The sequence below is a fragment of the Physcomitrium patens genome, chromosome 8 (genome assembly GCF_059467195.1).
Source record: "Physcomitrium patens ecotype Gransden chromosome 8, ASM5946719v1, whole genome shotgun sequence".
Taxonomy (NCBI): domain Eukaryota; kingdom Viridiplantae; phylum Streptophyta; class Bryopsida; order Funariales; family Funariaceae; genus Physcomitrium; species Physcomitrium patens.
In genome coordinates, this window is record NC_143417.1 from 15,882,260 (window position 1) to 15,953,144 (window position 70,885).

At 35.4% G+C, this 70,885-nt stretch overlaps 6 protein-coding genes and 2 long non-coding RNA genes across 20 annotated transcripts; 3 read left to right on the plus strand and 5 right to left on the minus strand.

Annotated features, from left to right (window-relative positions):
• Nucleotides 1–3,254: 3,254 nt before the first annotated feature.
• On the minus strand, nt 3,255–12,631 carry LOC112285694 (uncharacterized). Of its 9 annotated transcripts, none has more exons than XM_090252724.1 (20): nt 12,501–12,631; nt 11,374–11,600; nt 10,857–10,988; nt 10,443–10,559; nt 9,759–9,809; nt 9,501–9,590; nt 9,179–9,325; nt 8,661–8,786; nt 8,421–8,507; nt 7,961–8,240; nt 7,455–7,766; nt 7,165–7,257; nt 6,965–7,023; nt 6,509–6,673; nt 6,092–6,338; nt 5,658–5,824; nt 4,505–4,771; nt 3,994–4,113; nt 3,560–3,741; nt 3,255–3,418 (listed from the first exon to the last, which is right to left on the minus strand). In XM_090252724.1, exons 2-20 carry the CDS (start codon nt 11,464–11,466, stop codon nt 3,352–3,354), a joined length of 2,802 nt encoding a protein of 933 aa, XP_090108850.1. In that variant the 5' UTR covers nt 11,467–11,600; nt 12,501–12,631; the 3' UTR covers nt 3,255–3,351. The 9 variants fall into 9 exon arrangements, with proteins under 9 accessions (XP_090108850.1, XP_024382470.1, XP_024382467.1 ...); XM_024526702.3 differs by having other exon boundaries at nt 4,505–4,816; XM_024526699.3 differs by having other exon boundaries at nt 3,255–3,430; nt 4,505–4,816.
• A 1,308-nt stretch (nt 12,632–13,939) lies between these two features.
• LOC112285696 (mitochondrial carrier protein MTM1) lies at nt 13,940–18,914 on the minus strand. 3 transcript variants are annotated; one of them, XR_016504598.1, is made up of 12 exons: nt 18,746–18,893; nt 17,761–18,201; nt 17,406–17,483; nt 17,014–17,142; nt 16,728–16,787; nt 16,425–16,595; nt 15,908–15,998; nt 15,661–15,752; nt 15,106–15,255; nt 14,853–14,911; nt 14,414–14,627; nt 13,940–14,262 (listed from the first exon to the last, which is right to left on the minus strand). XR_016504598.1 is itself a non-coding variant. In XM_090252727.1 (11 exons), the coding sequence occupies exons 2-11, from the start codon at nt 18,028–18,030 to the stop codon at nt 14,507–14,509; spliced, it is 1,221 nt and encodes a 406-aa protein (XP_090108853.1). In that variant the 5' UTR covers nt 18,031–18,201; nt 18,773–18,914; the 3' UTR covers nt 13,940–14,506. The 3 variants fall into 3 exon arrangements, 2 of the variants coding, with proteins under 2 accessions (XP_090108853.1, XP_024382471.1); XM_090252727.1 differs by having other exon boundaries at nt 13,940–14,627; nt 18,773–18,914; XM_024526703.2 differs by having other exon boundaries at nt 13,940–14,627.
• Nucleotides 18,915–30,127: 11,213 nt separating this feature from the next.
• Nucleotides 30,128–31,240, minus strand: LOC112286089 (small ribosomal subunit protein eS7). The gene is made up of 2 exons (XM_024527655.3): nt 30,887–31,240; nt 30,128–30,686 (listed from the first exon to the last, which is right to left on the minus strand). Exons 1-2 carry the CDS (start codon nt 31,160–31,162, stop codon nt 30,375–30,377), a joined length of 588 nt encoding a protein of 195 aa, XP_024383423.1. The 5' UTR covers nt 31,163–31,240; the 3' UTR covers nt 30,128–30,374.
• A 4,343-nt stretch (nt 31,241–35,583) lies between these two features.
• Nucleotides 35,584–37,931, plus strand: LOC112285542 (uncharacterized). The gene is made up of 4 exons (XM_024526447.3): nt 35,584–35,948; nt 36,734–36,919; nt 37,050–37,220; nt 37,526–37,931. The coding sequence occupies exons 1-4, from the start codon at nt 35,709–35,711 to the stop codon at nt 37,640–37,642; spliced, it is 714 nt and encodes a 237-aa protein (XP_024382215.2). The 5' UTR covers nt 35,584–35,708; the 3' UTR covers nt 37,643–37,931.
• Nucleotides 37,932–38,486: 555 nt separating this feature from the next.
• Nucleotides 38,487–40,519, minus strand: LOC112285842 (UDP-glucose 6-dehydrogenase 4). The gene has a single exon (XM_024527104.3). It carries the CDS (start codon nt 40,316–40,318, stop codon nt 38,876–38,878), a length of 1,443 nt encoding a protein of 480 aa, XP_024382872.1. The 5' UTR covers nt 40,319–40,519; the 3' UTR covers nt 38,487–38,875.
• A 3,877-nt stretch (nt 40,520–44,396) lies between these two features.
• Nucleotides 44,397–45,667, minus strand: LOC149988493 (uncharacterized). Its single transcript, XR_016504599.1, has 2 exons — nt 44,889–45,667; nt 44,397–44,791 (listed from the first exon to the last, which is right to left on the minus strand). It is a non-coding gene; the product is annotated as an uncharacterized LOC149988493 (long non-coding RNA).
• Nucleotides 45,668–45,899: 232 nt separating this feature from the next.
• LOC149988494 (uncharacterized) lies at nt 45,900–49,144 on the plus strand. 3 transcript variants are annotated; one of them, XR_016504601.1, is made up of 3 exons: nt 45,923–47,160; nt 47,684–47,847; nt 48,614–49,144. It is a non-coding gene; the product is annotated as an uncharacterized LOC149988494 (long non-coding RNA). The 3 variants fall into 3 exon arrangements; XR_016504602.1 differs by having other exon boundaries at nt 45,928–46,823; XR_016504600.1 differs by having other exon boundaries at nt 45,900–47,847.
• Nucleotides 49,145–57,617: 8,473 nt separating this feature from the next.
• Nucleotides 57,618–60,284, plus strand: LOC112285454 (endochitinase). Its single transcript, XM_024526304.3, has 3 exons — nt 57,618–59,344; nt 59,533–59,650; nt 59,774–60,284. Exons 1-3 carry the CDS (start codon nt 58,798–58,800, stop codon nt 60,147–60,149), a joined length of 1,041 nt encoding a protein of 346 aa, XP_024382072.1. The 5' UTR covers nt 57,618–58,797; the 3' UTR covers nt 60,150–60,284.
• The last annotated feature ends 10,601 nt before the right edge of the window (nt 60,285–70,885 follow it).

Consider the following 70,885-nt stretch of genomic DNA (forward strand, 5'->3'; position numbering starts at 1 on the left):
CAAGGAACAATTATATATTTTGTAAGCCAAAGAGTGATTATATGTTCTTCAAGCTTGTCTTAATTTTTCAACAATTAGATATTTTGGATACAACAAGACTTTGGAGCTAATATCTAAAGATTTTTTATTCCTTCAAATGTGGAAGACAGTAAAAGATTTTATATGATCATGTAATATTTTTTCAAAATCAAAAACATCTTGTTATCAATTTTATGGACTTCTTCAATCATTATATATTTTGGAATTACTCTGGTCTTTTATTTTTATGGATTTTATTACAAATATTTTAATCTCAAGTTCATATGATTCTATATTCATACTAGTAGATAATTTTATTATGATAATATATTTTTTTTATCATATATAAAATCTATCATTGGTGAAAAAATAATTAAAATTTTTCTTAATAATATTTATTACTATTATAGATTATCCAAAGATACTATATTGGATAAGAAGACTTAATTTATATTAAAATTTTAAAAAATCTTTTTTAAGATTCTAAAAATAGATATAAAGCTATCTTTGGCTATTTATTTCTAAATTAATGGATAAAAAAAGCATATATATTAAGTTTTAGAGTAATATTTAAGATGTACCATCAACTGCCAATAAGATGATTAGATAAATTTTTTTTATTGATAAAATTTGCTAATAATAATATAATATATTCTTCTATGCAATAAATAACTTCTTTTATTATATATGATTATCATCCATGACTTGATGCTTTTGACTTCTCAAAAATTTATTATACTCTAGCAAAAGATTTGATAAATTATTTATTTGAGCTACATACAATAATAAAGGAATTACTAAAAAAAAGCTCAAAAATAACAAAAGACCAATGCGGATGCCTATTGCAAAGAGCAACCTTAATTCTATGTTGGTGACAAGATATAATTACTTCATTATAATATCAAGACTAGTGATTCTTGTCATAAGTTGGATTATCATAAGTTTAGATCATTTCTTATTTGTAAATAAATCAATTTAGTTGCTTATTAGTTACATCTATTAAAATCTATGAAGCTCCATTTTATATTCCACATGTCTCATTTTAAGCCATATAAGACAATGAGTATTTTGGAAAGAAGATAAATGCCACTTCTTTTTATAGGAGTAAATAATAATCAAGAATTCAAGATGGAAAAAGTCTTAAATTCAAGATGGAGCCGAAATAGGTTGAAATAACTTATTCATTGGCATGTATATGATGTTAGTAAATGCATATGGAAGCCAAATAAGAAACTTAAAAATGTAGCAAAGAAGGTTGATACTTTTCATCAATGGTATCAATCAAAACCAAAATAAAGAATAATAAATCTTAGCTTTAAAAAAATATAGTTCAAAAAAAATTATATTTTATCTTTTATTTATATTTATAGCTTATATGTATTTATAGTACTAAGAAGATAGAGAACCAACAATGAATAGATTCAATTCAAGAGCTATCATTTGTTGACTTATCAAACAAGACATAACAATTGTTACAACCTTCAAGACAATGTAATCAAGATAAAGACCGTCAAGAATAACAAGTTGTTTTTTGAATAGATGACAAGATACAAGTCATTTGGTATCATGACCTTGAAAGAGATTCTCAATGTTTGGTAATTTTATTAGAGGTAAAAATAAATTCTAATGGACTTATAAATATTTTGTTTAAAAATTTTTATAAAGGCCTTAACAACAATCAAATAATAAGGTAGTCTTTTCACCTTAGAATGGGATATTATTGATAGCAAAGAGGACCTATCAACCACCTTTGAAGAGAACAAAGATCAAACTATATAGCAAATACAATTTGTAGCATCCTAAACTTCTTCAACATTTGATGATCCCTCCTCATAGAACTTGTCTCTAGAAGGAGAGGTAATATTACTGACATACATATTTATCTAGATAAAAAATATTGGATAGAAGATAAATGCAAATAGATTTAATATTATATTATGGCAAAGCTTCTTAGAATTTTTATAAATATGTACTTGAATCCATACATTTGTATAATTGATTTGTGTGTAAGAAACTTAGTTAAGAAGTTAGCCATGTATCACATATAGATAGCTTATAATACAAGCTAATAGTGTCGTAAGCATATAGGAAACTTGCCTTGAAAGTTAAAACACATGCCTTGCAAATTGAAAACATGTTGGAGGTCCTATAGGATGTTGCCACATAGCTCTTAATAGGTAGTATATATGAAAGCAAGATTGAAGCCTTCTTTACTCTTATCAATGTTTTTTTAATCCTTAGTCTTGCTTCAAGACTTTCTAGTCTTCTTGTCTTTGATAATAGCCATTTCAATTTCAATTCTATATTAGTTTTTAGTGAATATCTATTTTTTTTGAATTTTTGATTCAAGATTCATGTCTTTAACAAACAAAGGCTTAAGATGTGTGTTTTGATATATAGGTGAGCATATAGCAATTTGAGATGTATTTGTTGCCTAAGTCTTAATTTTTTATCTATATAAGAAAATAAATAATTTAACTAAAACAATTGTTGAGGTGATTTTTGATACATTAACATCAAATTAGGTATAATTCACAACTTTATTATGTATAGTTAAATTAATTTATATTAAAACAATTCAAAGTATTTATTGACTTAATAGTTTTTATTTTTTATTTTAATTAATACGTTTTTTTATACCTATAATTAAACAATCTAGTTTCTTTATAAAATATATATATATATATATATATATATATATATTTATTTATTTATTTATTTATTTTCTTTTTTCTTTTAGATCTTTGTAATATACATATATAATACAATATATAATGCAATAACTTGCATAATTTTATCTATTATATTCTTTTTATTTAACACATCTTCCATGTATATTGTGTATGAATTTGGATTTATCTAACAACATTTTCTAAAAAATAAATTCATGTAAAAATGATAGTAAATTAAATCAATAAACTTGATTTATTTGTATTCATTCATTAATTTAAATTGTTGAGAAGATTTAAATTATTGTTAACACTTCATTCACAACCAAAAAAATATTTTACAACTTTTAAAGATTGCACTACTTTTTGGTTACTTTTTTATAATACATTTTCATCACAAAAACATCTTATCATGTACAATTATCAATGATTTAAGGTTATTGCAATGGTTACACAATCATTTATACATTCCTCCCTTAAAATCTTTGTTACGACACTAACATACAGGTTATACTAGTGATTCATTTTAATGTAAAGTCCTCAACATTTATTTTAGAGACTACACACTGCCTCTGGAATGATCAGTCTTTATTCAAAAAACATATGTAGCTATTTACAAAACTATTTGTTGATGATTATAAAGGGACACCAACAAATGAAAGCCTCAGACAATAAGCTCATCCTCAAGATAACAATACTCAAACGTAAACTCCGTCTTGATTCGTTGACACCTGCACAGCAGACTGGATCATCACGACATCCTTAAGGAGTAATGCCTGACATATACGGATTCTCTACCAGACTGACATCGTATCACTAAAACTGAACAAAATTTACTGAAGAAAGCGAAGTCCGAGGAAAAACAACCATACCAGCCTTGTTGGTAATCATTGTGGACGACGTGAAAGTCGAAATACACGTAGGTACCAGTTTCATATTCATCCGTAGTGATCTTGGGCTCTTCATGACGTTGAAACCATGTGTTGTATTTTTTGTGATACCGCCATGATTGCTTTTTCAACTCCCGAGCTGCTAAGTACTGCTGATATGTTCCCTGTAGTCAAACCCCAGAGAATCAATGCGAACAGCAAGTTTGAGTAGTATATTAGCAGTAGGATTGCCACTAATAGTGTATGTACTCATGCATCCTCAAAAAGAGAGATTCTCAGCACATACAATGGTTTTCTCAACTTCTGCATCATTCGAGTATGTTACATTCAATTTAAGGTGAACAAAAATACTGGCCAAGTAACTTGGCAAAATGATGCCCAAATGTGCCTGCAAAGAAACATGATATGCAACATACCTGCTGATAATAAAAGGCATAGAAGAGCACATCCTTGTCTAAACGTTCCCAAAGGGCTGGATTATCGATAACTGGGGCTTGCATTTGCGGATAGGAAGCAGGAGTGATAGTTGGATACCTCTGCAAAAATGACATCAGATTAACATTCGGAATCCCCAAATTATGGAGGCACAAGGATTGTGGGTTTATGGGCTTTGCCACATTTCTGAGACAACCAACCATGAACATATACAAATGAACCAAAAAAATTAAAATTAAATGATAATAAATATGGACTCGCATCCACTTGACCCTACAGTCATCCTCCCAGAAACTTAAAAACCTTCCAGGAAGGGACCGGGAATTTGGAATGGGCCCAGCAATAGTGACCCAGGGAAGAAGCAGATGCCTCTATAATGCCATAGAAAGGACTGCATAACTACAAAAGCACATGAGACTGAATTAAAAACTCATCCATTGGGTAGAAAATCTAAGTCATAACAAGCCTTATCCAGTTGAAAGTTATGATTACAGGAGTATAGCTCTTGGGCCTTTCTGAATCCTTTGGCAAAGGTAGGTTCCTGTATGCATGTTCCAAAGCCTCGTGTTGTGCTACAAAATGTTCGCGGCCCAAAGCTGGTGTTAAATTGTCACCGATGGCGCCAAGGTCGGTCACATTCCGCCGTCCAATGACACCTGGATTCATAGAGGATTGTGGATGGTGGCTCTGCTGCCCTGATGCAAGATCAGCATCTCGAGATTGCTGACTGTAGTCCGCAAGTGTGCCCGGTGTCCCGACCTGCAGGGTAGATTTGTCATACCAACTGTCACCTTCTTTGGGTCCCTGCAACACACAACAGAGGTTTTTCGTTTCTTTGTAGACTCAAATTAATTTTTATCTTCTTGGAAGTCTCTTCCCTTATCACCATATAAAAACTAACTTCCATTCATGATATATCTCATCAAGATACTTTATTCCGAATACCCTAAAAGTTCGAATCTTCAAAATTGTGCTTACTGGCATAGGAACATCAGGAAATTCATTATTTGCTTAAAGTAAGACCCACATCACAAGTTCATTTTTATTACATTTTGGTTTTTCACTTCAGCTTGATCATGTGAGGTTCTTCGTTGACAGTTCAAGACTCAATTATTTCGTCAAAGGAGAATACTAACTGATCCCTAAGGCTTGATTTGAGTTCATTGAGGCTTCTCTATCATAAAACTCCTTCATCTAGTCCAATTTCATCTGCAAAATCAACGAGGACACCACTAGCATTCGCACCAGTAGGAACCCAAGCGGTAGATGGAAGAAACTGTAGGTAGCAGAAGCCACCTTCTTTGTTAAGAGCTATTAATACAGAATTATTCCCAGATGAAGGCCACCAAACTGAAATTCCTAGAACACTTTTTTGTTTCTTAGTAGTGCCACATTGTTCCTCACTGACCATAGTTATTCTTCAGTGCCTCATATTGTAATCAGCCTTAATGCTTCACATCACTCCTCATTCCATATAGGGTAGTCATTGCTTCGAAAGAATGAGCATCAAATGAGAATCACGCACAATTGGCAAAAAATTGAACATCACTGTTTTGTTTTCGAGGCGCCACGAAAACATTACAACGACTGTACACCTGAAGGACAGACAATCCAGCATGACAACCGAATAGGGAAGGGGCATTACAGAAACATCGAAGGTATCCGAATTTTTCAGGTCATCGTCACTCAATGTCATGCCACTTCTGAAGGCTGATCCCAAAGATGAAACATCAGCAGCAGAATCTTCTGACGATTTAAGCAGCTGCGAGGGCATTTGTTGCTGTGCTGACTCCACTCTTCTACCGCTTGTATCTATTGAACAAAGAAACAACGCTCTTATCATCTCAAGTTCAGGCAGCATTCATATACGAAGTCGCATGCTCGAATTCAAAAGATTTAAATAAACACAAGCCAAGCATTCGGAAAATTCAACTCGGATACATGCACATATCACATCACTAGCAAAACTTGATTAGCAGTAAACATAATAAAGTCTGTTGAGAAACAAAAGCACACATCTCATTCCTGTACTTATGCAAGTAAAAACTTCCAAACTGATAAGAGAGCGATAGTGCAAACCATGTTCAGATGGAGAGGTAGCCGAGGATAAGGACACTTGTGTTAACTGTTGTGGAGAAGATATAGATAACCCCTGCGACAAATGTGTTGGTACGGGTGTGGAAGAAGGAGAAGGTGACTGTGGGCTTGTAACCAAACCAAGAGATGATTGCCTCTGAGTAGTTGCGTTTTGAGATGCTCCCAGCATCGAATTTTGCTGGTACAGAATTATATTCTGCTGTTGCTGCTGCGTTATGTGAAGCTGGGCCTGCAGCAACAATGGAACATAAGAGTAATTCTTCAGAACTTTATTATCTTATCAGATTGTTATCTCATAACAATACCAGAATTCTATAGCGTACAGAGTGAATTCTTGAAAATCAGAAGCACAGAGAAAATATGTCAGAGAAGTTGTAGAACCTGCTGAAGAAGACTCACCTGAGGAGCAGCAAGACCAGGAGGTTGCTTTAGCGAGGAGCTTGAAAGCTGAGGCCCACCTGTAAGCAGAGAAGCAGCAGAGTGGCCTTGCTGTGTCTGCTGGTACCGTTGTAAGAACTTTTGTTTCTGATCCGGCATAATCTCGGATCGCACATGATATGGTCCCTAAAAGGGAGAAAAATAAATAAATAAATAAGATACTTATTTTAGAAGACAAAGGAATAGCACATACAAGTGCAGTTTACTTTACAGTATACCTGCATGAGCAAGACAGGAATGAGCAGTAAAAGTCTAAGCATACTAAAGGCGTGACACTCATTAAACTAGTCCATGTTGGTAACCGTCTGAAGCTAAAGCACGCGGAATTAATATCATACAGGAATGGAAACAGAATTCAATATTTTGACAATGTCTGCATCGAGAAATCATGCACATATTTAACAAAACATATCTTACCGTTTCTTGTGAGTTGGCAGAATGCGGACGCCACTGTCCACCCGCTGGCATATTCCCGGCTGCAATATGTAAACTCACTTCAGCTCGCTAGCAACTTCACGTGTATATTCAACAGAAAAGAGGAATTGGAAGCCTGATAGATGCATACTTAATGATGAAAATATAGTCGAGAATGTTCAAAGTTGACTTTCACAACTAACCTGGAAACAAACGAGTGCCCGGTAGTCCAGTATCTGATGCCCCTATGCCATTGTCACCCAAACCTCCCGGTCCGAACACCCGGTTTCCACTACCTAGAAATATCAATTTTAATTCAGCACAGACACGTTGTGCACTTGCAATTCATACGTGAAAACATGGAGAGTCGAAGACAGCTAGTTGTAATTGGAATCAACAGTTTCCAGAGGTCTCTTGCATAAATAGTTCAATTCAGCTAAAAATTTAGATAAATATCACAAGGGAGTCGTTGACAATGTCGGACATGAGCTACCTAAAGTCCCAGAGAACTGCTGTGACAAACCGCCGCCTGTTGGATGTCGGTCATCACCACCAGTAAGACCAAGTCTCTTGCTTAAATCCATTTGAGACACTAGAGGGCTTGCACTTCCAGATGCTGTGACAGGAGGAGGAGATTGTCCTCTGGTAGAATTTCCACCCAGTCCTGGTCCTACCCGCCGTCCTGATAGCGCACTTGTCTCATCCTCCTTAACTCGACCTTGCAGAACAGCAGGTTGCAGAGCAGGAGTTGTGGATAAAGACTTTACAGGGACAGGCCTTACAGGTGAGATGCCAGTCGGAGTACCTGAAGCATGCACAAACAAACGCGTTCAGAAAGGAAAGAATAAAAAAATCATCCACAGAACAAATATTTGGCGAACTAATCAGCGCACTGACGAAGAAAAATGTCGATTGATTCCAGAGGATCTAATCCAAGAGGAAATTTCAGAGCTTCTAGACATAATTCACTTCCTATAAATTATTACTCACAGTGAATACCTGTAATATTCAAATTGCCAAGTTGTCGCGACAGAGATCCAGCTCCAGTAGAAGGGGAAGGAACCCCTGCACTCCCCACTGGGCTAACACTAAGTACAACTGCGGGAGAGCTTGACTTTGGAGTGCTGCTCGTGGGAGACATTGCTAACGTAGGTGTGCCTCGTGTCCGGGTCCCTGGAGACTCAGCGGATGATTCTGAAGAGGTCACAGTATCATCGTTGCCGACCGGTTGTGACGATGGTGAAACCAGCGGGGATATTCCAAGTGATGAAGACATAGCCTGCATGATGTCACATTCATTAATGACTGTTCCTGATATCAATCATAAAGAACAAAGCTCAAAGATGACGGGTCTCTCAGAACTTCCAATTGCTGAAGATGAGCTATGCAGCAATCAGTCGAAGTGACTTGAGAAAACTAAAGATTGCATAGACTTTTAGGATGGAGAGAGCCCACTTACAGATTGGGTAACTGGCAGTATAATGGTTGGTTTCAATACAGAGCCAAGAGGAGGCACACCAACTCCAGAGGCTGCTGCAACTGCCGCCTGAATGTGGCAAAGAGAAAAAATATACACTCCAATGAAACACCATTTCCAGGTATCGAATTTACTCTTAATAAAGATAAGTCGGGAAGTGATGACGGAGTTAATATTCCTTGCTTGGAAATACAATTAAAAACAAGACCCACAACTGCTAACCTTCTCTTTAACGACAATAGAAGGAGCGACATTTGGTATTGCCTCAAGGTTTTCCAGTGCTTCAATTTTATCCAGAGGTAAATACTGGTATATGTCGTCAACATCCTCAAAAGCCTCAAAGTCCTCCTGACATCAAAAAGCACCCATTAGCTTGGTAAGTGATAACCATACAAAGGTCAAGCCATAGAGAACACGCTAAGAAGTACCATTTCAGCTTTTGTGCTCCACTACCCACAAGCTTAAATGAAAAAATCGTAGCGTTCTCTCAAAAGTCCAAAACATGAAGAAAACGTCATCACTGTTTGCTTGATGAGCAGGGAAAAACATCCTTCAGGGTCACTGTCCTACATTGGAAGAAAAAAAAAAAAAAAAAAAAAAAAAAAAAAAAAAAAAAAAAAAAACGGAAACTAGATACATGCAGCCACTAAAAAAAAGTTGGGGCCAATGGTTCACAACGTCATGTACGTTTTGACATCTTATATGGCTCAATCGAGCGTGTAGGGCAAGAGAAAGCCCACCTGATTACGTTCGACATAATCCTCAACTAAATGTCTCACTTCTTGCACCTCGTCGGCGGAAAGTTCGTCGTTGTCCAGCAGACGCAACACTAGCTCCAATTTTATGATGTGCAATTTATGTCGGTTGATTGATTCTTCAAGATGGGTCTGTCCAATCAAATGACAGAAAGAACGTCAAATTTGGCAGAAGCTCAGCGAATTTCGACATTCAAAAACAGATGGAAAGGAAAATTGCAAATTAATACCCACTGTCATAACAAACTACTCTGTGCACCCAAGTATACACATATCAAAGCTGACATATAGGAAACGGATACAATACCAAACGAGGAGGTCGAGCCTTTCCCTTTTTGACTTGAAGACCCTCCATCTCTGCTTCGAAAGAGTCGATTTGTGATTCCAACTCACTAACCTACCAACACAAAAATTCAACTTCACATTATGCGAAGAAGGTAATGGAAAGATAACAAACTGACTTCGACTGGCCCAGGACGAATTAGCCCATTGAACCAGCAAACAAAAAACCCAAAGAAACATCGATGGAAATATTTTGCAAAAAATATCAACAAATAAAGCATACCATATTGTTAAGCCAATCTCGTGACTCCCCTTTTGCTTTATCTCGAGGATCCTGCTAGCAGACAAGCACATTTACCACTAACTAAATTATGAGGGCTGAGTTGATTATAGCAAGTTTTAATAAAAACGTGTCTCAACTATGAAAAACTACGCTACGAAACCAGACCCCAAGCCACACGTACGAGGCGCGAGACAACTCATGACGAAAAAGTATCAAAACCAATGACATTAAACTAAACGGGAATGAAAACAAAAACTCAACCAGACAACACCAAATTGACAACAACTATTGCTTGCAAAGAATTATTTAAAAATCTAACTCAGTAATCTTCACTGTTCACGCTTACACTCCCAAGCGGATGCAAGGTAATTTCAAAGGCAACTCCAGCTGAATAGTTCAGCAAGACGCACATTTGAATTCATGAATAAGCCAAATTATGAATGTGTAGCTCACTGTTATGAAATTCTGACATGGTAGCTCTTTTCGTCCAATTATCCATATGCTGAACTAAGATTATTCATAAGATCGTGCCACACGATATAATTCCACCCTTGAATTCGTATACGCATGTCTCACTGTCGCAGAAAACTGCGAACTAGGTGTTGTAGAAGTAATTCTAGTCGCACATGCACAGCTTCAAGACCCAAAGAGATGATATCAATGTATTGAAGATTAGAGACTAACCGTTTTTGGTTGCTGGCCCAAGCCTTCTTTAGAAAAAGCTTTTGTCTTGGTTTCCTTTTCACACACTTTAAATCGTTCCATTTCTCGCTCTATCTGCTTCCGAGCCTCAACAAGAGCCTGCATCGCACAGAAAGCACAAGGAATATCCAAATCGCACTTGATTAATCCACCAACTGTATATTTGCAAATATTTTCAAATGTTATCATCAATAAATTTCAATAGTCCACACACACAAACAAAAAGAAAGAAAGGAAAGAAGGAAGGACTGAGATGTGGAGTTGTAAAAAACGTTGATTCTTTCATTCTTTTCACACACATGCTTTACAAAATGATTTACAGTTTTCTTTTACTAAATTATTAAATAAATTGTTCTAAGTGTAGCAAGTAGCGTTGTCCAGAAGACACTGCGTTACCTTTTTGTCTTTGATCTCATTAGATTGAATCCACATCTTAATTTGATCACGATAACGCTGTAGCTTCTTAATTTCCTTCTTTAAATCTGCCTCGAACTTCTCCTTCTGATTAACATTTTCAGTGTCGTAAACCTGCGATACCTCGACATGTTACGTCATTGTTGAGAACCGTGGAGAGATGTGTCAGCAAAATCAACCAACCACATTACCTGCCCATGACGTGAGTAAGGAAATTCCCAGTACTTCACCATTGAGCAGCTTGTGAAAATCAGTTTCACAAGACTTACTAGGTCGCTAATTAATTTCCTCCACGCACTTGCCCTCAAGCCTCGTTCACGTAAGCAGACTTAAACAGATAAATTCAGCCCAAACCAGGACATTATGGAACCCAGTAGGACCCACGTCCAACCACATTCATGCAGAACCAGCACCAAAAGGAATTAAAATAATCATGTTGAAGCTCCCATAAAAATATACAAAATTCAGCTTCATAAGTAGGAATACCGAGCTCATTCACCTTGTTCCAGATACTGTCAAAAACATCAACACCTTCTTGCACTTTCTTGAGCACTTTGTCGATTTCTCCTTGTAATTTCCGTGTCGCCCCCATGATGAATACCGCGCGTTTGTCACCAAGTGACCGAACTTATCATGCAATGATTGTGACTTCTGATAATTAACTACAGCTGCAAAAGGTTGCCAGCAGGTCAAGTATCGCGTTCATCGAATGAATTTATGTTGATCCTGTGAAACAAATTACAAAGAATCCGTAACGGTCATTGAAACTACTTCGGAAGAATGGCAATGAAATGGACATGTCCAAACAGAACGCTGAGCTAACCACTGAATAACTCTCTTAATTTTCACTCAAAACAACATAATATATATATATATATATATATATATATATATATACAAGTTGATCGGGCAGTAGAATGCAAGTCTCTGAGATAACCCCAATCCTCCCGCCCAGAATTGTCCACTGTGATATTTCCAACCATTGTATCATCACCAAACTTGGAAAAATTAAGTACAACAATAAATAAAAACCGAAATTAAGCACAAACGCAACAAACCTTCGTCGACCCCCGCAACTGTCAAGAACTAACATAACAAAAAATTGAAGATAATGTAGCTCAGAAAAGAGCTTCAAAACATCATCACACAATGAAATGCTTTCGAAATCTCTCAACCATGTTGTAAAACCAGAGCAACTATCTGAAATTCAACTGAACAGCTCTCTTCAACACCTACAGCCATCAAAATCCTCCCAATTCGACAGAATTCACCTAAACGCCCCGATCATATTACCAAACACCCTCCCAATTCGACAAAAAAAAAAAGCCTTAGTTCTATCCTATTCTACCAAATCTATGCAATGAGACCGGAGTCGATCCAGAATAGCGATTGCATCTATTCAAACAAACAAACAAACAAAAAAAAAAAAAAAAAAAAAAAAAAAGCGGCAAGCATCCGAGAGAACCAAACTGCAGCGCGTGATGCATCACCTTCACGAGGAAATTAGGGCTTGGCTAAAAACAACTCACAGAATACGCAAAACAGAGCCTCCTCGGGCCAGTAAGATATCAACGGAAAGCTCACGATACGAGGAATGCATATTTGTAGGCACGCGGGGGCGATTACCGAAGCTGCATGCGCAATCGGGTCGAGAGGAAGCGTCAATGCTCTCGGCGATGCTCGGCAGTTTTTTTCAAACTTCGTGCGGTTTCGCTTCGTCGAGTCGTCGCCTTCGCAACAAACAAACTCGTTCCCTCTGCTGTTTTTGAACTTCTCGTTCCCCTCACGTTTCCTGTGGACATCATCCATGGGAACGTGGGACCACTATCGCCTGTGGGGCCTACTTGAGGAGACGATGAATAACATGATTTTTTTTTGCATTGCATTGGGTTGGGTTTATAATTTGGGTTACAAAATGGTAGAACTCAAGAAAGTTCTTACTTCCTTTCATTACTTATTATTGTAAAAATTTCATATGTTTATTTACTTTCATATATTGGGGATTTAATCTTATGTATCTTTTAACTCTAACACCAAACCTTTTTATTTAGATTGAATTATTTCTTAAAAGAGTAAATGATTCAAATATATATATATATTTAAAAATAATTAAATATTAAATTTTGACTTGTTATAAAATTTTCATTATTTAATCTAATAATAAACAAAACATATAATTATACAATTTTGTTTACAATTTTTTTGAAATAAATTATAAAAAAAGAAAAATGTTTTATATTTTTTTATATTTAAGTGTTTCCGAGTGATAATTTAAGAGGATATATTAGAAGCACACTCCAAGTTGCCATATGCACACCTAAGAAAATAAAGGCCTTTAATTGGTTGGTTTGCTAAATGAACTAGCAAGTGTAAGGGATCAAGGAATTCAGGGGTAAGACTAGGACTTACATTAGAACTAGAGACATGAATTGAGAATGAGGGAGAGTGCACTAAGACTCACACCAAGATGAGTGGTATTGAGATTGAGACTTGCACCAAAACTAAGGATAGGAAATAAAAACAATATTGAGATTGGAGAAAGAAAGGGGGTTGGAAATGGCAACAAGACTAGGACTTGTGCAAAGGCGAAAAAAAGGGAAAAGAAGCACAAGACTTACATCGAAATTGGGAAATGTGGGAGGAGGTCTAGGACTTCTGCCATGATTAGAAAGAAGTCACGAAGCAACCAATTAGAGATCTTGGGTGTACATATAGCAAATTGGGGCGTGCTTGTAACATGAACAGTACAAACACAAGGCATACACAATAATGTACATCAATTACATGAAAGAATCGAAAGAATTGAAATGCAATTGATATTTTGTGTGTGCACATTTAATTTGGAATTTTCATATGAAAGCAAAGAAGAGTCTCCAAATATGGATTTGATAACAATGCAATAGTATCATGATAATAGAGCAGTTCTTCTCAGTGCTTTCATATCTTGATGTGGACACATATGAATCAATTATCTCGGCTGTAATACAAAAGGTGCAATCCAAGAGATTGTGAGACAACCAACCAGCAGAGAGTGCGTGACAACATTCTGTCATTTGTATCATCTCAACCTTGAAGTGTGGAGCTTTTCAATGGCGAAGGGTAGCAAAAGGATTACATGATCGCATTGCAACACCCGAACCTTTCTGAATGCAAAATCTGTAGAGGTGGTTAGTCTATCCTAGAACTAAAAAGAGGCATGATACCAATGGTTGACCTAGATTGGCCAGAGCTTGTTTGAGGTCCATGTGCTCACCCAGGGGAAGTGTTGATAGTACATCTAGAAATGTCTCAGCTGACAACATTTTTTCAGTGTTGAATCGAAGGTGCTCAAGGTCTCTCTATTTACTGGGTGCTGACAGCCAGAACCTTGAAACTAATCTCTCTCTTCCTACAAGCAACTAGAAGAGTGATTACGTGGCTCATTTCCATGCTGCGATTAGAGCATCAATGATTAAAAGTAATAAATATTTTAAAAAATCCAGAATTCCAGAATTCCAAACCCGTTGTGGATATCTTGAATTGAATAAAAGTGACCAAACCTTGAACTTCGACGCTGGCCAGGTGAATTTTCAGAAACCCTTGCATAGAGAACGAAGGGTCTTGTGCAGGAAGAGTATGTTTAGATTCCGCTTTCATGTTCTGTGAAGAACATACTTGACAACCTCATAAAATGAGACTACTATTCCTGTTGATGGTGCAGCGCGGCCAATGCGGGGCCCAACTCCTGCGAATAAGCCACGCATTCCTCCTTTACTGCATCAACATAAGTATACACAAAAATAGCGTTAGAAACCCCATTGCGTCATTGACCTAATTTTTTACGATATAGGGAGGAAGACGAGCACCACGTTTGATAATCCCAAAGCAGGAGTATACACAACACAGCCAAGAACATGTCTGTCTACGAAAAAAAGGATTGATGTAATGTCCGTTCTTTTAAAATACAAAAACCTATGATATTTATGAAAAGCAACATACTGCCAGACTTCAGAAAGGGTTTGCCGAAGAGTCGATGACATAGCTTTAGCAGGATCTTTCTGTGTAACACAACCACAAAATGAGCATTAAAATACACACAGAAATACGTATACACACACACACACACAACAATATGTATCACATATTCGCAACAAGTGAACGAACTATGGCCCCCCCGTGCCTTAAATTTCACAAAGTTGAAATTTCTCAAATGTAACAATTATGGTAGATAGATAAATACCCACTAACGTACCTCAATTTGACGCCAGGTTTTCACTACATCAAGAGGGCAAGTGGCAGCTGCTGCGATTCCACCTGCAAGCATGCCTGCAGCAAAATTGGCTCCCAATACCCTTCCTATGTGTGGGTCAGGGCCTGCAGTTTCAAGGGCAAAGCCTCGTACCTGCACATAAGTAAGAGTTGTGTTAAGGAACTGAAAGAGCCTAGAACTTGGCAATAGAAGCCGGTGGAAAAAGTCCGTGCTTAGACGAATCATGTTTAGACTACTCAATCGTAGTTCAATTATTGATTTCTGTACTAAAGATACTCTCAAGATATTCACCCCAGGCTCATCACTGATGCGTCATGTAACTAAAAAAAAAAAAAAGTGGAATTCGCAATTCGGATTGTACATGATTGGAATAAATACAGCCAAACCAAAAGTCTAAGATTCATCTGAACATTCTCGACAAACCTAGTGAACAAGCACAATACAAAAATAATAAACCTAACAACAGACCAACTGCTCTTCCTGTTTTGTGTATACAAAACAAGAATTGGAGACAAGTTACAAGAGTTGTAAGCTTACAGGCTCCAGAACACTCCAGCAAATAGCAGAAAATGGAACATCTCGAGCAAGCTGTGCTCCCACGCCTGTCCACATAACCCTAATTCCTTGCACTGCCAACAAATCGTTCGGTTTCAAGTGATGTTCACATCATGCGGGTTATCGGGGGGCAGAGAGCATAAAACATACATACATACTCAACGTTATCATGAAAGCAGCGACGAAGCAACCTACTCGACAGAGCTCTAGAAAGGAGAAGAAATCTTACATCGACCTCCATCCGTTGCATATGTGTTATTTACACTACGTAAGACGGAGACTATCCCAGGCAATTTTCCAGTCCTTGGATCCACTTGAGCCTGCAACGTTCCAAAGATTGAAATCGTAATTTGTACAAAAACACCACTGATATAGCCCAATCAAATGTTAATAGCCAGTTATTACAAAAAACTGCGCTCAATTAAAATGTGTGAATAAGCATCCGATAACTAATAGGGCTGCTCATATTAAAACACCCTTGCTCCCAGATAAATACCATTTCACATTCTACGAGAAAAGAAAAGAAAAGAAAAGAAAAAAACGACAATGCGAAAAACAATAAAAAAGAGACCAAAAGATTAAGTATTATATTAACACAATTAAAAGGGATAGATAAACGGTTCAGGGATATGATTATTTGTCCTAAGAACAACGTTGATATCCTCCACTAATTCAATTTTGAAATCATTGGAGCCTCATAGACAACCAAGGACAAAGGAGTTCATGAAGATGGTAAAAAAGCTAACCTGCATACGGGTTTTCGCAAGCTCAAGAGGTGAACATACAAGAACTGCGAGAGATCGTGCTAAAGCACCAGCTAGCATTGGTGCATACGGCTTCAAACCCAGAGAATTCTCATCGGAATATCGACACATAGTATCTTGAAGTAAGTCGTAACTTGGTAGATAGATTCCCACCTGGTGCAATCATTTACAGTCATCAGCTATCTGCTTGAGAGAATAGATTTCAGAATAAAGCACGACACCAAAATTCCAGAGTATCATTGTAGAGAATCCAATGACAAATAATCAAGTAATGGAGCAACTTACTGATGGCACAGCAATTGCGAGGGAAGCGTTGAGGCCTCTCCACAAGCGAATAAAGCCCTCCTGCATACAGAAACCTGTTAAAAGCTATCCAGTCATGTGCCAACGTCCAAAATTTTGGAAACCCAGATGCTATGTACCCAAAACATCGTAGTGTAAATAATAGCGTAAAACTGTCTTGTTCACTCACTGTCTTCAGTCAAAATGATTGAATCCTATTCATATCTATTAGGGGCCCGCATCAATTGCTTACAAAGTGAAAAATGAGGGCAGAAATAATGGTCCATACCTCACGAGCAACTCTTCGCATAACATCCAAAGTGCCCTTGTACTGTTGACCCGGAGGAGGGCAATTATAAGATACTCCTGCGACGGTGGTTCGAGGACATGCCGGGGGACACCTTCCATCCACACTCACCTGTTAAATTTTCCCAAAGCAGATTATCTCAATATATCACCCAGAATGAAAACTACCAACTCTAATATTCTAAACTTAAGTACCAACACACTGCAAACTAGCATAAAATCAATATAATTCCCCTAAAGGCTCCAACTTATGCAAACCGAGCGGAACGGAGATTCAACGAACTGCGCAACAATAAAGGCACGTTAAGGCACCCAGCTTGAATAAAAAAATTCAAAACAAAAATAGCTACCAGAATGTTATCTAAAATATCATACCTTGAACGATTTTGAACCCTCCATTTCACATGCTGTCTGCTGATAAGATACTCCAGCTCCTTGCGCTTGGAGTCTTGTCTGCATAAACAATGAGTTTCAAGACTTAACAAACACGTTCAAAGCCAGACTAAAACACCCCACCACAATCAACACCTTGAAATCCTTGCCAATGGAAACAAGAAGTCACTGCTGAAATAAAATGAGCAAAAGATGTTCCTTGGAATTTCAAGCTCCTAACAATCAGCACATTAGAAGTGGACAGAAAACCTAAATATATTTGATGCTGAGTGGCGCTAAATTTTCCAGAGAACGTTCGCTCCAAAAATAAAAATCAACAGTAGGTTTCAAGGTATACCTTGGCGACGTCTAAAGGATTAACAATCACGGCCGAAATTACTGCAGCTCCCGCAGCCGAAATGGCTTTCTCTCTCACATCGATATTTCTTAAAGGGGCGTTTTTCATGGCAGCGCGCCCCTCTTGCGACCCTAACACAGACCTCATCCCGGCAAACAGTCCCGATGGATAAAACCCATCCTGAGTGTCTGAAACATGAGAAGAATCGAGTGCAATTGCAAGGCCTCGAAGCCGGAATGGATCAGTGGGTGGCACCATTGCCTCATTCATGAGCTTCTCATGCACGCCGATCAGTGACACTCTACCCAGCCTTTCATCGGTATTCTTCTGCCCAGTTAGAAATGGCCCTTTTCTTCCGAACACCTAACAAAACACTAACACCTCAGTGTCATAGAGTTGAAACCACGCGAAGCAGCTCTTTGAAATCCTCGACAGGATGATCTGCGAACACAAGATAGAGAAACGATTCAGCGAAAATGCCTGGCTAAACCTCGAACAAAATTGGACGAACTAATCTCCAATAAATTTAAACAAAAAAAAAAAAAAAAAAAAAAAAAAAAAAAAAACTAACAAGGTGTTTGAGTTCTTTTCACTACACTCCTCCATACAGTGACCAATTGATCAAAACACCACTACTGATAATACAAACTCTTATTAAACTACCAAGCCGAAACCCAATTCCAACCTGCTAGCGCCTGTCGATTACAATTTAAAACGGTGCACTCACATCAAAAGCACAGGAAACGCTGCAAGACAATCGCATCACCCTAGATCATCACTCGTGCAATTAACGAGACAGAAATTCGCTAATCCATACAAAACAAGTCCTGTCATCACTAAAAGCAATCCAGAAGGTCATTTCAGTCACGACATTGAGATTCACTCGAGGCTCTAAAAATCACCATCTAAGGATCAACCCACAAAAACCCATGAAATTCCAAGGGCTCCAAAACTCCGCAATCAACGCACGGAATCCAACACCCACCGAAATCAGAATGCAATGCCAGCGAACCTGCAGCCCGAGAAGCGCACCGGCCCGAGTGGGCACAAGCACAAAGAAGCAAAGGGCAGAGGAATTAGGGCTACGGCGCAGCAGCAGTGCACGCGAAAAAGAGGCTTGAGGGGCACGCGATGCTCAACCCACCGCGCTGGCCTCATGCTAGCCCCGCACTGTCCCCACGGTTTAGCACGCCGGTGTGGGTCTAGTGACCGTGGGGGCGTGGCATGGGGGTGTGCGTCCGCATCTCCTCCTCCTATGTCTCCGACCCCTCGGCGTGGCCCCGTCCACGTCACTCTCATTCTGTGGGTCTGAGTCCACGTAGACAATGGACCAGGCCTGTTCTGAGGTGGGAGAGAAGTGAGAGAGCGACGTTCTGGGTTGGAAAAGGTAGTGAGAGAGCGACAAAGAGATGCCTTGGGGTTGGAATTGTGTGTGGGGTGTGATTTCTTCGCTTTGCTTATGCCATGCATTCTCTACGTGGGTCACAATGAATTCTATGGCTTTCACGTCGGAGGGGGATTTAAAAGGAGAAGAGTAAATCAATGATTTTTTATTTTATTTTATTTTTTCTAAAAGGTAAATGTGGATCAATCTATCAAATCAAATTGTCATTTGGTTTTTTATTTAATTTGTAAAATGTTTTATAGTTTAGGGGATTTTTAGGTTTTGATGAGAAGATAAAAGGCCGTACCTTCTTAATTTTTAATTAGTTAAAAATCAATTACGAGCCTATTAGAAAAAAGAGAAAAAAAGGTTTTTGTATGTTTTTATATTTTAAATGGTATAAATAGTGTTATCTTCCAAAATGTGTGTTTTCATGTTTGGAATCATAATAAAAAGAATAATTCAATCTATGTCATGACTTAGTCTCACTTTACACCATTTCAAAAAGTCAAGGCTTCTAAAACAAGATTTTCTTTACCACGCAAGGAATCTGTATTAAATAAATAAATAAATAAATAAACCATGGTCATTCAAAGTAGGCTTCTTTCTCTAAAGATTCTATTAGAAGTAGCTAATGTAGATTTCTTCACATAATGTTTATTTGAAAAGTTAAACAACAATACAAATATATATATTTATTTTACAAAAGTTTTTTTTTATAGAATATCTACTTTAATGTTTTTTATTTTATTTTGGTGCAAATAATTAAAATTATATGTTTTCTGTGTGTTTTATTTTCAATTTATCATAAATTAGAATGTTCTGATATTTTAATCATTGACATGTTATTTTTATAAAAATTTACCAAGTAAAATTGGCATATGAATTTATTATTATACTTAAAGCAGTAAGCTTTATTTTAGTGATAAGTATGTTTAATCTTTGAATCTTTGTTGTTCCTTTCTTTTGTCAAATAGGATCTGTTTATTAAAAATATTAATTAACTTTGGAGAAAGTTATATAAGGACATCCCAATACTTAAATATTATAAAACTTAATCACCTGTACGTTATAATCTTATTTCTTATAATATCCTAAAGTATTGGCCAGTTTTATATTATACAACTTTAATCATAATAAAACATATAGATCATTACTTTTTTTATTTTAACATAAATAGAATATACTTAAAAATCTTAAAATATATGTATTTTTTTTAAATATTTCATAATTTTGAATCACATGTATTAGAATTTTCTATTTGATTTTTTATTTAGTGTTTTTTTTATTTTTTAGTTATTTTTATGTAGCCTGATTTTATATGTATATGAAATACTCTATATGTTACTTTTATAATTAAATAGTATTTTGATATTAAAAAATAAATTATGATACTGATTTAATTGTTTTTAATTTTAAAAAATAAACAAAATGTTTAACAATAATTCCTTTTTTAAAAAAATAAATGGTTTAATCTTTACTGTTACTATAAACATTAAACCTTTTTATTGATTGTATTGAAATTCTCTTTTGAATTTCATAGTTACAATATTAATTTTATGCTACTTTGAAAAAATAGAATAAGATTGATGTCTAAAGCGTGATAAAAAAATCAAATACAAAAATAGAAGTGAAAATCAATGTTTAAGAATGTTTTGCATGAAAAATAACAAAATAGAATAAAATATGTAGAATTAGCATAATTCGATTATATTGCACTAATTTATTTGATAACTACTATATCATTTTTATAGTAATTTATTAAGTAAAAGTTATTATAACACGTGCACTCTATCCTTACACAAATACATTCAATGTCTTGAATCATAACAAAAAGTGAAAGAGTTAGCAAAAGAACATCATTGCTAGGTAAACACCCCTCTTTTCCTGTGTGGACATTCCTTCATACCATGTATCCCTCTATACACATTGCAAAACTCTTATTTTCACTAAAAATAGAGACTAAAGAACTCTTCAGCCTTGATTCCAATATATACTCTTATTTAGGAAGCTTCTCAAGCAACTTCTACCAACTAGGAAGCTTCTAGAAGGTTCTAGAAACTTATCTCTAGAAGGTTCTAAGGACTATGTCCCTAACATCTTCTACTAACTAAGAAGCTTCTAGAAGGTTCCAGAGACTTGCTTCTAGAAGGTTCTAGAAACTTGTCTCTAGGAGGTTCTAAGGACTATGTCCCTAACATCACCCCCTCCTTTAGCTTCGAGGTCTTTGAGAAGCAATGATGTTATTAATCAGTACCAACGCAAGAAAATGAAGATCTTGTCGCATAACGTCTGCTATGAACTCCAACTGTTGTTCACGAGGCAAGTGGTTCATCGACCCTTGAAGCCAACGATAGTGGCCCACTCCTTCAACTTCTGACCAAGCATGAACTTTCGTGTCCTCATTGTGAAATTGTCCTGTAAACACACCTTCTGGCTGACCATCGTAAGCAAGCTCGGACTCAAATACAATCACCAGTGATCGGTTACTCGGTATCCTCTATCGTCGTCGTGGTGTAGGCGTTTCTTCATCTCGGGGTCGCCTTCGTGAGCTAGTCGATTGAGATAATCTGACTGGCATAGTATCTATCTCTTGGCTATCCATATTAGAAGACCAAACTATGGCTACTGAAAAAATTCTATTTTATCTTGGAAAAAATAACTACATCAACTACGAATTTTGGTGGTGCTCTCCCCTTTTCTTATATTCTTGGGTGAGCAAGCTTTAGAAGGAAGCTATTGTCGAACCGGCTTAGGTTTATGAGGATGTTGTCGATGAAACTCTTGTACCTTTTGCGGCGCATTGGCGAGATTTTCAGTTGGCTCCCACGTTCGCTCATCAATATCGTAGCCGCTCCAATGAACAAGATACTCCAACTTGCCCCACCTTCGCCGTGAATCCAGCACCTTTTCAACCTCATATTCCTCGTGGTTCTCGATCTCAATATTAGGTGGCAGATATTACACTCTTCCAGGAAAAGATGACTCTCGATAAGGCTCCAACAGAGAAATATGAAAGACTAGATGTACCTTCATAGAAGCCGATAATTCCAAACGGTACGCCACTGGATTGATTTGCTTTTGGATGATAAATAGTCCCAATCTTTGATAGTCCAACTTATCACATGGTCGCTTGGTCTTGATATTCCATCGAAGAAGCCATGCTTTATCTCCAATTTTGAAAGTAGGTGCTTGATTCCGAAATTTATCTGCAGACACCTTCTGGATTCTTGAGCGGATTGTAATTGAAGCTTCAACGTATTTTGAAGCTTTGATAATGTCAAGGACAAAGACTCGATGAGGGAAAATATACAAAAAGGCTATCTCGATATAATAAGTCAAAATGTAAACAAGTAGGTATATTAAAAGGAAACTGAAATGGCTATTGCCACAAGACAAGAAACTAAAGACTCTTGAACCTGGACTAGAAGCAAGAAAGGAGTTGACAAGAGTGAAGAAGCCTTCACTCTTGTCTCTATATATACTATCTAACTAGGGGCTACGTGGCGACGTTCTATAGGACCTCCAATATGTGTTGACTTTGTAGGATACATGCCTTGACTTACAAGGCAAGTTTTTCTGCGTGTGGGCCACATAGTTAGCTTGATCTTCAAGCTAACAACATGTGTGGCACATGGCCAACTTGTTGACCACGTTTCTAATCCAAAAAGTCAATTAAAGACACCTATGAAGTCAAAGCAGCGTCTAGGAAGTTTCTAGGAAGCTTCTATATTAAATATTATAGAATTAACTTACTTTTATCTACTTTTACTTACTTCTACCTATTTCTATATGTAATTATTAGCTTACATGATTATGGCCGTGACAGATAGTTGTTTCGCAAATCCTTCAGCTGCTGGATTGTTATTTGTTGACGGACTCAATAAATCAAGCTTCGGATGATACCCAAAGTTGGAAAAGAATAGTGTGTATTGAGTCGACGCATGGAGGGTGTTGTCATATGCAAACTCAGCTAGCAGCAGATATGTGGTCCAATCGTCTTGCTGATAGTTGATGCTGCATCGTAAGTATTGTTCCAAGACTTAGTTCACCCGTTCCGTTTGGCCGTCAGTTTGAGGATGAAAAGCCAAAGAAAGCTTGATATCCACCTTCAGTATCTCAAAGAGAGATCTCCAAAACTTTGATACGAACTGGGTTCATCAATCTGATACGATATCATCTGGTAGTCCATGATATCGATACACATTATCGAGAAAGAGCCTTGTTGTGACTTCACTAGATGATGTCTTCTTCCAAGGGACAAAGTACACCATCTTTGTAAGCCAATCTACTACGACAAAGATGCTGTCAAATGAGTTCGATGATGGCAGGTCCGTGATGAAGCCCATGGAAATTGAAGACCATGGTCGACGTGGAATCGGCAATGGCTGTAGGAGTCCATAAGGGCGATGCCGAGGATTCTTAAATCTTCAATGGATGTTGCAGGAGAGGACAAAATCTTTCACATCCTTCCACATTTGGGGCCACCAAAAATCTCGAGAAATAAGCTCTAAGGTTTTGTTGAATCCAAAATGTCCCGCAGTTGGAAAATCGTGGCGAGATTGAAGAACTCGGAGTCGTGCTGGTCCTTTTGGGATATATAACTGCTCTTCAAAGTATAAAAGATCTCCCTCCACCTTGAACTTGTTGTCATTGGCACGCTGCTTAATATCAATGGCTACTGAATCTTCAATGGTCATGGTACGTACCTGATTCAGGAAGTCAGCATCAATTGGCACAATAGTAGCGCAAAGCTGAAATTGCTCTGGCTTCAACAATGTCGTACATTGTTGATCAAACGCTGCTTCTCCAGCCTTTGGTACAAGATACGATCTCCTCGATAAGGCATCAGATAGTCCTTGCTGCTTTTCAGGTCGATAAGTGATAACAAAATCGAACCTAGATTGCAACATACTCCACTGAGCTTGACGTCGATTTAGAACTCGAGCTGACATGAAATACTCCAAATTCTTGTGATCTGTGTATACGGTCACTAGGTGTGTAGCTCCTTCAAGAAAGTGACGCCATTCTTGGAAAGAATCCACTATAGCAAGAAGTTTCTTATCGTGGATCTCATAATTGATTTCAGCAACAAAGAACTTTCGAGAATAGAATGCAACCAGATGGAGCTTCTTGTCTTCTCCTATTTGTGATAGTACAGCTCTCAAAGCAAAATCCGAAGCATCAGTTTCTAAATAAAAGGCCTTTGTAAAGTCTGGATGTACCAAGATTGGAGCCGCAGTAAATGCGGTCTTCAGGGCTTGAAACGCCTTCTCCGCTAGAGGTCACCATTCCAGCTTATCCGTGCATGTCAACCGAGTGAGAAGAGCAACAACTTGAGAGTAATTCTTGATGAAGATCTGATAGAAGTTGGCAAAACCAAGAGAGCATTGTACGTCTCTAACCGTCTTTGGAACCTCTGAGGACACGATTGCTTCCACCTTCTTGGGGTCCATCTTCAAGCCTTACGTAGTTGCAACAAATCCCAAAAACTCCATCTCTATTTAGTGAAATAAACACTTCTCCAATTTGACATATAGTCCTCGCTCGCGTAGTTTCCCCAAGACCAAACGAATGTGCTTTTCATGCTCTGCCTTGTTTTTGGAGAATATCAAAATGTCATCTAAATAGATGACAACAAAATCATCAAGGTGCCCTCGGAAAATGTCATTCATCATATCTTGAAAGACCGGTGGAGCATTGGTAAGACCAAAGGGCATGACATTATACTCAAAATGGCCATACCTTGTACGGAACGTTGTCTTCCACTCATCTCGTTCCTTGATTCGTACGAGGTTGTAAGCTCTCCTTAGATCAATTTTTGTAAAGATCCTTGCATGTCCAAGTTGTTCTAAGAGACCAAAAATCAAGGGTAACGGATAACATTTCTTCTTTATTACCTTGTTGAGGCCTCGATAGTCCATGCACATCCACAACGAGCCATCTTTCTTCTTCACAAATAAGATGGGTGCTCCAGCTTACGATTTTGAATGACAGATGAAGTTCTTTGCTAGATTTTTGTCGATGTACTTCTGCAACTCCGCCAACTCCATCTGCGATAGATTGTAGATTGGGCCAAAAAACGGTTGTGTTCCTTCCTACAAGTCTATGGCGCAATCATATGATCGGTGTTTTGGTACCATGTCGGCATTCTTCTTTTGAAACACGTCTTTAAAATCTTTATATTGCTCAGGTATACTTGTTGTCGAGATCTTCTCTTCGGTAGTTGGAGCCGCATAAATGACAAACGGTGTGCCTTCCTTGGACGATCTTATAAATGCTCTTGCTGTAATGAATAAGGATTTCTCTATTCGGGATTTTCTACTAGACTTGCTTTTGGGTGGTTTTGTGGGAAAGGTCATCTTCCGCAACCTCCAATCTATGGATGGGTTATGCTTTTTCAACCAGGAAAGACCAAGAATAACAAGATTTGATGGGGTTCTAATAATATTGAAAATAATATGACTACTATGGCCCTTAAACGTCACTTCTATAGGTTTTGATTCATGGGTGACACTACCAGACAATAAAGGTCGTCCATCTATAACCTCAATGTGAATAGGTTTGGATTTTTGTACTAAAGGGATCTTATGACACTTCGTAAATTCTTCATCTAAGAAACAAGCAAATGCTCCTGAATCTAATAATGCTAAGTTTCTTAGTTTTTGAGGGCAAATAAGCAAAGAGATTGTAAAGCAAAGGGCAGATTGAGTGGAAAGAAAGGAACCTGGTTGTTGTTGCGATATTTCACTGTCCAGCCACACGGTTCCTATTGTGGCTGGGCATTCTCGTTTTCCTGAACAAACTCGCCCGTAGACCTGACTATATGTCGGTTTTGCTTCTTGGGGCAGTTTCCAACTGTGTGGCCTTTTTTACCACAATACAAGCATAGACCTTCGTCCATACGCCGCTTTTTTTCTTCTAGGATAAGGGATTTTATACGTACTGCATCAATTTGCATGTCTTCTACCTCTGAATGTGAATTCACACTGCTTGCCGATATAGTTGGGGCGTGGCAAACCATATGTTGTCTTGAACGTTGGTCTTGGCGGCGTTGGAATAGGCAGTTATCGCACTTCACAGCTTGGCTAGTATCTTCATTGAGCGTTTGTGGATCAGGAAGAGTTAACAGCAAATCCTTCACATCATTCCTTAAACCCCAATAGAATTGACTCATCAACGCTTCTTCATCCCAATTGATGTCGCATGCTAATTGCCTGAAGTCCGATGCATAGACTGATGTAGAGCGCATCCCTTGTCGTAGTGACCGGATCTTTGTTGTAGCCCATCGAACCTTATCATGTTCTCGAAATGCTTTCGCAAACGCCTCCAAAAAGGTTTCAAAGTTGTTTAGTATGGACGATTGTTTCTCAAACAAAGGAGCAAACTATGATAGAGCTTGCCCTGTAAATAAGGTTCCAACAAGCCCAATACTTTGTCGTATTACGTGCTTTCCTGCTCGAGAACGCGTCGGGTGTCTAGTTGTAGAAGGTAGTATGGAGATTCGCTAATATTCAAGCAGTTTATTGATTTTTGATTGTTGGAATATAAACAACTGTTAGAATATACCATAAATCTATACGGATGTCCTTCAACTGCTCGTCGAAATCCTTTTTGCCCCAACCTGTAGGTCTCTAGACGTTAAAGAGAACCTCGAACAACCCAAACTGCTAATCTTTGATACCGCTTTATACTCGCGATCTTGTATCCACTGATTGTCTCGTTAGATTAACCCAATAAATTTCATTCACTCCGCATACTCAATCCTATAGACACCCTTTTAATTCTTCATCACAGACGTAACTCGATTTCACAAAACAGTCAAGAACAATCACACCCACTTCATTAAAAATCCCGATTCCAGTACAACACTTCGACTATTCAGCAACGATTGCCTCAGTCTTCCCAAAACCCTATGAAGAAAAAAAACCTAATCTCTGTCTTTTTTTTCCGCCCCAAAGCATGAAGCTAGCTCTCCGATCCTTCTCCAAAAACTTATTCTCTCCCCTTTCATTTCTTAACCTATCTTCCCCTTTAACCCTAATTCTCCCCTCTTTCAAACCCTAGCCTCTGAATTTCTTCAATCTTCCGTCTTGGATCCAGAATTGGCTCCTGTTGTCAGAGCTTTTTCCTCCGTTTTTATCTTTAAGAGATCTTTTTACTGAAAACAACGTTCCCTGAAACGGCACAAAGAACAGGACAGCCTGAAACAGAATCGAAACCCCGTAATCGGGACCACATTGAGTCACCCGACCAATTCAGGTCTCATATTGGCTAAGAGGCCCGTAGTAAGACCTGGATGTTCCCGTAATTGAACCACATTGGGTTGCCCGACCAAGTCAGGTCTCATATTGGGTAAGAGGACCGTAATAGGACCTGGATTGGATGTCTTGAAATTGGATCCAATTGGCTCTTCAAACCAGGTTCACCCGTCGTTGAATTAGTCCTTTTCCTTTCTGTTGACTCCCGTTATTGGAATCGAACGGAGCATTTCAGTATGCCCCGGCTGACTGTAACGGGGTGACTGATCCTGGCCTCTCAGTATTTGCACTAGAATTGGTCGTTGCTCCCAATATTCGAAGTAACTGAACATTAATAAAAGTCCCCTTTCTTTATATTTTCACGATATACTCGTGTTACAACACGACAACGTGACTCCTCCGTTGGATAGCGTTCGGGTTGTAAAATTGTTATCAACCTAATTTGATTGACGAATCTTAGAAACTTGGTACGCGTACCATCGAACTTGTTTGGAAGGCTAACTTAGGGCTCCTTATGTTGTAGAACCAACGGTGCTTGTCGAACTTGAGGCAAAATTGCTTCTCCAAGTACAGAAATTTGAGGCTGGTGCAACCTAGATCGTGCCATCCCAAATGCTCCATCATTATGAAGCCTTGCTACAATTCTTCTAATCTCTGCTGTTCTTTGCGATAACGTAGCGAGGGCATTTATGATAGCATCCAACTTAGACTCCGAACTTTCCGTCATACTAATGTTTTGGCCTCCGGCCATTCTAAAAGAATGACAGAAATGACTCTACAAGAAGACAATATTGGTTTAGAAGAGGGTACTCCACAACCTCTAAAATGCCTCAAGAGCTTCAAAAAAAGGGATAACCCACTCTCTCCAAGAAGAATAAGACTTCAATATTGTAACAAAAGAAGTATCAGTTTAGAGGAGGGTAATCCGCAACCTCTAAAATGCTAGTACACTTCCAAGCTGAGGGATAATTTACACTCTAACGAGGAAGAAACTAACTTTGATATCTCAGGTGAGTGAAGTCTCGACAAACTGTCACGGACACAGAAATACAGACTCGAGATCTAACAAGAAGTTCGAGAAGAACTGGCAAGAACTAGATTAATCAGATGAATATAAGAACAACACGAGAGAGGTGAGCTAGAGCTCCAAGAAATGTGTTGTCGAGACTGAAGAATTCTTCAGCCTCGATTCTAATATATACTCCTATTTAGGAAGCTTCTCAAGCAACTTCTACCAATTATGAAGCTTCTAGAAGGTTCCAGAGACTTGCTTCTAGAAGGTTCTAGAAACTTATCTCTAGAAGGTTCTAAAGACTATCCTTAACATCTTCTACCAACTAAAAAGCTTCTAGAAGGTTCCAAAGACTTGCTTCTAGAAGGTTCTAGAAACTTGTCTCTAGGAGGTTCTAAGGACTATGTCCCTAACAATGTGTGAGGCACAAGAGGGTGTCCATGCAATGAAAGGAGGTCATCTATCTACCAATTTCATAAAAAAAGAGAGAAATTAGTAACTTTTAAGGCTTGTTGTTGATTGAAATATTTATATATATATATTTATATATATATATATATATATATAACCTTTTTTACATGGCTTAATAATAGGAAGTTTTTTGTTACCAAAAAACAACTTTAAAGGGCCATGGTACAAAAGCCCTATGAAGGTCTCATCTTGCATGAGGAAAAAAACTCTTGTATTAAAGCTTTGGTCTTTGGAAATGTTGTAAAATGAAACGAGGTTATGAAATAAAGTAAAATCATAGTTTATTTGTAGCTTATTTTTTAAAATATTATAATTATGAAAGATATATATACATATATAGAAACACATACATATTTATATTCAAGATATCACTATTTGGAAACAACTTTATTTTTACCTCATAAGAAAAAATTATGTAAACTTTTTTTTTCTTATGACCTTTAGCAAGATGTTTCTAAATGTGGAGCCAACCAAGTAAAATATTCGATTTTAATCAATCACACACTTTGAAAGTTGGGTATCAAATATACTTATAACCTACTGGAATGTATAGTAATTACATGAAGAAATCGTGTTCATTTTGGCAACAACACTGATTGTTGTGTTCACATGCAGTAGCTTTCTTTAGACCATTTAAAATTTAACTATCGTACGTGCAAAACGAATCATCTAAGAAATTTTGACTTACGATTTTTGTATTTGATTCTAAGTTTTTATAGAGAATAAAAGATGTGCAAATAGACTAGGAAGATTGTTATTAAAAACCATGACTTCAGGGAGGATCGGGTCACACCACAAAGCATATTTGACATAGTTTATCTCAACCAAACGCATCTGCATCTAACCTATGGCACAATATTCTAAGCTGGACCTAAACCCTAAACCTCATGTAAGTCGATCACTAGGATGGACGTTGGACAACCTCCATATCCTGAAACCCCAGTGAGTATATTACTAAAATGTACGCAGGACAGACACTAACACGTCGCCCGAATGCGCACTCAAATCAGCACACCTTATCTAGATATACATTCAAAGGCTAAAAAGGTCTTCTAATGGACCAAGTAATTACAGGCTTAGAATTCAGGATCAATGAGCAACTAAGCCAAAATATAACGACAAAAACCACTTGGGCGCAATAACTACTGATGACACGAAATAGATCGGAAAAGAGTGATGGGTTGTTGATCCACACCATCATCCTTACCTGCAACACAATTCACAGCGGATCCCAGAGTATATGGCAACTCGAAATAATGATATTACCTATGTGTACTGAAAAACAAAAGCCTCAGAAGTGCATGTATAGACTCATTTAAATCGTACTGAGACAGCATAGCCGCAGATACTGTGCAAAATAACTACAGGCATCGAAGCACGAAAACTCCTTGTGCTGCACGTTCAGAAGATTACAGTCCATTGAGGGCAAACAGTAACATCCCTGTCTTGGTCGTCCTAATTCTATGCGGTGCCCTCTCCGGATCATTTAAGCAGATGATGTTTCCTGGATAGGGTACTCAAACGTAACCTCCTTCCCTGTCAGCTTCTTGTATACTCCCGCGAAGGTGTCCAACTTGTACTCCGTCGTATTACGTTCCTTGGGGTCCAAATACACACGCATGATGCGGGAGCCATCCAAACGATAGCGCACCCTTTTGCCAACAATCTCAGAAGGATGAACCAAGTCTTCAAGAACAGCCTCGTGCACGGCTGTCAGGGTCCTGCTCCTTGGGCGGTTGACGGCTGAGCCCTTCTTCGGGGGTCTCAAGATACGCCTGGTGGCGATGATAACAACATCCTGCAAAAATAACAAGGGGGATTTTTACGAGTGATATTATAGCAGAACCCTAATTTGACAAAACTACATTTCAGCGACACTCCCAAATGTGTGCACCTCTGAACAACAGCAGGAAAGAGACTTGACAAGAGACCTGAACTCGGCTGCTTAAAAACTAAATCAATCCATCCCGACACAACAATTCGGAAGCCAGCACCCACCTTGCCGCTGAACTTCTTCTCCAGCTCTCTAACAAGGCGAGCGTGGATTTTCTGAAAAGCCTTCCGCAGGCGGTAGGGCACGTGGATGATAACGGCCTTGCGGTTTCCGGAGACATCGACTTCCTTGGCGGAGTTGATGAAGAGATCACGGAGCTCACTCTTGAGCTCGGAGCTGGTAGACTCCAGGTCGAAGAGGGCCTGAGCTACGGATTCCTCGAACTCATCGGGCTCCTGCCCCTTCTCCTTCTGGATCTTTCTACGCGCGGTGAAGGACATGGCGGCAGAAGTGGTTGAGCGTGCAGCAACTGCAATGGTGCGATGGAGCACAAGGCCGCTTCCTCCGATGCAAGGAACGCAAGTGCAAGAGGGAATACTCTCGTGTTAGGGTCTCCTTTGTCTACGCCTCGCCTTCGCCGCTACCTCGCGTCCGCAGCTGTTGCCGTCTCCCTGGTTAGGGTTTCCACTGACTGCATTAAGTCTCGATTCGAGACCCTGGCATGGCCGGGTATCGAGGTGGTGCATGAGAGGGGTGGTTCTTTGGAAGATTTCGGGTGTCAATGGCATAAAACCCACCTTGTTAAAGCATATCGTTTAGTTTACTCAACATAGCTCTAGGGAACTTTTCTTTTATGTTTTAAATATTTTACATTTATTTCTTAATATTATATATATAATCAAAAATTAAAATAAAAAATTAAACTCAATATTGTGTGATGTGTTTAAAATTGTGATTACAAGTGTTACACTAATGATCTTATAACAATATCACTCTAGATTTTTACTACCTTCTAAAATTGGAAATTTTTATACTGTAAAAATATTTTTTATATTTTAAAAATAAAATAGTACTAAAAATTTGTTTTAGAGTTTTCAAAGATAAAGAAGAAATATAAATAAATATTTTAATTTACAAATGATTGAGTTAAAAATACTAATTATTATGCATTTGTAGAAGAATCTTAAAGGCTTAGCAAACTAATATTAGTCAATGCGTGCTATTATTGTACATTGCTACAATCCAATAAAAGAAACTAAATAGAATGAATTGTGAAAGCAATTGTGGATGTAAAATTGTTGGCTTTGAAAAAAATACTTAATCCAAATTAAATATTATATGTCATGTCTCCGTCAATTTAGAAAGAACTTTGTTATTATATTTTTATTTATTTATCTACAATATTAATTTAGCAACACCATAAAAAATATAATAATAATCATAATAATCACAAATAAATATATAAATAAAACTTAAGATTCTAAGACATGTTGAGATGGATTAAATGTTTTTGCTACAATTTCAAAAAAGTACAACATTTTTATTAGAATAATCTTATAAAAATCTCAGTCCTGACTTTCAAACAAACTCTCAAATATATACAAATTAACTAATGTTCTATTTTTCACTTGGACAATAATCTGGGTTTCATTCAACGGCCTGTTAGCAATTTGGATTGAAAATTATATAAAACTAAATTAAAAAAATCTTATATTTGCCAAAATATGTGCACAGCAAAAGTTATTCCAATACATGAGAATTTTAGAGATCAAATATTTCCAAATTGGCTTTCAATATTAGACATTAAACAACGTGAAACTGTTCACAGAAAATCTATTTGTGGTAAAAGTACATTATCAGAGTATGATCTGCTTTAATAGAAGAATTTTACACGTGCATTTGATTGATTTTTTGATTTTTTAAGAATTTACCATAAAAACTCTCATACAGTCACTACTGTAAAATTTAATTTTAATTAATGGATATTTCAATAAATATGATTCTTTTAAAATAAATAAATATTCTTAAAAAATATTGAATTTCTATAATTATAATTGATATTATTTTTAAACTATATATATATATATATATACATTTATTTATTTATTGTTAAAATTAGATTTTACAATAATAATTAGTCTTAATAAAATCACCTACTATAATATATTTAGGATATTGCTAATGTCACATTAGTTTTTGCTATTGCCACCTCAACACTCAATCTAGCAAATGCTAACTTTGTTTAATACCTTTCAAAGAAATTAAATTTTCTTTATTTAATATCCCTTGAACTATTTTTTTTTATTTTTGGAATACAAATGATCAAAGAAATAGTTCAAATTGGTAGTAGATTGTAATGATAGTACCATACATTGTGGTGGCATTAGCAATACCTTACATTCATATTTTAGAATTAATAAATTATACAAATCTTTAAGTAAAATAACTAGATTATAATAGACCTTTCAAAATTCTAAGAATGTAAAACTTTCATTAATTTTTTTATAATGATATTTCTTTTATTAACTTCACTAACAAAAAAAAACTTTATTTTTTTTTTCTTGAATTTGTCTTCTTATTTAGTTATAAATAATTAAATTTTTGTTATATTTTATATATATAAACTTACAAGCCTGTGAAAAAAACATATAACTAATTAATTCATTTCTATTATATTTTAGACTTAATTTGTATTATCACACATGCAAAAATAATTGCTGATGTTTTAATGCATATAACATCTTTATTTATCTTAAAATATTTTTCAAATAAACTAATTTAAAATTAAATCAAATTTTCAGATCATGTATATTTTTATAATTAATAATATGAAAATCATTTATATCATCAATATAAATATAAATATATATATAGATTATGTTATCATTTTGATTGGCATGAACATAGTATTTTTTAAAATAATTTTTAAAAACAATTATTTGATGTTAAATTTTTTAAAATCGTTTTTACTAATATAGATATACCTAAAACTATCTTATACGATATTTTTTTTAAAAAAAAACTAATATTTATCATATATTATGTATTATTTTTTAACATGTAGTCATGTCTTAAGTAGAATAAAATCAACTTCAATAAATATTCTCAAGCTTATATATATATATATATATATTTCTCCTTATAGTTTTTTTTTTGTTATGATTGTGTTTTTATTTAATACATCACACTTTTTGGATAACAATATTTTAAAAAATTAAATTTAAAATATTTATAAATTAATCTTTATAAAACTATTTAAATACACAATAAAAAGTTATTATATAATATTTGAACTTGATCTAAGTAAGATTAAATAAAAAAATTAAACACAGTTTAAATTTTTTATAAAAAATATATTTTTATTTTTATTAATAACTAAAAGATATTTGTAATATTTTTTTAAAGCTAATAAGATCTTAGTTACAACATTTTTACAAAACAGAACTTATAATTTTAAGTTTTATAGAATATATATAGATATGTATATATATATATATATATATATAGGTGTTGATACCACCATAACTTTTATTGTTGCCATTTTAATTTGTAATCCACCACATGCCACCACAATTTTTGTTGTTGCTAAAACAAATTACTCTTATTGAATATTTAACTTAAATTTTTAAAATAAATTTACAATTTCTTTTTACATAGTTTGAATACATGTATATGTATATTAAAAATATTAATATAATTGTCTTATTGAAATAGAAAAAACTAAAAAATTTATTGAGTGGGTGGCAAGTTGTAGTGGCAATAGAAAATAATGTTATGACATTAGTAGTATATATATATATATATATATATATATATATGTATTTATGTCCTTATGTTTACACAATATTTGTGTTACTTTTATGTTATATTTTGTCATATCATGGTAATGCATTTTACTTTTTAACTTTCTCTCATTACAATAAGTACTAATTTCTATTGAAAAAATGATTCCAAGGCATATGTACTCTTCCATCTTCCATACTTCAGTTTGTATGGTTGTAGCTTTTATCATGAAAGTACACTTTCATTAAAATATAATATACAATTTTTATTACAAAAATCAAGTATGTGTTAGTTTTTTTACCATAATTTACATAATTAATAACAAGTTTGCAAAATCATATGAATGCTCAAAAATTTAAACTATTGCATTATTGTATTCTAGCTAATGTTTTTGTTTTTTTCTGATTGGTTACTTACTTTTAAATAATTAATCTCCTTATAGTATCAAGTATTTGTAAATTTTTAATTTTCCTATATAAAAACCAAAAAATTTAACACAAACATAAACCATAAGATTTGTAGAATTGTGTTTAGTATAACTTTTTGTTACTAAATTCTATTATTACACCTTTTAATAATATTTGTGTGGTGTTCATAAAATATTTTTGTATGATTTTTTATTACATTATTTAAGTTATAATTTATTCTTAAGTTATATAAAATTATTCATTAATAACATGCTTTTAAAAGTTACTTTCAAAACAAAGCACCTAATGCTAATTTTTATATCCTATACAACATAAAAAGTTATTCCAAATATCAATCCAAGTCATGCTTTTAAATGCCACACATACATTTCCCTCCTCTTTTCCATATCTAATGAAGTGTTTATTTACCCAACCGTTTCTTCATAACAAATAATTTTAATTAAAAAAAAAGATTAATTATTCGATTGTGCGATTGTTTCTTGTAACTATAAGGGAATAGATGACCGTGTTGAATAGACCAATCCAGGCGCTCGTGACGGTCACAGGTCCCCGAACTCCGAAGAGGATGTCAAAAGATGACCTTGATAAGCGATCCTGGATGACGGGACCTCGAAGAAAGCCACCTCAGGCCGGGACGTGGGCGCCTTATCCGACTGCGGAGCCCCTTTCAAGGTGCCCGGAAGGGGGGCTTTCAACTGTGAAGAACGCGCGCGGCCGCTTGCTATCTTGCAGGTCGAAAAATTCGAAGAATTGGTGCGGAATTCGCGAGCGGATCGAGAGAGAGGGAGAGAGAGAGAGAGCGCGACGAGGAGCGTCCAGTTCACTGGTCTCAACCATGGCGGCCCAATTTGCAACCATGCCGGTAGCGTCGTCCTCCTCCAGCTTCGGCACTGCCTCGGCTTCTCTCTCTTCATCCTCCTCTTCTTTCGCTGCCAATTCCACCACGCTTGTGTCGCTGCGGAGGCGCGTGGTCGTGCCCCTGGCGCGGCCTCGGAACGTGACCATCCAGGCGAAGGGTGGGTTCATCCCCGCCGAGCACCGGTGGATGTACGAGGGCATTGAGAAGATGGGACCCGTAAGAACCCAATGCCGGTTAGTTTCTTGAATGTGGAATGTACCGCTGGATTTTTGATGACTGCATTGGAGTTTGTTGCTGGCTTGGAGGGATTCGTCAAGTGGGTTGAGGTTTGCACGAGCTAAGTACTGCGAATCTTTTGATTAGCGGTTGTCGAAGAGACGTGGTTTGAGAATGCACGATCTTGAGAGTGTTATACGGCCGATTTAATGTGGTTTCATACGACAATTGCCTTCTGATCAGTGATTTTTTTTGGTTGTTTGGGAGATTCCATTAGTTGCCCGCTCTACAATTTTCAAACATCTTTCCTTGGTGACTCGTATAAGTGGTATTCTTGTACGTGGAATGGCTGGGATGCATTGTATCTAGGTCTAGTAGTTCCAAGCATTGTTCATCTGACCTGCCTGTAAGCGGCAAAATTGCTACAGACGAGAATTTCTCTCACGTTAGTGCTGTGAAGGACGACGCGTGGTGTTTTCATTGGTTAGGTTAGGGATTGTGTCAGTGACGTTATCACATTGAGGTCTTCCCCGCTCACATCCAGGGACTGGTCTTCCAATGGTCTCGTGCGACTATTTGTCTTATGTTTGTCATGGTGGTTAAACTTGATTGTCTCGTGTTTTGGATCTCGATTAGGGTTCAGGTCCTAGTCTCTCTAGACTCGATGTACGTTGAGACGTCTGCAGTCTTCCCTCGTGAAGAACATTGATCATTTGCATGTATTGATGGCTATGCTGAGGAATTTGTGATCACGTGGTATGTACTTAATTTTGTTTCGTACGCAGGACGTGTGGAACACGACATACTACCCGAAGGCGGACGATCACAAGAACGTGGAGAAGAAGTGGTACGTAGTGGACGCAGCTGACAAGCGTCTCGGCCGCTTGGCGTCCACAATTGCTGTTCACATCCGCGGAAAGAATAGCCCTGCGTATACTCCTTCCACTGACATGGGCGCTTACGTTGTGGTGGTTCGTTACCTTCCTCCTTTGCAGGGAGACTGATTGTTCGATTATGCAATTCTTTTCCGTAAGGTGTAGCTACCTCTCTGTTAAGCGTTTGAAACTCAAGGCCATCTAATCAGATGTCGCTTTGCATTAGATCAATGCCGACAAGGTTGCAGTGACGGGCAAGAAGGCAGAGCAGAAGCTGTATAGAAAGCATTCTGGTAGGCCCGGAGGCATGAAAGAGGAGACCTTCGACAATTTGCAGAATAGAATCCCGGAGCGCATTGTCGAACATGCAGTACGAGGCATGTTACCGAAGGGACGGGTAAGACGATTGATCCTCAATACACATCCTAACCCTTTGAAGGATTTTTCTTTGTTTGTTTCTGCACCTTTTTTCTTACAGTACTGTATTAGTTGTTAGTAGAAGTACTCCTCTCTGTCGTGCATACTCTTCTTTCTGATTTAGAGCATCTGCTTTAGGGAGGCATACTCTCCGTTCTGTCGCGTCTTAGTGCTGTATTTGGAATACTATACTGTATTGATGGGTGCAGTCAGATTTGCCAGTTTTTTAGGAAATGTAAGGGACAGGGATCTTGCACTAACTTTTTGCCTCCTTTCATGAAACAGCTGGGCAGACGACTGTTTACTCACCTGAAGGTGTACGAAGGATCCGACCACCCCCATGGTGCCCAGCAACCAGCACCTTTGCCCATTTCAGACAAGAGGATTAATATAGTTCAATAAACGACAAGCGCTCCTGGAAACCTTGTCAGTGATTAGGTTTTAGTTGATGCGTCACCATAAACTCATTTAAGCACTGGTTGGAGTGTGACAGTCAATCTGTTTCCCTTACACGGTGTATTCTGGAATACAAGACCGACCTAGATGATCTATTTCCAAAACTGAGGAAATTCTCCAAGAGATTAGAGTTGATCCCGTTGCTAATTGCTACTGCTTGCTAGTTGCAATCTTAGCATGAACAATACCGTGTAATGAGTTTCATGAGTGGAATGACTTGAGAATCGTTTGAGCATCTGTGCCATATCCTTGGATGACATTTTAAGAACGTATTATTTGACGAAAACCAGGCAGCGTTTAACAGATCATTTCATTTGTCATATGCCACTGAGTCACTAATGTAGTTACGCAAGACAATTACTTTGGAGTGCTAATCATATTCAAGATTGCAACACGGGAAGTTCGTGAAAGGTGTGATTGTTTCTAGTGTCATGCGCTTACACCTTTTATAGCTGATTTTCTTGCAAACTACTTTGAAACTGCATGTCTTGCGATTTGGCGCATAAACGGAGGACAGGTGAAAACTGTCTCTCTTTCCTCAAGTCAGTGGTGTATTGTTGTCAGAGCAGTTGTTTTATTCGAGTAACTGTCACAGCTTTGAACTAAAACTGTCAAGTTCGGTTAAAGAATACAGTCGGCCGTCTACAAGATTTTCCTGCAGAGGATGAAAGTAACAACTGTGAACGCGAACAATGTGAGTACGAGGGGGGTTGTGCAGACTTTAGTCGTAAGTTTGTCCTTCTCAAGTACACTATATGTACGGATAGATCCTTTTGCTCCAGATTACGAGTGAAAAAAAAAAGGAAACACATCTAGTATGCTTTGCAACCTTGTATTTCAAAGTGTTGATAAGTGACTGCGCAGTGTCCTTCAAATAACCAATCAGAGGAATATACCGTCTCCAGACAACATTGGCCTTCATCTGATTCAGTGACGTGGGCACCAGGTTCTAAACCGTCAAATCTAAGGCTATAAAATCTCTAGAGATTAAAATTCGAGCAGCCTCAAACATTAGTAAGTGAGAACAGCGCGATCTTTTGACGCTATGTACTGTCTATGTGCATAATCCTGTCCTGAAGCCAAAGGCGTAAACAAGACCAGGGTGCGTACTGACCGGTGCACTACAGGTCAGGGGTAAAGAATGATGTAAAGTAAAAATCAGCCACTACGGTGCTTTATCTAGATGGAGACTTGGAGATCCTTGATCCATGGATCCAGAGGCTTTCCAATGGAATACACGACAAAACCGATCTTGCGCATCTCCTCGACGTTGAGCACATTGCGTCCATCGAAGAGGAAGGCGGGCTTCTGCATATTGTCGTAGATCTTCTGGTAGTCGAGCTTCTTGAACTCATCCCATTCAGTAATGACGCAGATACCATGAGCATCCTTACACGCTTCATAGACATCCCATACAACGCTCACTTGCTTGAAAGCAGTCGGACTTTGAGGTTGCAAGTGCTGGGGATGATCCCAATCGAACTTGTTCATAGCCAAGTCACGCTTAATCTGCTCCTCTGTCACCTGGGGATCGTAAATGCTAAGCAGGGCCTTGTCGCCTAGTAAGCCATGGCAGACATCAATAGCGGGCGTCTCTCGTGTGTCACCAGTGTCCTTCTTGAAAGCAAATCCAAGAACGGCAATCTTCTTTCCGGACACAGTGTTGAACATGGACGATACAACGCGCTTGACGAATCTCGTCTTCTGGTAGTCGTTGATCGACACCACCTGCTTCCAGTAGTGGGCAACCTCGAGGAGGCCGTTGCACTCGCAGATGTACACCAAGTTGAGGATATCCTTCTGGAAGCAAGACCCACCGAAGCCAACGCTTGCGTTCAAGAACTTCGGGCCAATGCGACTGTCCTTCCCAATGGCATACGCAACCTCATTCACATCCGCGCCAGTGGACTCGCACAAAGCGGACATGGCGTTGATGGACGAAATCCTCTGCGCCAGAAAAGCGTTGGCGGCGAGCTTGGAGAGCTCGGCAGACCACAAGTTGGTAGTAATGATGCGATCCTCCGGCACCCAGTGAGCATACACAGCCTTGAGAGCCGCAACCGCCTTCTGGCCACCGGGAGTCTCACGACCTCCAATCAGCACACGGTCAGGCTTGTCCAAATCCTCCATCGCAGTCCCCTCGGCAAGAAACTCCGGGTTCGACAAGATCTGGAAATTGATACCCTTCTTATTGTGTGTCAAAATCTTCTCGATGGCCTCGGCAGTCTTCACGGGCACAGTCGACTTCTCCACCACGATCTTATCACTCTTGGACACATCCGCAATCATACGCGCTGCGCTCTCCCAATACGTCAGATCCGCGGCCTTCCCAGCTCCCAAACCCCGCGTCTTCGTGGGCGTGTTCACAGACACGAACACAATATCTGCCTCTGCGACGTGTTTCTCCACCTCCGTGGAAAAGAACAGGTTCTTGTCCCGGCACTGCTTCACAACCTCGTCCAAACCTGGCTCGTAAATTGGCAGATCGTCGCTGTTCCAAGCCGCAATCCTGGGCTTACTGATGTCGACTACCACAACCTCGATGTCGGGGCACTTCAGCGCGATCATGGCCATGGTTGGACCCCCGACATACCCAGCACCAATGCAGCATATCTTCACCATCTTGACTCGCTTCAAATCCAAAATCTCCAGCAAAAACAGCAACACCACCACCCGCAGCAAAGCCCCTCAAAAAAAAAAGAAAAAAAAAAAGAAAAAAAGAAACAGTCGATAAACCTCAGCACTGCAAGATTTGACCCGCAGAGACCAACCCAAGTGCGGTTTCGAACTGAGGAATTCACAAGAACCCAACTGGGAAACGACAAGACTATAAACTGGGGTGCAAGTGCGACGATCGACGAGTAGAAAGAGGGCGGAGACGAGGTGGGCCCGCGTTTCCGCGTCGAGGGCGAGCAGGATCGACGAGACGGAGAGTCATGGGTGCGGTCCTTCCTCGAAAAAGCTACAGGCGGGGATCTCCAATCTAGGAACGACACGTGGCCGATGGCTTTAAAATAACTTTTTCCTTAAGAACTTTTTATTTATCGTGCCCCGCTTTCCATGTCAAGTCGTGGTCATGTGGATGTGTGCCCCCCCCCCCTTTGCATCCCCCATCCCCTCTTGGAAGACTATACATCGAAATATAAATATATTTATTTATTTCTTTATATGTTTATTTTCATCCATTTTAAGTAATATCTCTCTCATGATGTATGGTTGAATCTTGTAACTTGGGTTGGAAACAATTAGCTTATTTAACCAATACATGAAGTGACAATGCCATGAATTATGAATGTTGTTTGGTGTTTTACTTTACTTGTATACTATATGGATTCTTGACCATTTATTTATTTATTTATTTATTAATCCTGTGTAGAAGAGTTGGAAAATATAGGTGATTTTGATATGTGAAACTATTTTATTTTTGATGATGTTTTACATTTGTATTTTGAATGTGATATATATATATATATATATATATATATAAATAAATGTAATAGCTTTATGAGGTGCATTAAGAGTGCAATTAGATTTATTTTATCTCAAAAAATTATCATAATTGTCTTGATTTTTTAATCTTTTAGTTTTTGAAATGCATTATCAAGCAGTCAATGTTTTATAACCATAGTAAATGTATTCTAAAATTAGAAGTATTACATGAGATTTTGAAAAATAAACATGATGTCAATGCCTTTACGATTCAAGTGTTAGAAGGTTAATGGTTCACTTCATGATGCCATGACATGTCTATCATGACAAACATGACATTTGTCAAATATTGATGGCAAAAAAAATGATAATAATATTGATAATTCATTATTAATGGTAATTTATACACTTGTAAGAAATGTGGATAATTATCAAAATATACATTTGTAATGTAGAACCAAATTAAATACAAAACTTGATCTAACTCCACCAATTAAAAAAGTAGATACTTTAAAGTGGTTTAACAATAGCAATAATAGTTTTCATTATACATATTATTATTATTAAGAAAAAAAATTATAATTGGTAATATACAGTATATATATTGAAGCAAGAAAAATTCAAGAACAAGTTTTACATTTTGATTTTATTTTTTATTTTTTATTTTGATTAACTATAAATTTGAATGTAAGTTTTTAAACAGTAATAATAATATGTATATTTTTTATTCATAAAAATACACAGAAAAGAGGATAAAAATAATAAAATAATTAGAAAATTGGATGGACATGAAAGCAGGTGCAACTGAAAGAGGTTAACAAAAGTATTTCCAAAAATTATAGTTAACTTTTGAGTGAACTTGTTTTTAAAATTAATTCCATGTGTAGTGAATATTTGAACTCATTTCAATTGAGGACAACACTAATATGCAAATGACTTGTCTTAAATTTATAAAATTATTGGCCTTAAAGAAAAGAAAAAGAAAAAGAAAAAGAAAAAGCAAAAAATTGTAATCAAATTGAATTTATGTTGGATTGAATAAAGAGAAGTTTTAATATTTTCATCAAAAAATTGCAAAATGAAGTGTAAGGAGTGTGTATGGGAGACATACAAAGTTTTGTTTATTTCACCATACCTCACATATAATTCAATCTTCTAACAAGAGATTTTAGGTATGTGCTCTATACTTTTAAATCCCAAAAATTTGTCAACAATTATCCACTAGTATTGTTTCATTTATTAAAACTTATGATTCTACCACACACTTCCAAGTATTTCTTCTTCTTCTTCTTCTTCTTTTTCCCCAATATAGCAACTTTTTTCCTAGTTCCTTTGAATAGTCGATTTAAATAAATATATGCAACTGACATGATAAACTCATGGTTTTGTAGTTCATTTCAGATTTTAAAGTTTCTTTCACTCCCTCTTTGAAGTTAGGATGGTCAAGAAAATTGAATAAAATATCAACTTTGTAAATAAAATTAACCAATTTTTATCCAATTTGTGCCAGCGTGGTATATCCACACATTTGTGTAATAAAATTTACTGTAATGACGGTGTATTTCTTATATTTGATAATGTTGGTGTTAGAAGAATATATGGGTATTTATATATATATATATATATATATATATATATATGTATATATGTATATATATATATATATATATATATAATTGGAAAAGTACATTAGAATGTTTTTCCTACTGTGTACATAATAATGGTCAAATATTTTACACAATGCATATTAAAATATCATGTTATGTGAAGAAGTTGTGGCTTTAATAATAAAATATTGTACCTCTATGCCAGAAAGCACAATCGTACCAAATGTATGAAATAATGTTTCTAATTTACAGCTTGCTTTGGTGCATGTTTCAGTTTCTTATTAAATTTCAAACTACTTCCATCTTATGTACATCAATAGATTGTACATTTTGTGATTGATAGATAAGTTTCAAAACTTACACAACATTTTATTTTTATTTATTTTTATTCTTCTCTAAATAGAGTTTCAACCATGAATCCTATTTTGATGAAGCAAAAGTTAAAAGGGTAGGGAGAAAAGTGTGTTGAAAACGATCTTGCCTTGTTGAGAAAAAAAGTTAAATACACATACATGTATAGTAAACTGCATGTGAGTAAAATGAAATTGTATCAAATGTAAAATTTAAATTAGAAATTTTATTATGCGTATGTATATATTCTACAAAATTAAGTAGTTATCATACAAAATTATGTATCACAGCTTAACCTATGATCTTTCTATTGCACCACTTAATATCTTTAAACTCTTTGCTGTATATTATTATCCAACTTATATATTTATATTGCATCAGAACATGAAAATAATTTTATATATATATATATATATATATATATATATTCAATAAAACATTATATTATATATCCAGTGTTTATTAAAGAATTTCATAAATCATATTATAATCCTTTCATATAGGAAAACACTTTATTTATTTTATGTTAATTTTATGTCTACTGTATTGATAATAGAAGTTTCTTAGGCACCTAGTATTTAATAAAAAAATAAAAATAAAAATACTCTGCCATAATCAATTAAAGTCTTCTTTGATTTGCTAGAAGATCAGCCAAAGATTCTTCAATTTTTAGGATATCCAACAATCTTTAGAAACTCTTCTGGAAACTTCCACAAAATCTAATTATTATAGTCTAAGTAAAGTATCTATTATCATTAAAATAAAAAATAAATTTGGAATTTAAAATAGTATACTATCTAATATAGTCTGTAATTAAAATGTTTTTATGATTTATTGATTGATTGCAAAATCATGTTTGATAAAGTATTTGTCTTTGTAAATGGAAAAACATATCAACAACATATATATATATATATATATATATATTTCTAATTTTCTATATATGTTTTTATTAATTACATCGTATGTTGTATATTTTTGAATATTTATACAAAAAAATAATATGTATAGTAATTTTAAAGAAAATAATATGTATAAAAATTATTTGGTAATTTTTAAGCTATGTTCTATTTTTAAACGAAATACTAATAAATACATATATATATATATATATATATATTCCCTACTAAAATTGGACAACAATATAATTTAATGTAATCTAGACTATGATATAATTCAAATTGCTCTACTAACTTTTGCCTCTTTCATAAATATGTATAGTTATATCCCTCAATTGTTATCCACATGTTGCTTAGGCTAATGCACTTGCAACAACTCAAGGGCACAACCCTCATCCTTACAAGTAAAAATCCTTTTCAAACAACAATCTAACATTAAAAAAGGGTTGTACAAAGTAGATGACAATCTTTACAATTCTACTATTATTAAAATTGGTTGTTTTAGGTATGAAAAACACTTCACATTCCTTTTGCTTATTTTGCTAATATTCTTTTGAATCTGCAATGCAATAGATACCCCACAATACTACTACTACTCCCCATGAATTCTCCACATTCTTCTCTCTCGTACACGACGCACCAAAAACCCTAAACCCTAAACCCTAAAACTCTGTGCTTGCAGAGGGCTTCTGGTGAGTCCACACTCTCAATTTCCAATCTGGCCCACTTTTGCAATCCGAGGCTCATCAGCGCTGCTGCTTCACGAGGCTGTGTGTGTAAAACCCTCGCTGGAGACAAGCTGCGATTGCCTGCGACACACTCGAATTTTAACGCAGAGGAAACACAAAATGCTCTCACGGCTCTTAACCCTAAAGCAGGGAAGGGAGGGAGGGGAATAGTACTTACTACAACGTGGTTGTGAATGTTATTTGTCAGATCCTGTTTGGGACATCATTCGAAGCGGAGATCCATGCACGCTTGCCACCAGTTACACGAAACAGAAACCATGTTGCGCTGATGGGTTCCTGACAGCCTCATCCCAGACGCAAGGAGGTTCAATAAAGCCCCGCGTGCAGAGGCAGATTTAGTTACACTTTACTGAGTACCAGGGTATTTGAATGAGGGAGAGGGATTGAGGACTGTCGGGGTTGCAGGACAGCACAACAGTGAAGTGAAGTGAAGAGAAACAGCAACAGCAACGGCAGCAGGAGAGGAATTGGGGGAATTGAGGCCCAGATCAAAAAGAGAAACCCACGGCGACACCAGGTGATGGAAAGACAGAGCGAGAGAGAGCAGGAGTGGCAACGCAAGCCTCGCAGCGTGCACAGGGTTCACATGGGGTCACTTCCACCTTCTGAAATTAATTTATACACCACCGAAGAAGATCTTGGACACTCCTGCATTCCCTTGTTCATCTGTAATGCAACATACTCTGCCAGGGTAAGTGTGGTTTGGGTTGTTTTAATCCAAAGTTTTGCATGGAAAGTGAGATTGTGGAGGTAATTACACTTGTATTACATCATACATATAGATCACACTTCGTATTGCTTTACGAAAGACGTGAAAGCTCTCTCCTGCTTTGATGGAAGGTGTGGTGGGCATGGACAATCAATCAATCAATCAAAGGGTAGTTGTAGTTAAGAAATAGTAAAACAATAGCCATGTGGGCCAATAAAGGATTTTTTCTGCATCATGGGGCCAGTGACAACACACACAACATTCCTTCTTTATTTACCATGTACTACCATTTGGATGTGGATTATTTTGTTTACTAAACTCTTCAGATTATGTAGATAAACTTAATGATATAGATGGAAAACACCAACAAACACAACTGCATAATTACATTCTGTTATTTTAATTTTATTTATTTATATAATAACTGGTTTCCTGGTTTGTGAGAGGTTTTGTAGGTTTTGTGGGTTTTGGTTTTATGGTGTTTATTTTTTCAGTTGATGAGGCGATTGTTGGCTTGCATGGGAGTGGGGCCTTGGTTAGGCTGTAGGTTTAGCACGATTTTCTGTTGGAGGGTTGTTTGTTTTTGAGAGAATAACATTTTATTTTCACTCTTTTGATTTTTGATTTTGATTTTTTACAGTGAATTGATAACTCGCTATTTGTCGTGGGAAACATCTGGAGTGTAGTGCAAGATTGATGATTGAGACAGCATTGCTGGATTTATAGAGACAGATTTGAATAGTACTACGTTGCCGTTTTGTTGGTATGAAGATTGTAACGATTTTTGGCGAATTTCTAGTATTTCGTACTTGTTCTTCTACATCACTTTAACTAACTCTAATTTTTGAAAACTCTAACTTCTTTTACAAATCATGATCCGCTCGCGAGTATTCTATTCGTCATGACTATCACGCGAATTTGAAACACCTGATTGGTCGCAGAGTATACAGCAATGCATCCTTTTGTGCTGTATTTCGTCATGAAAGGGTTACGAGAGTTTTCTGAAAAGTACATTTTGTTGAAATATATTATACACGCACAGATGTATCTACTCGCGTGAGCATCAGCAAGATGATGTTAGACCTAATTCACAAGAGAAGTATAATTTCAACAAGCGACTGTCGATTCAGCTCTTGGGTTGTACATGCCCTGAATATTCGAAGATACGAGACTCACGAATTCAAGCATTCTTTGCATCCGGAGGGCAACGAATTGTGTTTTTTTCAAACAATGTTCATACTTAAGCCACCCTTGATGGCTGCTGGAGTGGTCGCAACTTCAAGCACCGTTTTTGGCACTTCTGCAATTTCAAGTTCCAGGTTATGGGAGAAACATGCAATTAAAACACGGCTGAGAAGCATTGATCCGAGTATCAGATATCAGGTCCTTTTGCAGACCTTCTTGCCATTTTAATACCCTATTGAACCTAGATGTCCCCGGCTTCGTGATCATCGTGTGGAAGGGATTCAAAATATGGAAAACTGATAGCTGAGCACTTTCAGTTAATATCGTTTCCATATGGTGGACTAATTCTCTGATTCCCACTTTCTCTGGGCAAGCAAAAGAGAAAGTCTCAGTGGATAAATAAAATTGAGGTTGATATAGACTGCAAGTAAGCATTACCGTGCTTGACCAGATCGTATGTAAGCTGTTCCCTGTCTTTGGCGCTTAGAAGCTGGGTAATTGAAATCTCATACATCGTTTTAATCGAATCCATCAGGTATGTTGTACTATGGTCATGTCGTAATGCAGATTTTAGAGGGTTAATTCCCGAACAACTTGGCTTTATGGTTTGTGGAATTGTTGTGCAGAGAGATCCTAAATAAGCCAGTAGATGCGGAGCTAGTGTTAGCTACAGAAAATAGTCATGTTCACAAGCCTATCAACAGAACGATCGTGAATTGTCACGAAGGCATAGTTGTTATCATCACTAATCTTGGTGGTCAGTCCCGCTGTATGTCTTCTCGCAAGAATTAATCACCTACTGATACGTGTTTTTCTCGTAACTTTGTGTTTTATGTCTTTTCTTTTATTTGTGAGTCGTAATTAGCATTTTGTTCATCACAAAACGCAACGAGCTTTTTATTCGTAAAAAAGGGTTTAAAACATTCTATCATCGTCACGTCTCTCATTCCTTAAAAAACATGTATCGATTTCATCTCACTGCTTGTAGCTTGTTTCTCTGGTTTGTAATATTACGTTTCATGCATTTAACTTTTCTCAACTTTACCTTGTGATGGTAGGCACTGCATTGAAGGAGCTTGAATACGAGAAAGATGTAATCACCCGCTACTTTATTGGAAGCAGCTAAAACAGAGGAGATGCGTTAGATGGACAAGTTGATCTCGAAAGCAGAACAACAAACGATTTACTGATACTGGGACTCAACTGCCTTAACTGACTTGATGTGAGTCCAATTCTTCTATATGGACTGTCCTGCTTGTCACACTTTTTTCAAGGTGTAAGCCTGGATTAATGTCCTCGTTATTGTTGATTTCAGCATAGCCAAACATAGACACCTACATAAATAAAACCAACAAATTATACTAGTTTGATTTGTTTACTAGTCTTCTTCTAATGATGGTCTGCAACTCTTCAGGACGACTTCATTGTGAATGATGATATCATGCAGAAAACTAGTCTTCCTCTCGAGAATGACTTGGAGACTGTATTCAATTTTAGTTTGATTTTTAATTGCATGCATTTCTAGTTCATCACATTCCGACAGATTCGCGTGATTGTAACGTATGTAATGGTTCCGAAGCAGATATGGAGGCGACCATTCCATCTAGTCATTGAGACAAGTCCAGGGTGTAAGTGGGTTGCATGAAGTCTGTGCGGGTCGTCTTTGACTCGTACGTTTCGTAAGCTTGCTAGTTGGGGAGATCGTAGCTATAAGTGGATACACTTTGCGTACATGCCGTTGTGTGTGGGTGTGGGTGTTTGTTTTTCTTGGTTTCTAAACTTGAATTTGTATTTGTATTTCTGTTTTCTTCCCTCCATTTTAACATCAACATTTCATGTTCTGGAACCTCTATCGCTTTACGCACATGCATGTTGTGGAAATTTAAGCAACCTGATTCCTTTCTATTTTATCTAGAATCGAGCTTTATGTTCAAAATTCAGTACGTCAATTGTAATACATTATAAGTTTCATTGATTTGTGTGTGCAGATACTATCGGCATGCTGCTGGTCAAATTCATGCTCTATCGAGATCATTAGTACTCTCGAAGTATACTTCAATTAATAGATGAGTATTGACGTGTTGACTTAGTGACCATGGGACTACTCTTTGGTTCTCATTTGTGTTCTTCTGGGTCATCCTGCTTGGTTTTGGCATTCCCTGTTTATATTTGCTTCATGCAGCGTCTGTCTCAAAAAATATACAAAAATTAGGACGTAGGAGTTAGAGTTTGGATGCAAGGCTTGTTCACAAACGACGCAGATGACCAGAACCTGTTCTCTGGTTATAATGTTAGTAATTTTCTTATCTGATCTCTGATGAAACTCATTTATCATCTTTTGTCAATAACCCATTGAACTCACGTCATTGGTCAATGATGTAGACCTAGACGTGTGCTTATATGTAGTACATACAGAGTGCTTATATGTAGTACAGTAGATTACATAGACCTATGCTACATATAAGCACACTGTATCCTCTTGTGTACTGCATCTTGATAATAAACATTCCTCTACTTCTTCGATACACGATGCAATTATCAAATTGCAACAATCTCTCTTCATAATGGCATGCCAATCTTGGCTTGCTTTAATTCTGTGTTGTAAGAGGAGCTTGAGCGGGAATGCAAATGATTGTGCTGGCAAGTCTTCTCTTGCAGTTATCAAATTCGACAAAGATTGTCGAGCTCCGATAAGTGCACCTGGTAGTGAGTACTGTAATTGTGGATTGAATCCAAACTGTATCTCTCTTCTAGGCACTTATCAAGTGCAACCGTTGTTCATGACACCTTGAGAGTAACTCTGTTGATGAACTGTTGATTAATGAAGGATATGTTGTATATTTCTAAAATGGTTACCATTTCTACCTTTTGTATTAAAGTCTGTGTTGCACAGTAGAGAATTCGAGAGATTTCCACCTTCAAAATCATCTAGTGAGCAGCTTGCAATGACATTAATGAGTCCAAAATTTCCATTAGTCAACTCGTAGTGAAGTCACGAGGTGTAACTTACCATTTAAGATGCTTGCAATTGAAGAAGATGTCAAGTCCCAGTGTGAATACAATAAAACGTTTTGATATATGTGCAACTTTTCTTAAAGTGAACACTAAGTGCACAAATTTTTTATACAACCAATGCAGAGTATTCACCAATCCCATAGTGGTGCATAGGACTAGAACACAATCCTCTACATGTTCACTATGTCAATACAAGTATTAAATAAAAGACTCAATAAAATACTAAAAAACCCATGACATCAATACACATATTGTTTTTTAGTCGGAATGTATGCATTGAAGAATTTGTGCATTGATCTACCATGGAATTCAGAACATTGACTTCTAATGCCAATCGACTTTCATCTAACGTTTTGACACCAATGGTCATGTTCTTGAAATCTTGTTGGCTAACTTCATTTGCTGAATCCCAAAAATTATTCAATGGACTCTCGCTCTAAAAAATCCTAGCCACTGAAGCTGCAAAGGCATAAAAGGCTAAGCAGTATTTTTTTAATCCAATCCAATGGGAAGGAAGGGGGGCAGGTTGTATACAGATCCAGTACAATATCATGGAATAAGATGATACTGCAATTTCCAAAGCTTCTCACATCCAGCAGTCATCGCTTTCTCGACATGGACACCACAGAAATTGGCGACTTGGCCAAATGTGGCGCTATCTACAATGTCCCCACGAGCACCATCTCCACCCCAAAGGCTGTAGAAATTTGTTGCATCCCGGATATGCCACGACATTATGCAACCCAGCTCAAAACTGATTTTTGTGTACAAGTATGAGCTTGTCGCCATTGAATTCACAGCAACAACCTCTCGTCCAGAACCTCAAACAACTAGACTGCATTTCGGAACCACTCATTTTCATTAAGAATTGGGTGGTGCAAGTTCTGTCGACAACAACATGCAAAACTTCAGGGTGTTGTATTTTGTTGGTTAAGTCTCCATGCAGTGCCTTCTTCTGGAAACATGCCACCCTCGCAAGAGATGGTGCGCTGCCAATAATGGAAACATGCTGTCTCTGCACCTCCAGTTGAACATCTGGTTTTGATGCACTACGCTTCGTTGGAGACCAAGTCTGTGAGAGAAATAGAATAGTGAAAAAAAAGAAGATAAAATAACAATTCTCAAATTGGTGTATGCTTACACATAGGACTCGTGAAGGTCCCTGGTTTAAATACAAGAGATTGTGATCTAGGCCTGACACTGTGCCTTGGATCTAGGATCTTGTTTACCCACTTCTATGAATGTCTATGTGGATGACATACAGAAGGATGTTCTAACACCCTCTCCTGCTACGGAATCATCCACAACGAGAAGGAACACTTCTACCCTAATTTAAATTTTCTGCTATGTCTTGATGTGTCCTGCAGAGTGATAACAGTTCCATATTTATAATGGATTACATAGATTTTGTAGTGGGTGTGCTTTCGTTTGTTTTGTTGAGTGCGTTTTCCCAGTCTTTAAACTTTTTTTCATATGACGTATTTAGTTGGTTGATTATCTCCAAGCTTTTGCTTGTAACCTTAGGGATTGGTTCTATGGACCATGAGGAGGGAGGTTGTTATGCTTCAAATGTGGAAGTAGAGCCTAGACTTAATATTGTAGGTGATAGAGATAAAATTTCTTCAAGAGCAAGGTTCCAAGAGTTTTGTTTTGTCCCTGGAGGCAATGTATTGTGTTCAAATTTGAACAACCAACAATAGCTCTTTCGTCTTTTGAAGTTGAAAATATAGGATTATCTACAACAAAAAAGAAATCAGCTTGAGTCAACAAACTCACAAAGGATTTTGGATTGAAAATACCAAAACCAATCTCCATCTATTGTGACAATGAAAGAAGTATCAAAATAATAACAAATCTTGATATTAATCCAAATATAAAATATATAGCAATTCATTATCATTTTACCAAGGAAAGAACTAAAATGGAAGAAATAAGATTAATTTATATGCTCTCATTAGAGCAAGTAGCCAATATATTCACCAAATCCTTAAGACTTGGATTATTTGAAAAGTTTAGAGCTAGACTAAATATTTCACCAAATCCTTAGGATTTAGATTATTTGAAAAGTTTAGAGCTAGACTAAATATTTCACCAAATCCTTAGGATTTAGATTATTTGAAAAGTTTAGAGCTAGACTAAATATTTCACCAAATCCTTAGGACTTAGATTATTTGAAAATTTTAGAACTAGACTAAATATTATTTCTATTGAGGAAGCCCAAATTAATTAAAAAGCTATCACATCATCTAGCTCAATCTAGCTTCTATCATTAAATCCCATTTTATTGACATAATACTACAAATATTATCCTTATGATATACATCATCCTCCATCAGCCAACTATCCCATAATCTAAAAAAATAACCTCATAGAAATACACTCTTTATATTCATGTGGTAGAATTGCTATTTGTTTTGTGTAGAAAGAGCTAATAATATGCATATGGTGTTCCATTTAACAATTGGAGTAAAGATCTCTTTATAATCCAAGCCCTCTTTTTGTTCAAAGCCTTGAACTACTAGTTTAGATTTTTTCTTTTTTAGAATTTCATTTGCTTTTAATTTTACTTTATATATCCATTTTGTAGAGATTACATTATATCTTCATAAGAGAGAGGTGAGTATCTAAGCCTTATTAGTATAAATGGATTTAATCTTTTCTTACATTGAATTTCTCCATCTTTCATCTTGGATTGCCTCTTCAAATGTTACACATTTGATGTGGAAATCTAACATATTACAAAAATAATCTTGAAGTTAGGCTGGTTTCTTTTGGGATCACTTAGTGGATGTTTAAAAAATTGATGATTCATGTCATTTGATATCCTAGGAGATAATAGCTTGCTCTTTAGTTTCATTGTTATGAAATGAAATAACATCTATTACATCTATGATTGGCTATTTGTCAAGAAGTTCAAAATTAACAAAAGATTGTATGAAATCACCTTTAATTTGAGTAGAACTTGATTTTTAATTAGCAATTGATATAAGAATAAGAGGAGATTGAAATTTATATGATGAGTTTGATATTGTGAAGATGCTATCATTTTTATATGAAGAAATTATTAGTTGAGGTACTATAGTAGATAATTGATATATTTTAATAGTTTGAATATCATGATTTTTGTGTTTTTCAATAATTTCAAGTATCTCTAATGTTAAAGTTAGAGATGGAGTTTCATCAAAAGAAATATTAGTGAATTAGGAGTATTGAAGTTAGAGCTATTTTTGGATAATATTAAGAATTTGTTTTTATCAAAGTAGATATTGATCGTTATCAATACTTTTCTGTATGTCGGTAAGAAGATGTGGTATCATTTTGATATGTTATTAAGGCCAAGGTATAGTCTAAGTTTGGATCACACTAGTTTATAGCATTGTATGATGTTCCTATTGATAAAGTACAAATATCCAAAGATACATACCTAATTGAGATCTGGCTTGATTCATGTCAATATTTTGTATGGTGTCCATCCTTCATTAACTTGAGTAGAACTAGAGTTCACGAGGTAAACAATGCTATGAACAGTCTCTATACAAAGGTATATAGATACTTTCCCTTCTAATAACATTGTTCTAGATTTATTTAGTATTATGGATTTTTTTTTCTCCAAAACTCCATTTTGTTGAGGTATTTGGATAATGCTTAACTACCATATGATTTTACTATTTTTAAGGTTAGAATTAAATTTTGCTGAAAGAAACTTCTTATTCTTATGAAACCTCATGCAAAGGATTTGATAGTTAGTTTGTTTTTCAACCATACTTCAAAACGTTTTAAACATGTCCAAAATTTGATATAAAATAAATCCATGAAAATTTTCTATAGTCATCTGTGAATAAAATGAAGTAGCAAGAATGACTTAAAGATTCAATAGGAAGAAATCTACATACATCTGCATGAATGAAAATTAATAGCTTGGTGGCTCTTATGAGAGAAATTTTTGGGATTTTGCTACATATTTGTTTTCTTTGGTAGCAAGTATGGCAATTTTGGTTTTCATTATAAGAAGAAAATATCTTTTTTTTATTAGTTTATGAAAAACAATGAAAGTTAGGCTTTTATAGTTTATATATCTTAAATATTTCGGCCATTATTTGGATAGATTGATAATATTAATTAAGCTATTTAGTTCTAGTACTTAATTAGTTTTAGGTGGATATCTATTTGTATTAAAGTCCAGGTATTCTAGCTTATAGAATCCATTTGTTTGCTCACAAGATCTTCTAGCTATTATTCTATGTGGTTTTTGAAGTGAAATGATCCTATATTTTGTAGAACTAAAAATACATAGACTTCCTAGGTTGTCAATTTGTGCTATTGAAAGTAAGTTTCTATGCAATTGAAAAACATAATAAACATCCTTCAGGGATTTTATTTGTTCATTAGGCAAAGATAAGTCAAATGATCCTTGCCTTATTATTACATGGAAGTGGCTTCTTATAGATGTGACTGTAATACTATTTGATGGATCTAATTTGGTAAATGCAAAATAGTTTTTTTAAAAATGACAAGAGACCTTAGAATCAAAGATCCAATTGTTGATTAATTGGCTGAAAGAAAGAATTTCTAAGGCATCTAGAGTTTTGACTTTACTTTATAAGTTTGATTAATGTTATTCATCCATGATTTCTTTTATAAATTTGACTTTTAGATTTTGAGATATAGTAATGTGATTCATAAAATGTCCTCTTGAAGTAAAATTTCTACTTATGTTTTAATGAAAGATGGATATAGAGGCCTACAATAGCAAGTAGTGTAGCTTGTTTTGACACATTGATAACAAGCAATGCTGCTCATTGCTAGTATACTCATGGTATTATGTTGATGGAACATATTAGAAGAATTGTGTTGATTCTACTATGATATAGGAGGTATTCTTTTTAGTCTTCTATTGTAAATATTATAAAATCTAAGCAACAAAAACTTATCATAATTTTTGCTTGTTTGCTAAAAGATTGCATTTGTTTCTTTCATATGTAGGCGATTCTATGGTTCCTAAAGAATGGAGATTGATTTCTCCAATTGGATCTATAGCACAAGCTTGTCAAAGTATAAAATATCACTTATTTGCTACATAAAGGTTGTAACTTCTTGGTATTCATTTATGTCTAGTTGTTCCTAATAATTGCGCACTACCATGATGTCTAAAGTTGTATTCATATGAAATAAAGTATTAAGGAGGTGCCAAGTCTTCCGTGGATTGGTGATGTCTATTATATTGTGACATAATTTAGAGATAAATGAGAGTTGAAGCATTGCCTTCACTTTGCATTTTTGGCAACATTGATTTTCTATCTCCATAGTATCTAAGTCTGAAATTTCTTTGGTCTTTGTGTATGTTGTAGGAGATGTGGTTGAACATGACATTGGTGAAAGTGGTTCAATTAAGTCCCATAAATCTTCTTTCTTAAAAATACTTTACAAGATTATTGACCAATACTTGTAATTCTTGGACCCAGTTAACATTGTTTTCTTTTAACAAATGGTCTTTAAGTTGCTTATGGTATTTTTGTCATGTGTAATTTAAAGATAACCAAATTAACTTGTAAACAAAGCAATGATGAGTATAAAACTAGTTCAATGATTGCTAAAAGGAAAATAATTTAGAGGAGATAATAATGATTAGAATACAAATACAATCATCAAAGTGAGCTTCCTACTTTGATATCATAAGAGAAATAGAATAGTGAAAAAAAAAGATAAAATAAAAATTCTAAAATCGGTGCATGTATATGTGAATGAGATGTACAAAACTTCAATGAATGTATATGTGAGTGAGATGTACAAAAGAATGTTTTAATAGTTTGTGGGGCAATTTTAGCACAATTTTAGTGAACAAGATGGTGCTTTTCTATTCTAGTTGTCATTTTTTAGTACAAATCTAATTATACACTTCTAAAGCAATTTGCTGCAAGGCCTTGCAGAGGCTTCACCTCCTCCCAAGTATCTTCCAAATTACACTTGCTTTACATATTCTATACAATAATTATATAATATAAATACCATGTATCATATATTAGTGTATAACATAATAGATGCTAGAGGATATACTTATATGAGTACATATACATGTCCTTTTTACTACACTATGGATTTCATTGTCTAGTTTGATTTCATTCATTTTCATTGTCTCCATTTGGGGTTTAGATTTTTAGGTTTTAGGGCTTGGGGTACTTATTTTATTACAAAAATAGGTGATAAAGACAAATTTCGAGTTTTTTTTGTTGACATTTTGGATTAGGATGTTAATGTTTTGTAGTTTTCACATTTAGGAGGGATGAATGTAGTGTGTTGAATGATCATAAATATATGAAAGAAAATGGCTTCAACTATTGTTATGTAGGAAATTTCAAGAAAAGCCTTTTTGTGAGTGAGAATTTTGAAAGCATTATTGGAAGAACTTTGAAGCAATGCATGTGTTTGCAAATAAATGTTACAGTGTGATGCAATTTTATCATGATTTTTTAGAAGTTGGCAATATTATGTGTTGCTATTTAAATTTGGATGTAGCCTATGTGCACTAAGTATAAGTTAACGTGCAATCTTAATTAAATTTAACTTTAATTTCTAAAATGATAAATAAAAAGAATTATTTCTCTAGCACCCTGTGAATAAATCATTGATTTTCATAACCATACCTAACAATGCATTGATTCTAGTTGCTACCCTTTTCAGTGTTCTATATCATTGGCTACAAATAAATGAAGACATCGATTGTAACATTTTTTTAGTTTTTTTGGAAATACTTTTTCAAAGTGTACAAATACCGATAATAAGACAATAAAAACAATAAAAAATAAGATGAAAAGGGAATAAGAATATTAATATGATACAATGTTGGAAAATTCGGACTAGCTATAGTAGCCTTATTTAGAGTAGATATAGGAGTGTGGTGAGTCATATCTAATGCTGTGAAAAACAAACTAAAATGAATAAAGGGACCTAGTGATTGTATATGAAGGAGCAGTCTCTGTTGTTCAGCACTCTTGTCCACCACTCTTGTCCACCACTCTTGCCTTAGCAGGTGTGAATAGAATCACAACATGATCTGCCTTTGAGATTTGCCAATGTCAGTTTGATAAATTTATTACTATCCTTTAAGATTTATTACTCATTGTGCCACATAATTAATGTTAAACAATACAAAAATAAAAAAAATCCTCAATTAAAGACTTAGAAACACCTCGAAGAATATGGGCTTTGGTAGATAGTACGTAGGGTACCTCAACAAATTCTTATTTATTTATTTTTTTCCGTTTATTTATCTATGTCTCTGCAGAAATGGGTTCCTTTGGTAGAAAGTGATATGCCTACAGAATTGACATTTTGGTGTAGTGCAAAAATAAAAACTTTCCATTACAAACTGTGCACAAGCAACGTGGAAATCACACTATAAGTGCTTTTCTCTCTTGGGTGTGATCTCACAAACGGAAAGGGCATGGCCACGAACGACATTTTCCTGCCACAGCTCTAGGCACACTGTGTACTAAAGCATCTTCGGATTGATCAAGCATTATTGGACTTATAAAATTGTGTAAAAAACAGATTTAAATATGTAGACGAAACGAAGAAAGCAAGAAAGATATTATGTGGTAGAAGAGCAATGCAGCTGTAGCAAACCCCCGGGATTTGTTTTGAATGCGTTTAATCTAATACTTTAAGTCAAATCATGCATAACGTGCACTAGCAGATACACTTGTCTATTATTGACGTAGAAGATTAGCTGATCTTCTATGGACGCTGAGCTCTTGTTCAGCCGAAACTGATCATGTCTAATAAATGAGTCGTGAAGATGAGGGGTGTGTGTCGATGCCATGCATGATTCGGCTTTACAAACAGGGTCATCGATAAATCTGCAGCCGAGCTGAATCTAGATACACCGAAATAGAATTGGCCGCTTACCAGCTTATCGATTTCACGTATCCTGTGCGAATATATCCTCTTCGTTACTGTTATTGCTTGATTTTTCTCTCGGTAATATTCCCACAACACGATTCAGTTGGATCAAGCTGTAAGACTCCGGAAGTTGGTTCTGTCCGTTGGAAATAAACAAAAGCTATGGGGTCGGGTTTATGAGGATGTCTGGATAGAACTTTCCGGGGTGTGGTCGCGATCGGATTAGGTTGCAACTACAGGGCGTTACCAGCAAGTTTTATGAAGTTTGGAACAAACTCAAACGCTGTGTTTGCGGAGGCTCGACTCCAAGGGTGCGCGCCATCGTGACGGGAGAAGGTTTTGCTAGAGCACTGACGCTAGGTTAGGTGGCTCTTTGACTCCATTCGGTCAACTGACATTCGGAACAATGGGTCCATCGTTTGGAATCGTCGCTATGTCTACGAGTGCATGGAGTGGGTGAAACGAGCACCGGGCGTTTCCAACCATCGCAACTAGGAACTCAACAAGAGTCCGAAACCTAAGTTTCTTTAAGTTTAATCTTCTTCTGTTAATTTTATAATAATAATACTAACTTTTTTTTATTGTTGATCCGAGGGCAAGAGGATGCTCAAGTCCGACTTTTCTTGTAAAGGAAAGTATGCACGGCGGTGCCGAAGGTCCTGTGCCATTAAATTCGCCGTGTCTTAGAAGTCCACGATTGCATCCATTGGGCAACTTAACTGACAAGTTGCGCTAGCGCTTGGTTGACGCGACTCCCTTGCAGGCTGGACCAACATCTGGACTTTTTATTCGGTCCAAGTCCCAGTCTACCCCCAAAACCTCTGGTGATCGTCCCGCCTCGCTGGGGCCGAATTCTTGCGACCTCGTGACGCCACTCCCCCCCCTTTTGTGGGCCACTTAATCTCACCCTCGAAGGTCCTCTCAGGACTTATATATATATATATATATATATATAAATAATTTTCACATTTATGGCAGTCGTACTTGCATGAGAAGTTGTCCCCAGCTGCTGTAGCTTTTAAGTAGTCCAGCTGAGAACTTGACTCCGCTTGTGTGTTCTTCAGTTACTACTACCTCTCTTGTTTGATTGCACATTGAAGATTCTGGTGACGCTTTGTTGTATGTTGAATCGAAGTTAAAATTCTGTACTGAGATTCACCGTTGTTAGGAGCTCAGGTTGGGAGCTCTTGTGGAGCCGATTGGATGAACTGGCATGGCATGTTGAGACTTGAATCTGGCTAGAAAGTTGTGTTACTTTATGTGGATTTGTGGACAGGAGGTCTGTTTTGGGATTCAGAGAGGGAGGGGGTCTGGTGAGGGAGTCAAGATGGAGCGGAAGTTGAGTGTTGGCATTCTGGCATTGCTGCTGGTGCCGTTTCTGTGCGTGTTGGATTTAGTAGCTGGGCAGAATTGCAACAGCACGGTCCCGTGCGCTGATCCAAACAACTGCTGTAGCCAGTATGGATATTGCGGAACCGACGATGCGTACTGCGTGATCGGGTGCCAGAACGGTCCCTGCCGCGACAGCCCCTCTCCGCCACCTCCGCCCGCACCACCATCGCCGCCTTCCCCACCACCACCACCCAGACCATCCGTCTCGCCCACACCCTCGTCTGGGGCTGGTCGCCTCATCACGCGCAAGCTGTTCGAGAAGCTCTACCCGAACTACAACAAGACGTTTTACTCCTACGATGCCTTCATTGTCGCTGCAAATGCCTTCCCCAAATTTCTGAACGAGGGGTGTCGCGAATCTCGTTTACGTGAGCTCGCTGCTTGGAGTGCACACGTGCAGCAAGAAACCGCAGGTGAGCTCGAAATCCTGCAGTTCGTTCCGCTGTCCTCAGATATCCATTGCCTTCGACAAAACCCTCACAAGATCGCAGTGCTGTGTGGAGATAGCTCTCCACCGAAACCTACATGTTTACTTTCAATTTCGTAGCTACTGCATCGTGTTAACCTGTGCCTGACTTCTGGTGATCAATTTCCATGGCAGGCCTGGTTTACGTTGAGGAAATTTCAAAATCTAGTGTCTACTGTGACGCTACCTCGACGAGGTACCCTTGTGAGCCATACCAGAAGTACTTCGGTCGTGGGCCTCTTCAACTCTCCTGGTATGTCCACGCAACCAACATTTCAGCAACAATGCGAACCCTCGCGTGGGTTACATTAATGCAGAGGAATTGTTTTTGGAGAAATTATCGTAATGGGGGCTGAGTTGGTTACGTTTTTCGCAGGAATTTCAACTATGGGCCTGCCGGTGAAGCTCTTGGCATTGACATCCTGAAGCGACCATTCCTGGTTTCTTTCGACCCCGTGTTGGCCTTTAAGGCCTCCATATGGTTTTGGAACACAGCCCGCGAGGGCGGCATTCCTTCCATACACGACGTGATCATCGGGAAATACAGGCCATCAGCAGCAGACAAGGCAGCGAACCGCACTGTCGGCTTCGGATACACCATTAACATCATCAACGGGGGCATCGAGTGTGGGAAAGGAACTGCTACCCCACAAGCAGCGAACCGCGTCAAGTACTTTCTAGAGTTTAGCGAAAAGTTGGAAGTGTCACCGGGGAAAAACCTCGACTGCACAAACCAAAAATCTTTCGCTTAGATTTCCCATTTCTCTATTTCGCCACTCTTCTTTCATCCAGTTGGCCTCAAACCTGCCTGCTTCATGATCGAATGAAGTGACTCCCTCATGTTAGAACTTTCTTAATAAGAACAATTTTGTCACAATTTTCTCCAACGCTCATCTCTGTGGGCCACAAACTTCCTCAGATTCATTTTTCGGAGTTCAGAGTTGCATGGCACCGCTTGATGATAAGTTCTCATGATGTTGTTCTGGCGATGTCTTTATTATTGGTCGCCACCAGGCTCTCTCGCTGGAGGGCTTGCTTTGTACCGTGAAGGTAGGGCCCTAGTTGGGGAATTGGTTGAAAGGAGGTTCAGTCATGGAAGAGACTGCACAAGAGGCAGCTCCACATTGATGGCAGTAAAGTCAATTCCAGTGTGGGCGAAGAAGTAGATTGCAGTGTTTTCGTGAGGTGGAAACACTCGTCGCATGCGCGGACAGCTTGAGATGCAGCAACACTTTTGAGCAGCATCAGCAATATGAGGGATAGCACACCAATCTGCCCCAGTACCCCACCATTGCTTTCAAAACGCGGGTTTTCTCGGGGCTGTGCAGCTTTCAACTTTAGAGACCTAATCGATGAATAATGCTTACGCCATGCTTCTGATAAGCTTGGGTTTTTCACTGGTTGACCATTCCCCGTACTACACGGTTTCCGAAATTGGAAAATGATGCTCCGAAACCCTTCCACTGAGTTTTTCTATCCGACAAGTTGGTGATGAGCTTGACAGTGCAAGAGATAATACCTCAACACTTTTTTTCATAACTCCCTACGTTTGATGTCTTTCAAGTAACGAATAATTGAGCAGAACTTTAGACGCGCACAGAAGAGAAGCAATAACCAAACCTCACCGGTAACTCATTTTGCCATGCTACAACAGTTCCACCAACTGGGCTTCGTTCTAATGCTAAAGCTCTTATTCACACACACACACACACATATATATATATATATATATATATATATATCTATCTATCTATATATTCCAATAATCGCTGTAAAGTATCCAACTTAGAGACTGCCAGTGAAGAAAGTGGACCGGGTCACTGCACAGAACCTTTAGCTCTGGTTTCTGCAGACCATGTTCCTCCGGAGTTGATAGAACTCTACTCAGATTTTATTTTTATTTTTATTTATTTATTTATTTTCATATTGAAGTTTTGTCCACAAAGAATATCACACAGTGGTTTACCAGGGCCCTGAAAATAAGCTCTAAATTACAGGTTAGCAAGACCTCTAAGATGTGTTTTTTCTTTACAATGCAGTCGTCAAGGGTCATTGTTCTGAGAGCAGCCTGAGACAAGAAAAGCAGTCACTTCACAACTCTAGTAGGTGATCGGAAGCTCCAAATGTCAAATGGTCTAGTGGGGCGTAGCACAAGCTCATGCTTCAGGCTATGTTTATCAATCTGGGTCGCAATTTTGTACCGTCAGTCCCTGCACCCAAGAAACATCAATCTTTGTCTTGAGTCTTCCTCTTGCTTTGCAATTACAAAAGCCTTTGTTGCCATTAAAAAACTCGTAACAGGGCATTGTTCAGTGCAAACTCCATCTTCATAACATCGCAGTGTCGGCTGTGAACTCATTTTTTATTCCGGAAATGCCATAGCAATTAGGTCTAGTTATATTGCATGAGTGATGTCCAGGCCTGTGTAGATAAGTTCTATCTATCTAATCTACCTAATTGATGTCATATGATGCAGTAATACTTCATCAAATTACGCTTGTTTGAGAGAAAAAAAAAAAAAAAAAAAACATTCTGGTCACCACAATTAGAACCTACGTTTTTTGTTAAAATACTTGTTACAACAAAATTTTGGTCAAATTTGCATATTGCTAATGTAGTAGGATTTCTTTTTTGGAAGAAAGTATAAGCATTGAAGAAAATATCTTTGTAATATTTTAGATTAGAGAACTTGGGTGCTACAACTTTTTAAAAAGACATTAATTTTTCAAAACAGCCAAACAAATTAGGTATTAACCAATAATTGTCAAATTTTGTCAATTTTGTGTAATATTCTTTTCTTTTCTTTTTCAAAAATTGATCCTATTGCAATAAGTAATAAAAAATGGTTACATATATATTTTTGATCAATTTCTTCAAGCATTTATATCTTCTTCTTTAAATAATCCAACTACTTGGTAATAAAATAAGACAAGTTGTATTTTTTTTTGTGAAGAAATTTATAGAGAACTATTATCAAAATTATAATATTATTTTTAATATATATATATATATATATATTTATTTCTAGGCTACAATTTGATATAGGCCTTCAAATATGTATATCAACAGGTATTCAATAATGTTGAAAATAGACATTTTTTATTTATGATCTAAGACTTAAAACTCCAAAGTTTTGAAACTATTAAGATATGCAATAAGTCAAATATCATTGATATTTTGTGTGCTCAAGATCTTCTTGATAATTTTGTATTTTTTAGCTAAGTATTGATATTGCTAACTCAATCTTTGCTTACTAAGTACTATTAGATTAAATTAATTAGTACAATGCTACTAAATATATGTATAATCAAGAATAAAGAAAGAGGATATAAAAAAAAATATATGTATATATATATATATATATATATATATATATTTATATATAACAAAGTAAGAAGGTCTAAGAATAACTATTATCAAATACAAAGAAATTAAAGTAACTTGAATTAAGACTAGATTGTAAGAAGAATAATAACAAGAATAAATTTTGATTTTATATATTTTAATTAAAAAAGAGTCACATGGAAGCATCTTAAGGAATTTTTAGCTTATAGGCTAAGAATCCGAATTGTAGAATATTTCTAATGTTTTTACTTAAAAATAATGATTTAAAAAAAACTTTTCACAAATAAAAAGATATACCTAAGAATATCTATAGATCTAATCCACATCTAATTTTTATTTTATTTTATATATTTAACATATTTATTCATACTTCTATTTATATAAGTAATAGATATATTTATTATATAATTTTTTAAAAAAATATTTTTTATTAAAAATAGTCAAGTTGTTGAGAAATACAATAAAAATTAAAGTTGCCAAGATTGAAGAATTTTAAACAATTCTAAAGCTTAAGACTTGATAATTAGTAATATTTGAAATTCCTTAAGTCCAATAAATAAATGGTCTTTATTTTTCTTCTTTATGATATATACTCGCTTTTAATTTTACATACTTTTGATTTATTTTAGAACTAAAATTTGGTCTTACTTTGTAATTTGGATTTTGTTAAAAATTAGTAATTTAGATCTTATTTTTTTTTATAAAGGATAAGAAGTTTTAGCAATCTCCTTTTGTAAGAAAAATTACTTCATAGCTCTAGAAGAAATTTGTTTGTTTAAATGTGACATGATTAATCTTTCTTCATAATTAAAAGTTAATGCTCTAATGTGCCTTGAGTACCATTTTTTTCCATAGAAATATGACTTTGATACTCTTTTAAGTTCACTTAAAAGATTAAAAAAAATTATGATTATTAGACTTTTTTTATGTACTAATCTTAAGAATATAAATATATAAATCTATATTTTTATATTTTTTCTAAATTTTCAAAAAATATTTTGAATAGTTATTAATATTGCAATAAAATAAAGATTAAATAATAATTTAGTTTCTAACTTTTATTCATAATTTTTAAAAAATAATTTTGATTAATATTTCTTAATTTATAATATGCCATATATCTATCTTATACTTATAAGCTTGTAATATAAGATACATCATTAGATCTTTATACTATTTTTTAGAAAATTAATTTTAAATTCTTTAAAAAATATCAATGATCAAGTTTCTTAAATATTAGTCATTTTATCTATAAGAAAATATAAAGCTAATGAATTAGTATAAAAAATTAAAAAATTATTATAAAATAAAAGAAAATTTAATAAATTAGATACTTGATATAAATTTAGATCTTATAATTAAATATTAAATAAATAAATTTATATTTTATTAAATTATAAATAATAATAATAATATAATGATTTAATAAATAAGTATAATTTCATACCATATTATAACTTAATTTCATAATTAAAAAATATTATAATTAAAGAAACAAAGTATTGAAGCTTAATCTCATCCTATTATAAATTTTACATCTTTCTATATAGGTTGCTATCTTTTGTTCTATATATATCTTGTTAAGAATTCACTTACATAATAAAATAAGAAAGATATTAAAAAAAAGTTAACAAAACCAAATTAATGAAAGAGACACTTTAATTTGCAAGAGTAGGATTCCATCATTTAGGGACTAAAAAGATATTGATAAGAATAAAAAATGCTTTACACTTGCCTCCATATATACTATCTAACTAAGAGCTATGTAGCAATGTTCTATAGGACCTCCAACACATATTGACTTTGCAAGACAAGTGTCTTAATTTGAAAGGTAAATTTTCTATATGTGTGCTATATAATTAGCTTGATTTACAAGCTACCAACATGTGTGGCATGTGGTTAACTTGTTGACTAAGTTTCTAACCTATCAATCAATTATAAATATGTTTAAAGTCAAAATTATATCTATAAATCTTCTAAAAAGCTTCTAAGAAGCTTTTTTTAGAAGATATTATAAAATTAATCTATATTTTTTTTTATTTCTATCTAATCATATAGGTAATTATTGGAGTAAATACATATGTCTATAATAAAAAGATACATTTCTCTTTGACTATTCAATGAAATTGTTGTCCTTTTTAGTCATACTAAAGAATTATTTTTTGTGTATCAACTTTCCATGCCTAAAATAAAAAATCATTGTCTCAATTAAAACTAGTCATATATTAAATTATACGGTTTATTTCTTGAAATATTGCATCACGTGGATGTAATAAAATATAATTTTTTGATCTTTTCATACATTTATGGTGATTTGATGTATTATTTGACTTAAATTATTTTCTACATCATTTTTTCAAGTATTTCTAATAACTAAGTTAGATGTTCTTTTTATTCAAAATAGTCATCTACTCAAATTTTTAGTAAATAAATATACTAATAATTATTATTTAAGATCTAATATACCATATTTATATATTTTTTTGATGTGACATATTGTGGCACCTAAAATTAGTCAAGTCTTTATTTATAAGACTTGGATTGTAGCTTATGCCATCAATATCTTAGTTTTGTAATCTTAATTTATGAATTATTTAAATACTATGGATAAATATAGGTTAATTTCATAATATTCACATAGTAATAAGGCTCATCTAGTCAAATTTTTAGTATGTTTATTAGATTCTATTAATAATTTCAATTGATAATAATCTATTACAAGTATAAAAGATTGGCAATATATATGTTGAAAAAAATGAGCTATTACTTATAGTATTATTAAACATTCACTCTTATAAGATGAATATTTGATATCTATATTATTATTGCTTTGTGAAGCATATGGAATGACATGCTCTATGTTATAATCATCTTTTTTTTTATTATATACTCTACTAATTTTTTAACATACTTTAATATATTTCAAATTATAAAGATTGCCATATATTTGGCCATCTCAATAGTAATCCTAAACTTAATGTTTTTTTTAAAGCCTAAAATTCTTCTTCTTGATCATGGATCTTAATCTATTTTTAACTTATTTTTGTCAATACAGCCAATGATTTGGCTAAAATACTAAATCTTTAAACAAACTTTTGATAATAATTTGTTAATTTTATTAAAGCTTTTAATTGTAATATATCTCTTGTAACAAGAATCTTTTTTAATGCTTCCAACTTTGCCTCTTATATTCCAATCCACTAATTATAATCATATGCATTAGGTAAGATAATTAATTATAAAAAATTAAACTTTTTGTGAGAAAAATCAAACCACCTTAATTACATTTGGTAGTCGAGTAGAGTAACTTCACTCACATAAGGTTAGATGTCTTTTCTTTCTTAACTATTATTTATCTATGATTTTTTAATAATTTTTTTATTATTTAATTAATTTATTATTTAAATTATTTATTATTTATTTGATTTGATTTATTTTATTTATTTATTTAATTAATTATTATATATTAGTTTAATTAATTATTTATTTATTTAAATTTTCTAACAATTAGTTCATGAAAGTTTTTATATGCATTACATTCTTCAACAAAGAAATGACCATTTTAAAATATTAATTACAACACCACAATCACCTATTATCACATCAAAAAATATGTACAAGAACTCTTTCAAACTTATTGTCTAACAACCACTAGAAATCAACTACCACCTTACAACAATATGACAAATTACGACCAATCTATTATGGTCATCAATTTCTAAACCAAGTCTTGTCCTTGTTGCTACCAGACCGTCTCCATGTTCCTACAATACCATCACTCTGACCTCTTCCAGTAGGAATGCCTTTGATCTGCCACCTCTATTAAAATGGCCATATAGCCTCTCTTTTAATTAGTTCAAGCTCCTTAAGAATCTGCATTCCATCTTTCTCCTAATCAACAATCTTCTCTATTGATCTAGATCTACTTCTATGCCCCACAACCAAAAACCTCTTCATGCCACAATCCTTGCTTTCTTCCACTTCCAGTCTATCATTCACTTTGAAAAACTAGATCACAATCTAATCTCCTATGAAACCCTGATCCAAATCTCTACCCTATCTAGCAATCTCAACTTCCTAGTAAGCATAAATTTTGTAAGCAACACCCACGTTTCAAATAAGATCACCTCCATTAATTCAAATCCGCACCGCTTTACCTTGTTACCTTCATTAATTTTGCAGCATTCAAATTTTGACACTCCTGACCTTGTCCGTCTAATAAAATTGACATAACCTGCTTAGTCCAAAACCATCTAGATCATAACTTACACAATCCATATTAATCTATGAAAATAAATTGCCAATTTTGTGGATTTATTTATTTATTTATTTTTTTTTTTTGTAAGTCCTTGATACATCCTTATGAGAGATTATTAGAGGCCCTTTTAAAATTATTTCCTATTCTATTCTTACTTTAAAATAGTATGTTAAAAAACTTTTACTATTTTTAATATATTTTTTTAGTTTTAAAGGTCTAGATAATATATTTTTTTATTATTTATTCCTTTCTTCACTGCTTTATTAATATAACACCATTTTTCCTACTTAATCTAAATTTAAATCACAATTGTTTCATCTACCATTATAATTGTACTCTTCTCTTAATACCTAAATGAGCCTTTTTTTTGATGATTTATCTTACTTACATATATCCAAACTTTTCTCTTCTTAATTCCATTGATTTATTCTGATATTTTTTCTAACTATATTGTGAGTCAAAAAATTTGGCTCACACTTTTTATAATATAGTCAATGATTCTATATTTGTAATCTATTAAAGACTTGTTGTAAGTACTTCACATGTTCTTCTAGTATATTACTAAATATTATAATATCAAGCAATTGAAAATTCCTTCAAACTTTATGTATACTACATTAGAATTTTCTTAAAGCATTTTTTAAGCTAAAAGTTAAAAACTTCTAATAAAATAATTTAAAATTTTTCTATCATCTACTTTCTAAAATTTTATCTTCACCTTAATTTTTTAAAATATAACTAGACTATTTCAAAAATCCAAGACCTTTCTAATCTATAGCAATATAAATTCCATCACAATATAAGACATAGAAAACTACAACAAAAAAAATAGAATAAAATTAAATAAAAAGATATAAAATCAAACTTTACTAAAAAAAAGGGTTTGAAGCCATACTTGACCAAATGCCTAAATAGCTATGACTGGTCCTACTTATACTTGTCCAACCATCTTGGAACTTTTTAAAATGTTCTTAATAGTGGATTCCACCTAAATAATTGCCATGAGCTCTTTCTAGAATATTCTATGATGGGCTCCACCTAGATAACCACCTTAAGCTCTTTCTATAATATTTTATGGTAGATCCTACATAGCATACTTACTTAACTCCAATTCAAGAAACTTCTATAAACTTCTTAAATATGGCTCTAACTATCTATCCCTATGCGTCAATAATATAAATATCTTATCTATATCTGGTTATAGTTAATTCTTCTCTACTAATATCAAATGTCATTATTTCACTGTCAATAGTATCTCCAAATTGTTTCTTGGCAATAAAAGAGGTTTTGTGTAGATTTCCACATTGCATTGAGGATAGAATAGTCTTTTAAGAGTACTTTGTACTAAAGTTGTGGATATTTACTACTACGGTGAAGGTAGCCATGCTCCAAAATGCTGAGCACTTCATATTCTTGTTAGTCATTAATTACAACTAGTGGTGGTGATAGTTGATATTGGTTTAAAAAGTGCCTTGGCTTGGTATGAAATTCCTCAAATTACAAAATATAGAAGTCTGCATGGACTCAAATATGTGGCAAAAGCTTGAGGTGGTATGCAACATCAGAAATCACTACAAAAATATGAAAAAGTCTAAGCCACTAAAGTGTCAATTTATGGATTTGGGTTGATGTAGCAAGTAGCAAGTTGTCACGTACATACATAGATATTCTAATAAATAGTTATATGATTAAGTAGAAATAGGTAAAAATAGGTAAAAATAGGTTATTTTTATAAGATCTTTTAGAGAAGCTTTTTAAAAGCTTCATAGATGTTACTTGATTTTATATGTATTTGTAGTTGATTGGTAGGTTAGAAACTTGGTCAATAAGTTAACCACATATTAGTAGCTTGTGGAATAAGCTAACTATATGGCACACATATAAAAAACTTGTCTTGCAAGTTAAAATACGTGTTTTGCAAAGTCAACATGTTTTAGAAGTCCTATCAGATATTGCCACATAGCTTCTAGTTAAGAGTATATATAGAGGCAAGAGTGAAGCCTTCTTTACTCTTATCAACGCCTTTTTAGTCCTTAGTCTTATTTCAAGACTTTTTAGTTTTCTTGTTTTTGACAAATAACCATTCTAGTTTAATATTACATCACCTTTTGAGTGAATTTTTAGTGCTCTTCAATGACATAAGAGTGTATTAAGGATTTTCTTTCTTCAAGATATATATTCTTGACAATTTATAAAAGTGCTAACATATTATTCCTATCTTGTTTTAAAAATGAGTGGATTATCTCACTTCTATTATTGTATTTTGAAGGTTGTGGACTATGCATCTTTAAATAAAAATTCTTGATTTTTAATATTGATCTTTTCTTTAAAGAGAGTGGATTATCTCTCTTTGTAGAAATTTTTATTAGAGGTTGGAGATTACCCTCCTCTAATTTAACTTTTTGAATTTTTTTGAATTGTTTATAGAAAGAAAGATTATAGATGCTATTCTAAGCAAAAGAGAGAATAGATTTGTAACTATTATAGATCTTCATGAGCTTATGAATATTCTAAGAATAAAAATCTTACATATTTCTAATGTGAATTATGGAGGTACTATACTTACATCTATAGAAGAAGTTCAGAGTTTACAGAAAGAAATTATGTAGTTGAAGGAAGCAAGTAAATCGACCTCACAACCAAATCATGGAAATTTTACTTCTATAAGCATGACAAGAATAAGGAATAATATACTTAAGAATTTAGATGGAACAAGATCAAAACTTTGAAGATTTTTGCAACAAGTGAAGCTCCATCTAAAATTATATCATTTTTAATATCTTAATGGATTTACTCAAGTTGGATTCATAGCCGTACTTCTATTAAGAAGTGCTCTCTCATGATTTGTACCTTTAATGGAAAAAGATTTGTAACTCCTTTATGTTTTGAATTCATTCTTAAAAGTATTTAAGGCCACATTCAAAGAAAGTGATCAAGAAAGAGTAGTAGAGACCAAGCTCTTATCTTTATGGCAAGGATCATAGTCAGCCACCATATATGTTATTAAATTCCAAAACCTTGTTTGCGATATGAACTGGAATGACAAAACCCTTATTAAACAATTTTGATATGGTTTGAAGAATAATGGCAAAGACTTGTTATTGACAATGCCAAAGACTTGTTATTGACAATGCCAAAGACTTATTATTGACAATGCTAAAGATGAAATCTTTAAAACAATTTATTGCTCAAGCCATTGCATGTGACAATGAATTATTTAAAAGATGTCAAGAACAAATAATGACGATAGCTCTTAAGTTTCTAAAAACTTATTTATCAAAGCCAAAACCAATGCAAATTGATACAGTATGTTTCAAACCTCTCAATGAGCAGAAAAAGAATTGACGATGTTAAAAGGACTTATGCTTATATTGTGGAGAAGCTCAACATACTGCTCAACATTATCCAAAGAAACAATACAATTATAAAATAAGAAGCATGATTGCCAAAGAAGACAATGTGTCAAAAAATAAGTTGCTCTAGTTACAATAGAGACCATGCAATTGAAATTATATGCAACATCTAGCAAAGGTCGTATTCTCTCCTCTAATCTTTCACCTTGTTTTATAGTAAAAGTTTGTTTAGGATTGAAAAATCACAAAGTCTTATCCTTGTTGGATTCAAGAGCCTCAATTTGTTTTATAGATAAAGACTTTGTCAAAAAATAAGATATATCTTGTTTTTTTTTAATATAATGTCATACCTTTTGGATTCATGAATGTACCAACTGCTTTCCAACATCTAATGAATAATGTCTTTCATGAGTTTCTTGATGATTTTGTCATCTATTATTTGGATGATATTTTAATTTATTCTAAGAATAGAGAAGAGCATAAAGTTTATGTTCATTATGTGTTACAAAAACTAAAAGTTATTGGTTTAATC

What these genes read in the sequence shown, in the direction of transcription:
- LOC112285694 (XM_024526696.3), bottom strand. Translation starts at nt 11,466, where the DNA reads ATGGGGGCGACACGGAAATTACAAGGAGAAATCGACAAAGTGCTCAAG. An exon ending in CTATTGTCGTTAAAGAGAAG is followed by an intron (nt 8,508 to 8,660) that starts GTTAGCAGTTGT and finishes TGCCACATTCAG; the next exon opens with GCGGCAGTTGCAGCAGCCTC. An exon ending in TACCTCTCCATCTGAACATG is followed by an intron (nt 5,825 to 6,091) that starts GTTTGCACTATC and finishes TTTGTTCAATAG; the next exon opens with ATACAAGCGGTAGAAGAGTG.
- LOC112285696 (XM_090252727.1), bottom strand. Translation starts at nt 18,030, where the DNA reads ATGAATGAGGCAATGGTGCCACCCACTGATCCATTCCGGCTTCGAGGC. An exon ending in GCTGGAGTGTTCTGGAGCCT is followed by an intron (nt 15,256 to 15,660) that starts GTAAGCTTACAA and finishes ACTTATGTGCAG; the next exon opens with GTACGAGGCTTTGCCCTTGA. An exon ending in AAACCTGGCGTCAAATTGAG is followed by an intron (nt 14,912 to 15,105) that starts GTACGTTAGTGG and finishes TGTGTTACACAG; the next exon opens with AAAGATCCTGCTAAAGCTAT.
- LOC112286089 (XM_024527655.3), bottom strand. Translation starts at nt 31,162, where the DNA reads ATGTCCTTCACCGCGCGTAGAAAGATCCAGAAGGAGAAGGGGCAGGAG. An exon ending in AGAAGAAGTTCAGCGGCAAG is followed by an intron (nt 30,687 to 30,886) that starts GTGGGTGCTGGC and finishes TTATTTTTGCAG; the next exon opens with GATGTTGTTATCATCGCCAC.
- LOC112285542 (XM_024526447.3), top strand. Translation starts at nt 35,709, where the DNA reads ATGGCGGCCCAATTTGCAACCATGCCGGTAGCGTCGTCCTCCTCCAGC. An exon ending in GCATTGAGAAGATGGGACCC is followed by an intron (nt 35,949 to 36,733) that starts GTAAGAACCCAA and finishes TTTCGTACGCAG; the next exon opens with GACGTGTGGAACACGACATA. An exon ending in TGGGCGCTTACGTTGTGGTG is followed by an intron (nt 36,920 to 37,049) that starts GTTCGTTACCTT and finishes GCTTTGCATTAG; the next exon opens with ATCAATGCCGACAAGGTTGC.
- LOC112285842 (XM_024527104.3), bottom strand. Translation starts at nt 40,318, where the DNA reads ATGGTGAAGATATGCTGCATTGGTGCTGGGTATGTCGGGGGTCCAACC.
- LOC112285454 (XM_024526304.3), top strand. Translation starts at nt 58,798, where the DNA reads ATGTGGATTTGTGGACAGGAGGTCTGTTTTGGGATTCAGAGAGGGAGG. An exon ending in CGTGCAGCAAGAAACCGCAG is followed by an intron (nt 59,345 to 59,532) that starts GTGAGCTCGAAA and finishes TTTCCATGGCAG; the next exon opens with GCCTGGTTTACGTTGAGGAA. An exon ending in GGGCCTCTTCAACTCTCCTG is followed by an intron (nt 59,651 to 59,773) that starts GTATGTCCACGC and finishes CGTTTTTCGCAG; the next exon opens with GAATTTCAACTATGGGCCTG.